The sequence below is a fragment of the Dama dama genome, chromosome 18 (assembly GCF_033118175.1).
Source record: "Dama dama isolate Ldn47 chromosome 18, ASM3311817v1, whole genome shotgun sequence".
Classification (NCBI taxonomy): domain Eukaryota; kingdom Metazoa; phylum Chordata; class Mammalia; order Artiodactyla; family Cervidae; genus Dama; species Dama dama.
The window spans coordinates 101479224-101549138 of NC_083698.1; the positions used below are offsets into that span (position 1 = coordinate 101479224).

The 69915-nt window shown below is 49.8% G+C and overlaps 2 protein-coding genes across 3 annotated transcripts; one reads left to right on the plus strand and one right to left on the minus strand.

The window, feature by feature from the left end:
• Positions 1-13117: 13117 nt before the first annotated feature.
• Positions 13118-22085, plus strand: ZYX (zyxin). Its single transcript, XM_061165979.1, has 10 exons — positions 13118-13198; positions 13350-13563; positions 14047-14246; positions 14403-14495; positions 14607-15089; positions 19270-19390; positions 19552-19721; positions 19834-20012; positions 20837-20957; positions 21486-22085. The coding sequence occupies exons 2-10, from the start codon at positions 13362-13364 to the stop codon at positions 21582-21584; spliced, it is 1668 nt and encodes a 555-aa protein (XP_061021962.1). The 5' UTR covers positions 13118-13198; positions 13350-13361; the 3' UTR covers positions 21585-22085.
• Positions 22086-22479: 394 nt separating this feature from the next.
• Positions 22480-38012, minus strand: EPHA1 (EPH receptor A1). Of its 2 annotated transcripts, XM_061165973.1 has the most exons (18): positions 37889-38012; positions 36821-36888; positions 32144-32425; positions 30775-31180; positions 30382-30537; positions 29715-30059; positions 29456-29583; positions 29058-29208; positions 28534-28630; positions 28247-28314; positions 27363-27488; positions 26311-26496; positions 26080-26141; positions 25749-25955; positions 25446-25595; positions 24996-25189; positions 22987-23142; positions 22480-22903 (listed from the first exon to the last, which is right to left on the minus strand). In XM_061165973.1, exons 1-18 carry the CDS (start codon positions 37974-37976, stop codon positions 22825-22827), a joined length of 2949 nt encoding a protein of 982 aa, XP_061021956.1. In that variant the 5' UTR covers positions 37977-38012; the 3' UTR covers positions 22480-22824. The 2 variants fall into 2 exon arrangements, with proteins under 2 accessions (XP_061021956.1, XP_061021957.1); XM_061165974.1 differs by lacking the exons at positions 36821-36888; positions 37889-38012 and adding an exon at positions 32487-33872 and having other exon boundaries at positions 22482-22903; positions 32144-32374.
• Positions 38013-69915: the final 31903 nt, after the last annotated feature.

Below are 69915 nucleotides of genomic sequence, written 5' to 3' on the forward strand. Positions count from 1 at the left end.
TTTTGGCGAGCCGAGGCTGCTCTCTAGATGTGGAATGTGGGCTTCTCATTGTGGCAGCTACTCTTTTTGCAGAGCACAGGCTCTAGGGCACTCGGGCTTCAGTAGTCGTGGCAGGTGGATTCAGTGGTTGTGGTTCCCGAGCTCTAGAGGACAGACTCAGTAGTTGTTGCACAAAGGCTTAGTTGCTCCAAGGCATGTGGGATCTTCTTGGACCAGGAATCTAACCAGAGTCTCCTGCATTAGCAGGTGGATTCTTTACCACTGAGCCTCCAGGGAAGTCCACAAGCAGATTCTTTAGAGACTGGACCTCAGACAAGTCGTGGTGATAGTGGTGGTGAAAGTAACAGTGAAAGTGTTAGTCACTCAGCTGTGTCCTGCTCTTTGTGACCTCATGGGCTGTAGCCCACCAGGCTCTTCTCTCCGTGGAATTCTCCAGGCAAGAATACTGGAGTGGGTAGCCATCCTCTTCTCCAGGATCTTCCCAAGCCGGGGATCAAACCTGGGTCTCCTGCATTGCAGGCGGACTCTTTACCATCTGAGCCACCAGGGAAGCCCAATAGTGGTGGTGGGGGTCTTTAATCCTACAGAGCTAAACAGTCCTGTTAATAGTAAAAAACTAAAACTTAAAGGACCAAGCAAGACACTTAAAGATCCCATTTTGAAGACCATGTCCTCAAGACAAAGATATGTCCCTTTTATCTGCAGGACTGAGACACATCAAAGACATGCTTGCCCCCAACAAATGCAGAGAAAGGCAACTCTAAAACTCGACAGCTTAACAAAGTGCTGCTTTTGTTTTAATGGGAGACATTAGATCGTAATTAAGGGTCTGAAGAGGTCTGAGCAAGAGGAAGAGGGTCAGCGTATCAGAGAGGAAGATCAGTTGATACTGAGCACAAATTCCTAAGGCAGCCACAGGGATATGAGCAAAGTTCAGGGAGAAAGATTAGGCTTAGATGGAGGTGTCCTGCCCTTCTTTTCTGGAAAGAAGGTTGGAGCAGATGCTGGTAGGTTGTGTGTTTGATGTTGGGAAATAAGGGGTCTCTGTCTGATGGCGTCTGTTTACTCTGAGAAATAGAGAGTAGGACCTAGGGATGGAGGAGACACAGAATAAAATACAACTATCACTTTACAGTTGACAAGGAGTTTTCAGTTTCTTATGACAACAGTCTAACAAGGAAGCCACTATCTTTGCCTTGCAGTTCAGAAAACTGGGGTTAGAGACCAATTCACTTTCTTTCCCCCGGGATTACCCAGCTGGAAAGAGAAGGATCTAGAACTTAAACTCAGCCCCTTGAATGGAAAATTCATCTTGGAGGCCATAGGAAAAAGGTTTATTTATGTGTTTACTCATTTTTTAAAAAATAGATAGTGTGACTTGATTCTGGAAATTTTATTTGATATACATTTTTTTCACTCATCTTTCTTTTTTAAGGTGGGGCCATTAGCTAAAGAGAGGGATATATTTATCTACATTCCTAAGGTGCAAAATGCAATGAGTGTTCCTCAGGGTGACTTGCAGCCCTTGTTACAGGTCTTGGTACTGTCACAAAGTACTGGTGACAGGAGCAACTTGGTTCCTATTACCACTGTGTATCACATCTGAGTCTGTATCTGGAGGCAACAAGGAGGTGATTCAAACTGCCATCGAATTTACTCAACTTGAGGGCAGCCCTTCGTGTCTCACAGGAGGCCCTATTTGCTTAAGGGACCAGATGTAGGCATGCTGGTACTGGGAAAGCTCTGTCAAAGGGCTGGGGTGGATTGTTTGGCAGAGCTTACCTGTAATAGCAAGGGGTATGGGTGGAAATCTAAAGACTCTGAAGCAGGTGATGGAAGTCTCCGTCAGTTCAGTTGCTCAGTTGTATCCGACTCTTTGCCACCCCATGGACTGCAGCACGCCAGGCCTCCCTGTCCATCACCAGCTTCCGGAGCTTGCTCAAACTCATGTCCATCGAGTTGGTGATGCCATCCAACCATCTCATCCTCTGTTGTCCCCTTCTCCTCCTGCCTTCAATCTTTCCCAGCATCAGAGTCTTTTCCAATGAGTCAGTTCTTCGCATCAGGTGGCCAAAGTATTGAAGTTTCAGCTTCAGCATCAGTCCTTCCAGTGAATATTCAGGACTGATTTCCTTTAGGATGAACTGGTTGGATCTCCTCGAAGTCCAAGGGACTCTCAAGAGTCTTCTCCAACATCACAGTTCAAAAGCATCAATTCTTCAGTGCTCAGCTTTCTTTATAGTCCAACTCTCACATCCATGGAAGTCTGGATTCATTTAGAAGGGGTTAATTTCCTCAAGACCCAGTGAACAGGAAGACACAGAATGGGACTTGGGGGTTGGGTTGCTGACACATGGAGGCAGACTCAGAGCTCAGTCTTGGATGTGTCTGTGGTGGGAGTGTTGGAAGTGTGTCAGTTGTGTTTCCACACAGTAGGAAGTGGCCACAGAATCTGTGCTGGTGGCCAGTGGCATTCTATTTCCCATGCCCCCATCCCTGGACCGCCGGTATCATCAGTAGATGAGGTTCCTGGCTGTTGTGCTGGGGCAGGGTTTTCCTGGACAGAGTAAGTTTGCTGAGGAAGGAAGGACTTCTCAGGGCAGCTAGTTATATATAATGACATAGTCCATAGCAGAAATGCTGTACTTTCAAATGAGCCCAAAGACCTCATTTGACCAATCTCCGCTTTGTTGGACACCGAGGAAGATAAAACCTTTAACACCAGCACAGGTCATTGTGAGTTTGACTTCTAGGTGAGGTTTGAAACCTTTGCAAAGTATTAGGGATTTAAGGTGAGCTCATTCCGGCATGGAGGATGATAAAGAAGCTTAGTAGCATGGGCAATGATGGCAAGCTCCCCACTCACTCCTGCCCACCTTGGTGCTGTCCCCAGACACATACCTCCATGCATGAGCCAAAGTTTCCACGGGCAGGTCAGCATGACTGCATCCACGTTACACAGGAAGGATCCTGTGGTTCCCATTCAGCAGAAAAGAATGCTTGAACAAATGTTTCCCTGGTGACTCTCATAGTCTACTTTTTAGATTATCAAGGGAATGTGTTTGCCTTGTCTTTCCTTGGAGAAACAGGACTGTGGGAAAGTCTCTGAAGTGAACAGAATCACTTCAGATTCGGGGTACTATCCAAACATCTTGATGAGAAAAGCCAGGCCAGGGTTCTGTACTGATGGGCCCAAGGGCATCAGGCTGAGCAGATAAGCTGGAGTCGAGCAAAGAGACTGAGATATATGGACCAAGGAGATTGAGGAAAAAGTATATGACATGCAGAAAGTCAGGCAGCAAATGTTTCACAAAGGAGAGAGCGAATCAAATATAGCTGATATGTCAAGAAAAGTGAGAACTGAGAGTTTTCCACTGAGTTTAGCAATATGGAGGTCATTGCTGACCTTGAGAAGAGTAATTCTGGTAAAGTAGTAGGAGTAAAAGATGACCACAGCAAGTTAAGAGAAAATAGAAGATAAATTAGAGATAGCAAGTATAGAACACTCAAGAAGTTTTGCTGCAAAATTGAGCAGAGAAATGGAGTGGTAGCTGGAGAGGAAGATTTTTTTTTTTTTTTATGGTGGGGCAAACAATAGTATTAAATTAAAAGAAACTTTTAAAATAAAAGAATATTAAAAGACAAAACTAAAAGATGCTTGCTCCTTGGAAGGAAAGCTATGACAAACCTAGATAGTGTATTAAAAAGCAGAGACATCACTTTGCCAACAAAAGTCTGTACAGTCAAAACTGTGGTTTTTCTACTAGTCATGTGCGGATGTGAGAGCTGGACCATAAAGAAGGCTGAGTGCTGAAGAATTGATGTTTTCAAAGTGTGGTGCTGGAGAAGACTCTTGAGAGTCCCACGGACTGCAAGGAGATCCAACCAGTCCATCCTAAAGGAAATCAGTCCTGAATATTCATTGGAAAGACTGACGCTGAAGCTGAAGCTGCAATACTTTGGTCACCTGATATGAAGAGCTGACTCTTTGGAAAAGACCCTGATGCTGGGAAAGATTGAAGGCAGGAGAAGGGGATGACAGAAGATGAGATGGTTGGATGGTATCACTGACTCAATGGACATGAGTTTGAGACAATTCCGGGAGATAGTGAAGGACAGGGAGGCCTGGTGTGCTTCAGTTCCTTGGGTCGCAAAGAGTTGGACACAACTTAGCGACTGAACAACAACAAAATGATAGCACATCAGTATACTGATGAGAAGGATCCAGTAAAGAGGGAAGACTGAAATTCAAAGCAGTGCACTAATTGCTGGAGCAACCTTCTAAAATAGATGAGAAGGAACAGAATCTAATACAAGGGTGGCAGGGAAGGCTTTAAATAAGAATATAGGTAATTCCTTATACTGCAATAAGAGGAAGAAAGACAAAGGGCAGGTGGGAGGGGGGATGTCAGGGGAGCCCAGGCCATCTTTTCAATTCCTTCAGCTTTTCTAGTGTGACAGGAGGCAAGATCAGTGGCTGTGTGTGAGGATGAGGAAGGAGAAGTTGAAAAGAGAGAAGTCTTTCGAAAGAGTGGGAAATGAGTGGACAGGAGAAATTGGTATGTTTACCGGAAGTAGATTTTCTGGGTGGCACCTGAAACTCATCATGAATTTCAAATGAGACTGGTTGGGAGGTCTGTGTGTTTTCCTTCAGCTCCACTGAGCTGCCTGGCTGCAGGTGTGGGGTTGGTAGACTGGAGTTGAACCCAGGTTTGGCTTTGGTCCAGTAAGTACCAAAGAGTGAGAGAGAGGCACCAAGGAGCTTAGAAGAGATGCAAGGGAGGCGGGGGTAGGGGGGTGAGTCTCCTGACTGCCGAAGGAATTTCAACTGGGGAAGGAGGACATGATGGGGAAGGGAGAGAGAGAGAAGGTCATGTGAAGTGTCGGTCTCACTGGATCCAAAGGATATTAGGGTTAAGGTAAAGGAAGGGAGTGAACTGGAAAGAGAAGGAGTTGGTTGGGGAGAAGGTTACTTAAAGTTTAGATTGTGAAGGAGTGGTGCAAGATCTGTCTAGAACTGGGACCAGTGCGGTAGCCACTAGCAATATGTGACTTATCCAAACTGAGATGCACTTACGGTAAAGTTCATACCGAATTCCCAAGACTTAGTGCCAAAGACAGTGACGTATTTTATAATTTAAAGATACTGATTATATATTAAAATGATAATATTTTGGATATATTGAGTTGAGTTCAGTTCAGTCACTCAGTTGTGTCCGACTCTTTGCGATCCCATGGGCTGCAGCATGCCAGGCTTCCCTGTCCATCACCAACTCCCCAAGCTTGCTCAAACTCATATCCATCAAGTCGGTGATGCCATCCAACCATCTCATCCTCTGTCATCCCCTTCTCCTCCCGCCTTCAATCTTTCCCAGCATCAGGGTCTTTTCCAAAGAGTCGGCTCTTCGCATCAGGTGGTCAAAGTATTGGAGTTTCAGCTTCAGCATCAGTCCTTCCAGTGAATGTTCTGTGTTGATTTCCTTTAGAATTGACTAGTTTGATCTCCTTGCAGTCCAAGGGACTCTCAAGAGCCTTCTCCAACACCACAGTTCAAAAGCATCAATTCTTCGTGCTCAGCTTTTTTTATAGTCCAACTCTCACATCCATACATGACTTAAACTATTCTATTAAAATTCATAGTTTCTTTTAAAATTACATATGGAGCTTCCTCGTAAAGAATCTGCCTACAATGCAGGAGACCCAGGTTCAATCCCTGGGTCAGGAAGATCCCCTGGAAGAGGGCATGGCAACCCACTCCAGTATTCTGGCCTGGAGAATTCCACAGATAGAGGAGCCTGGCAGGCTACAGTCCATGGGGTGGCAAAGAGTCAGACATGACTGAGTGCCTTTCATTTCACTTCACATGGGGCTCACACCATATTTCTACTGGTCATCGTTGGTTGAGGCGATGATTTCATGTCCTAAATAGCCCTCTAATCTATCCACCTTGTCCATCTCCACAAACCTTCCCACTGCACCTGGAGCTCTACCGTAGCCGCCGAACTGGCCTGTCCACATCTGCACTGGACCTTCCTGTTATTTTCCACACTGTCCCAAGATATCTAGCTTTGGGAGGTTGTCAAAGCTCTCAAACCTTTTCATGCCGTTCTTTTTAACCTGAAGCTCTGCAGCAGCGCCTCACTCTTCTCAGAACAAAGACAAAATCCTTCAGCATGACCTGTTTCTCTGCAGAGCCAGACACCCCTCCGGCTCTGTGGCAGCCCGTGCTTGTACATCATTCTCAGACACCCAGGTCACACTTGCCTCCCTCGGTGTAAGCACGGGGCAGGCTGTGCTCACAGCCATCACAGGGCTCTCAAATGCTGCCCGTCCCCCTCTGTCTGGTCAGCTCCTCCTTATCTTTCAGATCTCAGCTTGGACATCCCTTCCTTGAGCTCCCCAACCATGACACATCTCCCAGTTATGTGCTCTATCACTTGCATCATCTATCTTTCCCCTGAGGGCCTTGGCAGTTTTACATTTTGCTTGTGATTATTTGGTTCATATCTCCCCTGGTCAGCTCCCCAAGGGCATGGACCCTTCATGAGAGCTTATGATCATATTCTGGTTTTGCTCAGTATTCTATCTCCAGCACCTAACAAAGTGTCCCGCACATAGTAGATCCTCAATAAATACTTTTGAGTAAACAAGTGAATGATCCAAGATGTTCTAAAAAGTCTTTAAAGAAAGTGAAGTCGCTCAGTTGTGTCTGACTCTTTGCGACACTATGAACTGTAGCCTGCGAGGCTCCTCTGTCCATGGGATTTTCCAGGCAAGGGTACTGGAGTGGGTTGGCATTTCCTTCTCCAAAAAAGCCTTTAAACTTTACCAAATGCAGGGTCTCCCTTGATCTAGTATGAGATTTCAATGGTTCTGGAACTCTGTTTCAGTCAGAAAATGTATATGAGGTCCTGGCTTGGTGGTAGGCACTCTGCCAGACCTCCTAAGCTGCTGGGACTGAGTAGGCTGCTCCGTGTCATGAATGCCTTCTGGAAGCATCTCACACTTGGGTGACAAAGGCCTGTGTCCAGCTTTCTCAAGCATGTTGGGGAGCTTTGGTAGGAAGCCATCTCCTGCTCTAGGTGGATCCCCTCCCCCCCCCCTTTTTTTTTTCTGAAACTGAGGGTTCATTTGGCACACTCACCACATGCCTGGATGACAAGGGCAGTAACAGCTAAATGGGTGGCAAGAAGGTGCCCGAGGAAGCTCTCGCAAGCTCTGAGGGTTGGCTCAAGGGCACTCACTTCCTGTGTCAGGCCGGCCTGGTGGGTTTCTTTACATTAGGACCACCATGTTAAAGGGAGTGTGGCCAGGTGGCGGAGCCACTGGAGAAAGCTAAGCACTTCTCATCTCAAGCCGCTAGGTTGTCTGTCTATATTTAACCTTCCCACTCGCTGACATGTTTACTTCCTGTAGTGGCTTTGTTGGCTATTTTCAGTGATGAACAATCGAGCTTCTCACCCTGGCTCTCTCTCTGAATGTTGGCTCTCCCTGGGTTCTCGGTGCCAGCAACCTACCTGTGCTGCTGTGGGTGCCCTGGGTCTCTTTTCCTGTCTGCCCTTCCCAGCTCCCTCAGCTGCTGACTCTTCGCCATCTGACCATCTGCTTTGCTCTGCCCCCCACAACCACCACATATTTCTGGCTGGCTGATGCTTGCAGAGTCTCTGGGTGCCCATCTGGCTCAGACCTGGGGATGTATGGAGACTTCCGTGCCTCCTCTGACCTCTGTTCCCTCAATACCCTATGCAGGCTTGGCTCCCCTGGTCCTAGAATCCTCCCTGCTGCTCAGACCTGGTAGGACAATAGTAACAGTGAGGTTTAAACAGTGAGGAGGCCATGCAGCTATTGCAATTGGTTTAGCCACGTGAAGCTGTGAATGGGTGGGTGAAAATTTTGTAATCTAATCTTAACACTTTATTATGCTAAAATAGCTACTTAAGTGTTTCTACTCTAAATGAAGAATGCCTTAAAGGAAGGGACTGGGCTTATTTATCTTTATATCCTGTGTCCTAGAAAGTGAAGTCCGTTGTGTCCAACTCTTTGTGACCCCATGGACTGGGCCTACCAGTTTCCTCCATCCATGGGATTTTCCAGGCAAGAATACTGGAGTGGGTTGCCATTTCCTTCTCCAGTAATAAAGATGTTATTGGTAAATGTTGGTTGAACTGAGGTTGGGGAATGGAAGAGAAAAGTGCACAGAGGCTGATGTTCTGATGTCCAGAAGAAAGGAGGAAAAGTGGGGTATTTGTGGTTTTAAGTTCATCCCCTCCATGGTGGAGGTGGGGGTAGGGTAGGGGATGTGGGGTGTGGGTGTCCCTGGGCTCAGCAGGAAGCTGCTCTTCCTTGACTTTCCCACAAAGATCCTGGGGTGTTTCTGGGGGCTTCACCCTCCCCCATCCTCACTCCCACCCTACCCTCCAACATGCCTGAAGCCCCACTGATGATGGATTCTTTTGTCCTGACAAGCAAATGCAAGTGGGACCAAGAGAGGAGTAAGTTTGGGAGGAAGTGGGAAAGCTGCTGACCACAGTACCCAGTATTCAGTGGGAGGAAACGCTATGACATAAGCAAAAAGAGACGATGACTCTGTCATTTCTCTTCTTTCTTTTCCTTTTTTAAAATGATGAAAGTAATACTTGTTCATAGAAAAAAGGACAGTTATAAAAGCCTTCGTTGTTGTTGTTTAGTCACTCAGTTGTGTCCAACTCTTTTGAGACCCCATGGACTGTAGCCCACCACTTCCTCTGTCCATGGGATTCTCCAGGCAAGAGTGCTGGAGTGGGTTGCCACTTCCTTCTCCAGGGGATCTTCCCGACCCAGGGATTGAACCCTAGTCTCCTGCTTGGCAGGGGCTTCCCTGGTGGCTTAGGTGGTAAAGAATCTGCCTGCAATGCGGGAGAGCTGGGTTTGATCCCTGTGTCGGGAAGATCCCCTGGAAAAAGGAATGGCAACCCACTCCAATATCTTGCCTGGAGAATCCCATGGACAGAGGGGCCTTGCAGGCTACAGTCTGTGGGGTTGCCAAGAGTTGGACAGGGCTGAGTAACTAATACTTTCACTTTCACCTGGGAAGCCCACAATCATCTGCCTTCCTCCACTTCTATATCCTAACACCAACTACTGTTAACAACTCTTTGAGAAGGAGCTGGAAATGTTCTATTATACAAATATATATTTGTATGACATATAATTATATAAATATATCATACAAATATATATGTATATATATATCATACAAATATATACGTATCTCACATATACATAACATGTGTGTGTAAACACATGCAGATGGACAGATTGACAGACAGATACAATTTCATGGAAGAAGAAAATGGTGGCTCAGGGAACTGAAATGGAGGATGGAGTTGGAGGTTGACCTGAAGAGGCTGTCCACGTACCAGGCTGGTGGGCTCCCCAGGGAGCAAGTGATGCACCGCAAGGGTGTAAGTAGGGTGCAGGGGTGTATTCAAATAATTGTATACTTGCATTGCAAAAAAAATGTTTGCAGTTTAGGAGGTGGGATATCTAACATCCAGCTGGCCTCAGTTTCCTTAACTAAAAAATGGGATAATAAGGTACGTTCTTCACAGGTTTATTGTGAAGATTAGGTGGGGTAACAGGTATTGTGCCCAGCACCCCTCCTAAACTTTATCTCAGAGTGTGCTATTGTTACTATTGTTACGATGGTTGCTGTACTTGCAGGCCTAGCACAATACTCAGCACACGCTTGATCCTCTGTCCATCTGTGGTCCATATACAGTAAGAACCTTGTGATTGCATTCCTCTTTTCTTTTTTTTTTTGCATTCCTCTTTTCATTTAGGAATTTCTTTCTTTTTTTCCCCCATTGTCTTTATTCCTTTTTTTTTTTTCTTTACTGCTTATAACTTCTTACTTCATGTTGTGAGACCTTGAAGAAAACTTTCTGGCACCTGATGGATATAAATCCTTGGAGGTATGTGGAGATATTTTAGATAGCAAAGGTACCTGCCCATTTTCTTACTTCCTCTCTCTTGCCTGGCTCCAAGCTGTTAGAAATGATTAGGTGGGAACATCTACTTACTTGCCAAAGGAATGACTGTTGTTGAAGCTGAAGCTTCAATACTTTGGCCATTTGATGCGAAGACCCGACTCTGGAAAAGACTCTGATGCTGGGAAAGATTGAGGGCAGGAGGAGGAGGGGATGGCAGAGGATGAGATGGTTGGATAGCATCACCGACTCAATGGACATGAATTTGAGCAAACTCCAGGAGACAGTGAAGGGCAGAGGAGCCTGGCGTCTTACAGTCCATGGGGTTGCCAAGAGTTGACACAACCTATGACTGGATGACAACTTCTACTCACTACACTTTTACACATGCTACCGGAGATCAATTAGAATTGCTTAAGAAAAATACCTAAAACACATTAGTGCTGCTCCTACTCATTGTGTACATTTTATTTATCTAGGTTGCATACATTTTAAAAGCATTGACCTTGCAGCTCCATTTGAGACATCCTGACCTAGTGAGTCTGTCCTTCTGAGATACTCTGTGTACTCCTTGTTTTAGAATGCCTGGCTTAAAACTCTTAGCTTTAATATTCTGCATCCCGAATGCTCTTAGTTGTCAGTAAAACTGAGCCTGCCTACGCACTCTTCTATTCTTGATTTATAAATAGGTTCAGCTGCCTAACAATTAAATAGACTATATTTTGCAACATGCACATTCCTTAAGGAGATAGAGGGCAGATGGCTTTTACTCTTATGATGCTATCTGGAAACCATCCTCCTAACTTTCCTAAGTGCATATGTTTTGAAGGATTGGCAAGGAGACTTTTGTCTCACAGGAAGTCTAGTATCAAATTTCTAGCAAATCTTCACAGGGACAGGCCAGGACCAGCTTATGCTGGTCAGAGAAGGTCTGCGCTACATGCTTCTATTATACATGGCTGCACATGCCTGTGGCTGTGAGGAATACCAGTGACAAAGGCTATAATACCCCAGAGAAAAGAACGATCGGTGGGATCCGAGGAGACAAAGATGTAGTCCTTAGGTAGAATCAAATATTTGATAAGACTGAAGGAAGGTGAAGGCATGCACATACCAAGGCCCATGAGAGATGTACCTGGCAACCTGGAAGGGGACTTATAGGGGAAATGGTGTTAAAGTAACTTGTCAGAACTGGGACTTGCATAAAAATACTGGGTATTATACAGCACTTTCAGATATGATATTTATTTTCCCATATAACGGGCTCCCCCGGTGGCTCAGACAGTAAAGAATCTGCCTGCAATGCAGGAGACCCCGGTTTGATCCCTGGGTCAGGTAGACCCCCTGGAGAAGGGAAGGGCTACCCACTCCAGTATTCTTGCCTGGAGAATTCCATGGACAGAGGAGACTGGCGGCCCACACTAGATAGGGTCTCAGTTGGACATGACAGAGCAACTAACACCTTCGCTTTCACTTCCGTATAATACAATGCATGCTGTGCTGTGCTAAATTGCTTCAGTGGGGTAATGCAATGAGTGCTGGGATTAAGTATCATCACTATTTTTTTTTTTTTTTTTTTTTTTGTGGAGAAAATTATGTGAAGAGAAGGAAAAGACTTGTCCCTTAGTCGGGGCCCTCCAGCTGGGTCTCAGCCCCATGGCCTCATTCTGCTCTCCTGTATCCAGGGTTACCCCACCTGGATATAGTGGGTGAGGAATAAGATCAGACATCAGAGCCCTCAAAGAGACCCAGTTCTAGTCTAGCTCCTGCAGCCTACTGGACATGACCCTGGGTCGAAGTCTTACGTTCCCAGCCTGTTTTCTCACAGTAAATGTAAGAGGTGAGTCTGGACAATCTCTAGAGTGTAGCCCAGAGACTGGCTGACAGTAGGGAGGGCCAGGGACTGTCCATACTGAGCGGCGTGTGCAGACGGGGACTGCCTTAGATGGCAGTAAAGCCTGGGAACACAGCGTCCAGGGTGAGGCACTGGACCCGCAAGCCAAAGCGCCTCCCGAATCCCGTTTGCAGGTAGTGAGGGTGGTAGAATTCAGTTGGCGATGGTTAAGTTTCCACGTTCAGTTGGAAAGATAAAAAGAATGAACTCAGGTCTGTCCCTTTCCCAGGACCTGGAGCACAAGAAGGCTGAGAAATCCCGTCGGACCAATGGGGGGCTCCACCGAGCGCAGTCTGTGAATCCCCCGAGGGCCGCCCCACCAAGCACAGCTTCCTAGAGGGTCGGTCCTGGTGGGCGCTGAAGAACGGGCGAAGAGGAGTCGCCCGCGTCCACGCCGGTCCTCTCAGCCCCAAGTGTGCGGGGGCGGCCCGCGCCTCCGACCCGCTCCCCCCACCTCCATGGCCAGGCCTCGCCCGCCTCGACTCCGATCCGCTGGCGGGGGCGCGGGTGATGCGAATTCCTAGAAGCTTTAAGTAGCTGCCCGGGCTCTGAAGTTAGGATCCCCCAAAGGGTCGCTGAGGTGCGCACTCACCTCCCCCCCCCCCCACCCCAAGTCACAGAGGGCCTGGGGTTGGGGGGTGGACGAAGGTAGGGAGAACGCCTCTCCCCGTCCACCTAAAAGGCCAGTCCCATCCCAGTCCTGCCAGTCTGGGCTGTGCCGGAGGGATTTGGGGCGCGGGGCTGACGGCTGGGTGGGAAGGCGGAGGAACAGCTGGAGGTGGCAGGTAACGGCAGGCCGGGCGAGGAGGGGACCGGGCCAGGGCGGAGGCGCCCCCGGGCCGCTTGAGCACCTCTGGGGCACCCGCCCGACCTCCGCCGGCTTAGCCCGGAGTAGGGACGGTGAGTCAGATCTCGGGCACCCGCGGGTCGGGCGGGGAAGGAGGGCAAGTCAGGAAATGACATCAGAGGCCTGTGTTTGGGGAGGGGGTGGTCTGCGCCCGGCCGGGGTGGCGGGGCCGGAGGGGCCCGCCTGGAGGGGAGGGGGCCGGGTCGGGGGTTGGGAGCGGGGGCGGGAGGACCTCGGCGAAGCCCGCGGCCCCGGGGCCGGAGCTGGGCCTCTTCCTGGGGGAGTTTCCCGCCGCGGCCGCCTCCCCGCCTCTCCCCGCCCCCTCTCCGGGCCGCTCCTTGTATGGTCTGCGCGCCGCGCTCTCCCCGCCCTCTCCCTCCCTCCGTCTTCCCTGCGTCCCTCCCCGCCCGGCTGGACCGGGACGCAGAGTCCGCGGACTCGGCTGCGAGGCGGCCCTCGGCAGACGCGGCGCGCACGCTCCGGCCCGCGGTGAGGCGCGGGGAGCCGCCCGGCGGCTGCCCACAGGGTCGGGGAGCGGGGGCGCCGAGGGGAGCCGGGCCGCGGCGCCGGGGGTGGGGGTCGGTCCTCAGCCCGGCTCGGCGCGGCGTAACCCTGGCTCCCCCCCTCCACCCCCCCGCAGCCCGGCCTGGCCATGGCGGCCCCCCGCCCGCCTCGCGCGATCTCCGTCTCGGCTCCGGTGTTTTACGCCCCGCAGAAGAAGTTCGCCCCGGTGGTGGCCCCGAAGCCCAAAGTGAACCCTTTCCGGCCGGGCGACAGCGAGCCGCCTCCGGCCGCTGGGGCCCAGCGCGCACAGATGGGCCGGGTGGGCGAGATCCCCCCGCCGCCCCCAGAAGGTAGGTGGCCGGGCTTGGGGGCTGGACCTCGGCGGGCGCCGGCCTAAGCGGGGAGTGGTTTCGGGAATTCGGGGGATGTTTGGAAAGGTTGCGGCGGAGGGGGCTGGGCTCCGACACCCAGTCCCGAGCAGATGTTCTTAGCTCATCGCGGAGCTCGTGGCTGGGAGCCAGGGCTCCTGGGACAGTTCCAAGTCCCCCCGCCTGGGGGTGGGAGGCGGGAATGTGGGGCGCGAACGTTCCCCTCTGGGTCCGTTTTCCGAAGTGAAATGGGAGATGCACCCCTTCTTTCCTGACCCGAGGCTCTCAGGGCGCCCTGCGAGCACTCCCTCCCCCCGCCTTTACTTTCTTTCTTGTGTGCTCCGGGACCCTCGAGAGACTTCTTGGGTTAGAGGTTAGGGGTTAGAACAGCTTCTTCAAGGAGGGGAACTTGACGAAGGGTCGGCGGGCCCCTGCTGACCGCCCTCCATCTCCTTCCAACCCCAGACTTTCCCTTACCGCCTCCTCCGGTGGTCGGGGAGGCAGATGATGCCGAGGGCGCCCTGGGAGGTGCCTTCCCACCTCCGCCGCCCCCCATCGACGAACCGTTTCCCCCCGCGCCTTTGGAGGAGGAGATCTTCCCTTCCCCACCGCCCCCGCTAGTGGAGGAGGGAGGCCCTGAGGCCCCCACCCAGCTCCCATCGCAGGTACGGAGGACCTGGAGGGGCAGCTACAGCGGTCACATCCCCAGGGAAGGAGAAGGAGGGTCCTTTTCCGCCGACCTTGGCGGCATCTCAGCCCTCCGGGAGGACGGGGTGGAGGTGGGGAACTGGCATGGGGCGCTCTGACCCCTGCCCCTTTAGCCCAGGGAGAAGGTGAGCAGTATTGATCTGGAGATTGACTCCCTGTCTTCGCTGCTGGATGACATGACCAAGAACGATCCCTTCAAAGCCCGGGTAAGGAGCAGGAGAGCAGGGAAGGCAGGGCAGTGAGAGCCGGGCTGGAACTCACGCCAAGGGCCACAGCCTCCTCTAAGGCACTTCTCTCTCCTCTGCCTTCCCTCGCAGGTGTCATCTGGATATGTACCCCCACCGGTCACCACTCCATTCATTTCCAAGTCCAATACTAAGCCTGCAACTGGGGGCACAGCACCCCTGCCTCCCTGGAAGTCCCCTTCTAGCTCCCAGCCTGTGTCCCAGGCTCAGCCTCAGAGCCCGACACAATTCCATGTCCAGTCCCAGCCCCAGACACCCCCCCAGCCTGTGCCTTTGGCCACCACCCAGCCTCGGGGGCCCCCAGCCCCATCTCCAGCCCCTAAGTTTTCTCCAGTGACTCCCAAGTTTACCCCTGTGGCTTCCAAGTTCAGCCCTGGAGCCCCAGGTGGACTTGGGTCCCAGCCCCATCAGAAGTTGGGGCCCCCTGAAGCTCCCTCTTCCACTGGCACAGGCTCCCCTCAGCCCCCCAGCTTTACCTATGCTCAGCAGAAGGAGAAGCCCCAAGTGCAGGAGAAGCAGCATCCAGTGCCGCTACCGACTCAAAACCAAAACCAGGTGAGGGTTGCAGGGAGACTGGGCTGATTCCCTGGGGGCTGGAGGCCAGGGAGGCAGGAAGACCGGGCTGAGCCCTGGGGGCTGGAGGCAGGGCTAAGTCCAGGATCCTGAGCCTGAGTGGGGTGTGGGGTGGTGGGATCGTTTTTAGCCCCTAGGGTTGGATGGTGGAGAAAGCGCTTCTGGGGGAGAGCCTGGCAGGGTCTGAGGCTGGGTGGGGCCTGACTGGGAGTAAGGTGACTCTGAGTTAGGGGGAGGATTTGGTGTACCTTCCCCTTTGCCCTGCCCCAGAAAATTAAAGAGAAGGATGAGATCATCAGCAGTCCAACTTCAGATCTTCCCTTTTCTTGGATTCTTGAGTTAATCTCTGCTCTTCTACGTGCTTTCCCTGCTGGAGGGCCCATCTGGTGATAAGAGCCACTGGCAATAAACACTGGTAAACACTGGCTGAGGCAGCCAGCTACTGCTCCGTGCCAGGCACTGTGCTCTGTACTCGGGAGGGAAGAGACCTCAAAGAGCTTGAGCCTAAGGAAGTCAGTGGACCTGTTACAGAATTCCTCGCTCACAAGACCCCAGGAAAGTTAGGTGAACTTTGAGCCTGGGTTCGTCATCTACCTTCACAATGGTTGTGAGGATTACTTGAGCCAGAGCTGATCCTGGGGGTCTGCATTGAGCGCATGAATACTCAAGGTAGAAAAGTTATCACTCCTGTCTGACTATTCCCGCCTTCCAGTTCAGGAGACTAATCGTCTGGGTTGAAGGGATCTTGCCAGATATTTGGTCCAAACAACCATGGAGTTGACTGACAGCATGGATTTCTCTGTGTGTGTGTGTGTGTGTGTGTGTGTGTGTGCAAGACACTGTAGGAAGAGATGCCAAGTGCCAATGAGTTTTGCAGAATTCCGTTGTTACAGGAACTCCAAACAGGGAGCCAGTGTGGAGGCTGGCAAATTAGGAAAAGGCATCAGGGTGCTGGTGTGCCTTTAATGATGGCGGGATTTAAGAATCCAGAGAGGAGAGGGAAGGGCATTCCAGTGGGACCAGCACGAGCAAAACTCAAGGGCACAGATACACCAGGGGTGTCTGGAGGACAGAAAGTAGAAGGCCCCTGGGGGGAAATTGTAGAGCTACACTTAGAGAGGTGGGTGGGGACTTGGGGAGGCAGCAGGGATGAAATAGTGCACCTAGGGAGCCTGCGGGTCCTGGAGAGGCAGGAATGTTGTCTGAGTAGAGGTGTGGCTGCATCAGGAGGTTTTGGGGAAAGTTTTTCCAGCAGAGGTGTGGACTAGACGTGGGAGGTCAGTGGCGCGTGGGGGTGCACTCCTGGGTGACAGTAACATTGCCAGAAATGAAAAATAAGGCCCAGATCAGAGAGCTCTTACAAAGGAAGCGCCTCCAGGCTCATTAGCTGATAAGCAGTTGGAAGAGACTGGGAGAGGAATTAAAAAAAAAAAATGCCCGGATGTGTTGGGGAATGACAGAGTTGCTGACAAAATAGAGAAGTCCAGAAGGGGAAATGGTGTGGACGGGAAGGGGAGGGTCCGGCTGTCAGCATGTTGAGCAACAGGTTCCAGGAGGATCTCCTTTCAGCTGGAACTGTCATTCAGTCAGAAATGGGGGGGCAAGTGGCAGGAGGGGGCCAGGTGAGAGGTGTGTGCACGCAAGGTGGTGAGAACCGCAGCCCAGGGGCTGCTCACACCGGGGGCTGGGAAGAAACCTGGGGGATGCTCCTCTGCACCTGGGAGGAGCGGGAAGGATGGCAGAAGGAGGAGGAGAGTCACGGGTCAGGGTGGCATCTCCAAAAGAGAATGGTGGCTGAGGGGCCCCTTTAGCGTGGCTCTGAGGGGGATGAGGGCTAACGTAAGGCCAGGGATTGGGCGATTCAGGATTCAGAAGCTGTGTCCTTTTGAGGGGCAGTGAAGGAGTGAGTGGGTGGTGAGAAACTTGGGAGTTGCCCAAGTAGCCTGTTATCAGAGGTTGGCAGGGGAACACGGAGGGAAGACGTGTGTGTGTGCGTGCATGCGTGCGTGTGTGTGTATGTGTGTGTGTGTGGTCTGTGTGTATAGGGTTGACGTTAGGGGAGGAAGGCTCAGGTGTGAGTGTGAACCAGGAGGAAGAAGTCCGTGGAAGAGAGGGCTTGGGGTCCCTGAGAGCTGGGTGCACTGTTGGTGCCAACTCCACCCTCGGGGCATTTCCAGCCTAGAGACCTTGGACAGGGTGGCTGCAAGCAGGCTTTTGTGATGAGGGAGCTTGGGATGGCAGGCTTCCAGCTCCTGGGTCACGTAGGAGGTGAGGTCATCTGAGAGCGAGGGGGCAAAGCCACGGGGGGCTGGAGGCGATGGAAAGGTTTGGAACAGCTGCTCTGGGGCAGGCGAGACTGGGAACCCGCAGCAGCCAAATGCCAGCCAGCTGCGCCTGGATGGAGGGTGCGGAGGGCCCCTGCAGTGTTTGGTGAAGTCCCTCTGCAATCGTCTCCCCACCTACTTTCTGCAGCTGGGAGGCAGAAACAGGAAGCGGGCAGTGGCGTGGGCCCAGGGTTGGTTGAGATCGGACTAGATAAGGGACGGTAGTCTACTGGTGGCCAGGGTGGCTGTGAGAGCCTTGTGGAAATCAGTGGTCAAGGGAACTGGGCCTGCAGGGAGGCCAGACGGAAGGGAGCGGATGCAGAAGGCATGTGGGAGAGGGTTGGGAGTCAGAGGTGCCAAGGCTTTTCTGAGCAGGTTCCTTCAGGGAGTGAGAATGGGAAACGGGGAGGAGGTGATGGTCGGGAGGTTGAGCCCAGGATCTTGGGGGTGGCAACTGGTAAATCTCAGGTCTGAGTGGTCCCACCGTGGAAGGTGACTGAGCCGGAGGGACGTTTGGAGCTGTTGGAGTTGAAGAGGCGTGAGTGCCACGCATGTTGAACCTGGAATGTTGGTGCTGGCAGGCAGGGGGGGCGCGGAAACAGCAGCTGGATTGTGTGGTGGAGTGTGGATACCCAAGGGGAGCCGATATCGGAATAGTTCAAACTCCCAAAGAATGGAAGAGGCGTTTAAGTGGCACCAGAGAGCGAGGGCTGGCTGTGTCCTCTTCCTCTGTCCCCGAGATGCCAGAAGGGAAAGACTGGGAGCGGAAAAGTTGAAGCTTACGTAGAAGAAGGGGCTCGCAGGAGACTCCCACTGTCAGTTAAAGACAGGAGGAGGCCGGGAAAAATGGCTGAGAGCTGGAACGTCTATAGTGGATGCAGCTCTTGATGCAGACAGGTGTGAGGGTGGTGGAGCCAGGGCTGGGGGCAAGGTGACCGCGGGAAGAGGGTGGCTTTGAGATTCCCCGTGTCAGGGACTGAAGGCGTTGGCAGGTAGAGTGTTCAGTGGTGGGGCCACAGTCCTGGGTAGACTTAGCAATGGAGACCAACTCAGCATTCCTGGGGGACCTTGTTATGGAGATGGTCCTACAGGTCAAACGGCCCCCATGGGGCTTCTTCCCAGGATGTCTCAGGGTTACTGGCACTGCCGACCCCCCAACTCCACTCCCACCCCCAATCTGCAGCTGTCTCAGGACCCCCCTGAACAGGAGGGGCGGGCTGGCCGGAGAGGGGCCACTGGAGAGTGGCCCTTCTCTGAAGCCTCCTGGGGAGGGCCTGGGGTCAGCCAGGTGGTCCAGGACCCCCCTCTATGATGGGACCCTGGGACCTCTGCGTGGGAGCTGGGCGCTGGGGTTTAACCTGACTCCCGCTGTGTTGTACCCTCACGCTGACAGGGGCTGCCGGGCAGCCGGCGGGACGGGTAGGTGTGTGTGTGCGGGGCTGCCCCCGCCACCGCGCGCCGGGCTCTCCATGGGGGCCATGGCCCAGCATGCTCTGTGGGGTTGACGCGTGGCCTGGGTGCTTGGCGCTTCCGTGACCCAAGTTGCTGTGTGCGTGGCCTCCGTCCGCTCAGTCGTTCCGGCCTGTCTGTGTGTGCGGGCAAAGCGGGTGGCAGGGTCATCCTCGTCCCCTGATTTGTGTGGTGCTGGGGGTCGGGGAGGGAGACTGAGGAGCTTTTGGGGGTCCCACCAACCTGAGTATCTGGAAAACAGGAGACGGGGTGGGGGGCGGGATTCATCCTTTTCGGGGAGAAAGCAGAGAAGCCAGCTGGGGTGGGTTCTTGGAGGGCGGTGACCCTTGAGAGAGAGAGAGGGCATGAAGAAAGTGTTGGGATTTCAGGTGCGCCCCGCTGGGGCCCCAGGGCCTCTGACACTGAAAGAGGTGGAGGAGCTGGAGCAGCTGACGCAGAAGCTGATGCAGGACATGGAGCATCCTCAGAAGCAGAGCGTGCCCGTCAACGGTGAGAGCCCACCGCCCCGCCTGGAGGGATGGCCCCTCCATTTCCGGGCCGTTCCCAGGCCTGCGGCTCCCGGCCTAGTCTGTCTGATGCCAGCCGACCCCTCGTGAGCTCTTTTTTTGCCCTTTCTCCTGTGTGATCTCCATCGTCTCTGGCCTCTCCAGAGTCCTGTGGCCGGTGTCACCAGCCCCTGGCCCGTTCGCAGCCCGCGGTTCGCGCTCTGGGGCAGCTCTTCCACATCACCTGCTTCACCTGCCGCCAGTGTGAGCAGCAGCTCCAAGGCCAGCAGTTCTACAGCCTGGAGGGGGCTCCGTACTGTGAGGGCTGCTACACCGTGAGTCCCGGGGTTGGGGAGTCGGGGCGGGCACGGGGCAGACAGCTGGCCCTCGGGTGCCAGTTCCCTGCTAACCTCCAGCTGCTACCACCCTCCCACCCCGCCTCCGCAGGACACCCTGGAGAAGTGCAACACCTGTGGGCAGCCAATCACTGACCGCATGCTGAGGGCCACGGGCAAGGCCTACCACCCACAGTGCTTCACCTGTGTGGTCTGCGCCTGCCCCCTGGAGGGCACCTCCTTCATTGTGGACCAGGCCAACCGGCCCCACTGCGTCCCCGACTACCACAAGTGAGGATCCCCCACCCACCTCCGGGCCCTTCTCTGGGTGCCAGCGATGGTTCGTTTGTCTGGGAGCCAGGCTGCCCCCAGCCCCAAGACCGCTCTTCAGTCTCTGGGGCTTGCTTGCCATCCCCACCTCCTGTCTGTGGATAGCAGGGACCGGTTCATCGGGACTTGGCTGTCCAGTGGCGTTTGGCCTGCCGGCTCATCCCCTTCCCCAGCCCGGGTCTCGCTCTCTGAGGTTTCTTTTTGGTGTGGTCTTGTGTTCAGCACTGGACCTTAGTGACTTTATTTCGCACGTAGGCTCCTTTCTCAGAGTGCCTTTGGAGATCAGCTGTTTGGAGCTCAGGGTTTCCCCTTAGAAACAGTGTTTACAAGGTAGCTACTTTCTGAGGCTATTGGCAAGGTTCTGCTGATGGAGCCAAAGGACTGGAAAGCTGCAAGCTCAGACCCCCACCTCTGAGTGTGAGTGGGGTGTAGGTTTCCAGGGCTCCGTATCCCTTTGTGTCCGACCCCCCCCCCCCCCCAGCCCCAGGGACCGGGCCGAGGCGCCCGCATGACGGGGGGTTAGCGAGGGCTGGGGGTCTGGGTTGGGGTCCTCTGGGAGTGCTTTGGGCAGGGGCTGCAGTGCGCGTGGTGGGGGTGGGGAGAGGTGGGACGTTCCCAATGAGGACCAGGTACGGCAGCCAGCCTTCAGCCTTTCTTTCGAGCCTCCTCCACCGAGGCTTGTGGGGCAAGATGTACAAATCAGTCTGCCTTCTCATTTCCTTGCGCTTGGGGTAGGTCAGCGCCCGGCGCCCCATCCTGACACTCACTGGCATTGCGCCCCGCAGGCAATACGCCCCCAGGTGCTCTGTTTGTGCAGAGCCCATCATGCCGGAGCCTGGGCGTGAGGAGACCGTGCGCGTGGTCGCTCTGGACAAGAACTTCCACATGAAGTGCTACAAGTGCGAGGTTGGCTGCACCCCCCGCCCCGAGCCCCTCGGGGATGGGAGGTTGGTGGGACGCTGCTCACGGGTTAGGCGGTGGACAGTGCTAGCTTGCAGGACCCGGGTGCTGCAATTTGAGGGTGGGCAGTGGCGGCGCCCACACCCGCCCCACGAAGATGCGTCCTTGGCTTCAGGATGGCCGCGTGGGGTTCTCTGAGTGATACAGAAAGGAAAGGGGGCCGACCCCCAGGAGGGAAGGGTGTGGATTTGTTGTGGGAGGTTGGGGGTCTCCGCAAGGTTAAAGGAATTGGAAGGGAGGTGAGGCAGGTGGGAGATGCCCCACTGGAAGCAACCACTGCCCATCCTGGGGGAGAGTCCTCGGGGACAAAAGTGTGGGTGAGAGGGGTGGGGGTGGGAGTTGGGGCAGCTGTGGCTGGGCCGATGCAGAGAGAACAGGGCTGAGCCCTGAAGTCTGGCCTCCGGATGTAAAGATGGAGGTGGGGCGCGTGGGTGGTGGCCCTCCCGGCCAACGCGCGCTCTCTGCTCCTCTCAGGACTGTGGGAAGCCCCTCTCCATTGAGGCGGATGACAACGGCTGCTTCCCCTTGGATGGCCACGTGCTCTGCCGGAAATGCCACACCGCCAGAGCCTAGACTGAGTGAGGACTGGCCCCTTTCTCAGACTGCAAGTCCATTCCCCCATCAGCGGACCGCCCACGATGAGACCACCTCCCCTTCACCCTCCCCACAATTATTTTTTGACGTCCAGCCCCTCCCTCCATACCAAACCCCACCCCAGTCTCCCTCCTGCCCTGATCCAGGGCCCCCACGTGGCCTCGGGGCTGCAGAGTCCCAACCCTGGGGTCCAGTCCCCCCGAATCCTGCAGGGATCACCCACCATCGTCCAGGTAACCCCGCCTGAGGGTGCACCGGGCCGAGCACTGCTGCTTGCACTGCTGCACCGACGCCCTTGGCCTGCCTGCCCTTGAGCAGCCGCGTCCTCTGCTTGCTAAGGGCCAGGAGATGCCCGCACCCGGCCTTCTGGGAGGCTGGGCTGGGCTCACCAGCCTGGACATTCCCCCACCCCCCAGCCCCAGCCCCCGTGCTGCCAGGTTGTGGCTACAGCTACAAATAAAAGACAGTGTTTTCCAGAAAGCTTAGTAGTTGACTCTTTTGTACCTACAGCCCTAGAGGATGAGATGGAGGAGATGTTTAACCGCTCAGTCGTGTCAACTGACTCTTTGTGACCCCATGGACTGTACTCGCCAGGCTCCTCTGTCCATGGAATTTCCCAGGCAAGAAGACTGGAGTGGGTAGCCATTTCCTTCTCCAGGGGATCTCCCTGATCCCGGGATCGAACCCAGGTCTCCCTCATTGCAGGCAGACTCTTTACCATCTGGGTCGCTAAGGTGTGTCTGACTCTTTGTGAGCCCATGGACTGCAGCCCGCCAGGCCCTTCTGTCCATGGGATTCTCCAGGCAAGAATACTGGAGTGGGTTGCCATGTCCTCCTCCAGGGGGATCTCCCAGATCCAGGGGTTGAACCCACGTTTCCTGCATTGGCAGGTGGATTCTTTACCACTGAGCCACCTGGGAAGCCCGAGATGGAGAAGAGGATTAAAAAAAAAACAAAAACCTGGGGAGAAGTTTCTGTTTATTTACAAAAATATATATGTATATGTATATAATATATATTAAGCCCTCCCCCAACTCCCACAATTCACTTTTTAACTTCTACCCCACCTCCCTTTTTAAAACAAAGAGACTTCAGAGAACTTCAGAGGCAGTTCCTCGGGAAGGGCAAGCAGGAGCAGCACCGACGTCCTGTGTCTGGCAGGTCGAGGGACCCGGGTCCCATCCTTGTTCCCTGAGGACAGGGTCGGGGAGGGGAAGGCTCAGTCCTTGAAGCCCTGAATACTGTAAAGAATGCGCTTCTGGTGTCCCGGGAGCGTGATCCCCATCTGCGCCAGGTCCCTGTGGGCAAGGAGAGGGGCTCGGTGAGTCCCGGGGCTTGATCCCCAACGGCCCTGCCCTGCCCAGGCCCCCAGGGTCCTCACTCGGCCGTCAGGTCCAGCACGCACTCCATGGTGTCCAGCCCAGCGGAGCGGAAGTGCAGGATGTAGCGCTTCATTCGGATGGACTCCAGCCACTCAGCCACGCTTCGGTAGGGGATCCCGTCGGAGCCACTCAAGCTGGGCAGGCGAAGGGTTACCCTGTGGGGCGTGGGGGGGGGAACCCCTCAGTCGCACGTGATGGGAGATGCAGGGCTTTCCTGAAACTGGGGCTCGGCCTCCGTGCCTGTGCGGCTGGCCTGCAAGCCGGGCGTCTGACACAGAGATTATCTGGACTTTGCGGGTTAGCCCGGCCATTGTCTCTGAACCCATTTCCTGGCCTGTTGCCTGGCAACAGCCACGGGGCAGGCGGACAGTCCTGCAGCACTGACAGACCTGGGGACAAGAGGCAGCCTTGGAGGTCTAGACAGAAGGGACCACCGGCCCGCCTGCACTGCAGTGGCCAGCTCTGGGCAACTGATGGGGGCCGGCTAAGACATGAGGATTAAGTATCCCAGCTGAGAGGAAGCAGGAGGAGGAGGAGGACAGAGGCCCCGGAAGGTGTATGTGGCTTCGCCTTTTCTCAGGGTGGCCCCCGGGAGTTCTGGGAGCAGCCCCCTGCTTGCCACCTCCAACCTCAGCTGTTATTCTTGCACTCTGACCCCCCCCCCCCCCCCCCAACAATACAATGAGTGTTCCTGTCCTGAAGCCAGCCGGGGCCAAAAACCATTAGCAAAGTAAATCTGCTGGGGGAAAAATATCCAACATTCCAGAAAGATTAGCACATGCGGTCTCCAGTGCACCAGGGAGTTGTGCTCCAAAAAGATAGTTTCAAAAGTTGGAACTGGGAGCACGTTTTCTCCCAGAAACAAGGTTATATATGGCGGTCTGATACAGAGGCCAGCACACCAGAGTTGCTTTACCCGATAAAGCATTTGAAGCCGTGCCCGTCTCTCCCATTTCACCCCCACAACCAGCTGATTCTCTGTATTCTGGCACTGTTTTCAGTAAAAGGCAATTCTGACCATGTCCCTCCCATGGACAGTTTGAAAGAAAAAAAAAAAAAAAATTGGTCAGAATCAAGTCCAAACTTCTCTGCACCCTGCATTATTTGCAACTGGCATACCCTCAGCTCCCCAAGCCTTGCTGGCTACGTGAGCTGGGAGCCTTCCCAGACCCCACAAGGTTGCCCCTCTCAGTCAGGAAACACATCCCCCGGCTGGCTCTTGTCAGTTTCTCTGTCTTCCCTTCCCCATTCTCAGGGACCAAGCGCCCTGGAGCAGGTAGCAGGTTGGCAGCCGCTTGCATATACTTTCTATCTCAGCGTTCTTGCTTTCTGTGCTGGACTGAGTCGCTCAGTCGTGTCCGACTCTTTGCAACCCTGTGGACTGTAGCCCACCAGGCTCCTCTGCCCATGGGGATTCTCCAGGCAAGAATACTGGAGTGGGTTGCCATGCCCTCCTCCACGGGATACCCCCAACCCAGGGATCAAACCCAGGTCTCCTGCATTGGCAGGCAGATTCTTTGCCACCTGAGCCACCAGGGAAGCCTCCATCAAACTAGAGCTATCAAGGCTGAGACATTGTACCTCCTCCATCAGAGCAGACTCTTCTCAAAGTGCAGACTGGAATCCTGTGTCTATGCCTGACTCTTGGGAGCTCCACGGGCCTGGCGCTTGGTGCATGTGGCGGCTGGCCGTTTCCATTCTCCCAGACCTGCCCACCCCACCCAGGGTGGTTGCTGCTGCTGCTGCTGCTAAGTCACTTCAGTCGTGTCCGACTCTGTGTGACCCCATAGACGGCAGCCCACCAGGCTCCCTCTCCCCTGGGATTCTCCAGGCAAGAACACTGGAGTGGGTCGCCATTTCCTTCTCCAATGCATGAAAGTGAAAAGGGAAAGTGAAGTCACTCAGTCATGTCTGACTCTTAGTGACCCCATGGACTGCAGCCTACCAGGCTCCTCTGTCCATGGGATTTTCCAGGCAAGAGTACTGGAGTGGGGTGCCATGTGGTTACCTGGGATCAAAGTTGGCAATGGTTCGCAGGGAATGGGGGTTGGCATGCAGATGCTCCAGCTGTGCCTTCAGGCGGTGGAAGGGGGGCCGGCGGGCACGGTCGTAGGCCCAGCAGTTCTTCATGAGTTCATAGAGGGGGGCGGGGCAGTCCACAGGAGGGGGCAGCCGGTACCCGTCCTCAATGCTCTTCATTACCTGTAGCGAGGAGCAGGGCAGGAAGCTAGCCCAGCAGCCCAGCAGGAATATCTCTGTGCACACAGATCATTGCCACGGAGCCTCTGAACCCCTGACCAGGGTGGGCATGGTCAAGACAACAGGGCATGAGGTGAAGGGGACCAGAAAGGTTAGGAATGCAGATAAAGGGGCAGAAAGAAGAAATCGGGGTATTTGCAAGAAAGGGCGGTGGAGGATTTGGGGAGGGGCCAGGAGGTGTGAGAAACACCAGGCTCACCTCCTGATTGCTCATCTCCCCATAGGGCTTGTCCCCGAAGCTGAGCACTTCCCACATCACGATCCCAAAGCTCCACACATCGCTGGCCGTGGTGAAGATCCGGTGGGCGATGGCTTCGGGGGCTGTCCAACGGATGGGGATCTTCCCTCCCTAACGGGGCACATGGGGCAGAAAGCTGAGGAGTCTCAGCACCGAAGGGCATGGGAAGCTACAGTGTCCCCATGAGCATGCCTGCTCTGTATGTACTGACGGCTGTATGTACAGCGTGTGGATGTGTATGTGATAGGTGTATAAGGCGCTTACCTGGGTTTCATAGGTACCATCAAAGTTGTCCAGGAGGCGGGTCAGGCCAAAGTCAGACACTTTGCAGCACAGGTTCTGACTCACCAAGATGTTCCTGGCGGCCAGGTCCCGGTGGACGTAATTGTGGTCACTGAGGTAGTTCATGCCGGACGCTATGCCCTGCAGCATGGTCACCAGCTGCCCAGGCACTAGCTGGTCCTCCCGCTCCTGCAGCAGGGAGTGGGCAAAGTCAGGGGCCAGGCTGGGTCTCCTCTTCCCAGAGCTGGGGTCCATGCCCGGGCGGGGCTCTGTGGCCAGTCCCCCTTCCCAGCTGGTCCTGTACCCTCCTCACCCTTAGGAAGGCATCCAAGGCTCCATTCTCCATAAACTCCGTGATGATCATGATGGGTTTTCCTGAGACATAAAGCACACATCACCCCAGCAGCCTCCACCCCGTCTCCACCCAGAACCACACTTCCTGCCTCTGACGGCACAGCCTCCCTCCACTTCCGGTGGTCTCAGCCCTCTTCTCCCACCCCCTCCCCTGGCCCCTGCACGCTCTCTTGGGTCCCACCCCTCATACTCTTTGTGACCACGCCTTCCAGGTGCAGAATGTGCGGGTGGTTGAACTGGCCCATGATAGTCGCCTCTCGAAGGAAGTTCCACCACTGGCCATCGGGAGATGTGTCTTTCAAGGTCTTAATAGCTACAATCTTGCAATCTTGGCTGGGGAGTCTCAGGGACCCCCGATACACTTCCCCGAACTCTCCTGGGTGGAAAGAAAACAGGGTCACGGCTGGATACACTGTCAGGCTCCCGAGGGGGACAGGCAGCGACCTCCCCAGTCCTCCAGTTCCGTTTTCTTCTCCGGCCCAGAGGAGCAGAAACATGGTGTACCCTCCTCCCTGAGACAGGGCTTGGCTGTACTTCCCAGGGCCGGGGGGCTGGGAGCCGGGAACAGGAGTACAGCTCTGTAAACTGCTTAGCACTGTCTGCCCACCTAGCACAGTTTCGGGGCTCAGGAGACAGTGGGCAAGGGGGTGCTGTGCAGTGGGGCTGGACTGTGCTCACGGAGGGCAGGCTGGTCAGGGTCAGTACACAAGTGACCAGGGAAGCTGACCACTGCCTCCTCTCTTCCGCAAGCTGCTCCGGTCACAACTCGGCCAGCTTGGCCACACAATCGGCCAAGACACTGCCGAGCTTTGTTCACTGTTCAGATCCATTTCCCCTGGTGACCCAAGGGATCAGGGCAGCCCAAGGACACTGGGCCCCTGGTAGGGTGGAATGCGGGACGCCCTGAATCCCTTCCACGTTTGGGAACCCTCTGAGAAGAGCCTGAGCCCGGGCACAGTGACCCTGTCTCTTGATAAAGATGATGTGTCCACTGCTCTTTATCAGAAATTCCATCATCACAGAGACAGATGGTGCAGGAGGTGGGGGCTGCTCCAGGACACCCGATAAGGGGGTTACAACGTGAACACGGTGGTTTCAGGACACAGGGTACAACGGGAAGGAGACTCATCTGGGAGCTCCTGGGCCAGAGGAGAGGCCAGCTGGGCTCCACATGGAAGGGCCGGAAAGAAGGGGCCTGCTGGCAGCTCTGCGTGGCCACACAGAGGGGCCCACGGGGCTCACCTTCGCCTATGACGGTGTCCACGACCAGCCAGGCCGGGTCGAGCTCCTGGGTGAAGTCCAGGGCTCCCTGGGCAGGGTCTTCATATGCCTGGAGGTCGACGTAAGGCTTCAGCCACAGCTTGTCCTCTGTGGGCAGAACAGGGTGGACTCGGCCCAACTCTGGGGGCTCAGGGGTACCAGGAGGAGGGGCCAGCAGATCCCAGAGTCCTGGCTCTTCTGACCCCTGAGAAGCCCTGTCCTGGCTGAAGTGAAAGACAGTCTCCTCCCTCAGCAATGAAGCCTCCAGAATCCAGTCACTCCTCCTGTGTCTGCATGCAAAGCTCGTGTGTCCTCGCCTCCCGGGGCCCAGAGCAGGAGGCAGGAAGCCAGACCCGAACCGTGTTCATGGCCTCGAGTGACCCAATCTTCCAAAGGCTCCTTGACCATGACCACCCTGCCCCGGTCACTCACAGCTCATTCACATTCCCAGACAAGCCTGCCTCCTGCCCCGTGACTTGGATGGACCCCAGACTCCCCCTTTTGTGGGGCACCTAATGAGGTGACCAGCGGGCAGCCCACATGTCTGGAAGGAGCCTTGTCCTCCCTTCCAGCCTCAGCCCACAGACCCGGCCAGGCAGGGCAAAGAAGGCGGCGCAGAGCCCGGGCATATCCGTACAGTGGCTCTGGCAGCTCACAGGTAATTGCACAGAGCCTCTGGGGGACTATTAGTATGGAGTTAATTAACCAAAGTTAATTAAGGAGTGAAACACCACAGCCCCGGAGACAGGAGAGCCCACTCGTGCCCCCGGAGCTGCGCTAGCAAACCTGGGTCCCTGGGTCCCATCCTAGGGGCACCTCCCAACACGCATGTGCACCACGTGTGCACACAGGCACTCCCGGCTCACCTTGGTCCCTATCGGCGACGCGATCTCGCTGCCTCTGCTGCCTCTGGTGCCGTCGCCGCTGAGCTCTCCTGGAGGGGTGGGGACCAGGGTCTTCAGGGGCCCAGGACCATCTCAGGGGCCCAAATGCTCTTCAGCTGAGCTCTCCCCAGAAACAAAAGGGGTTGGGGGAGGACACAGGAGCTTTGGGACTAGGGCGTGGGAGGGCTGTTGGGACTGCATTCAGGAGCTTCTGCCTGGGCACCGGGGACCCAGGGTGGGGAGGGCGGTTGGGGGCACAGGAGAAACACCTGGAACGGAAGACCAGCATCCCGAGCAGCAGAGCTACGCCCAGAAGCAGTCCGAAGATGATGGCCACAATCTCACCTCCACTCAGGACCCTGGAAACTGCAGGCACACGGGGTGAAGAAGTCTGGGGGTGCTCAGGGCCTCCAGGGATGATGGAGGCTAAAAGGGCACATGCAGGGGGTATGTGTTCCCCAACCAGGGAGATGGGTATGGGTGTGGGTGAGAAAGCCCGTGGGAAGGGCCCATCCAGGGGACCATCAGCTTGGGCTGCCAGCCAGTGGATGCTGACTTGAGAGGTTAGGAGACTGGACAGAATGCTGGCTGGCAGTATACGGCATCAGGATGAGTGTCTGAGAAGGAGGTGCGGTGTGAGCTGCATGGAGCTGTCCACCCAGGAAGCTTGTGTGTGTGCGTGTGTGCATGTGTGTCTACAGGAAGGAGCTCACTAACCAGAACAAGGTCTGAGAAACCTCAGGGGGATGACAGGTGCGTGTGTGTTTGGGACAGAACAGAGTAACCCACTGACCGGGTGGGCTGGTCCGAAACTCATGGTCAGCGGAGAAGGGGCCGGGGCCCAGAGGGGTCACCATGCGGACTCTGACGATGTATGTGGTGTCAGGCTGCAGTTCCGTCAGCAGGACCCTGGGCTCTAGAACCATCTGGTACCGCTCTTCGTCCTGCGGATGGGGGGGGCTCATGTTATCTGGGCCATGCCGTACCAGACCTGGTGGAGGAGATGGGCAGTCCTGGGAACATGCGGGAGGGGAGGCTGGGGAATGGTCAGGACAGGGCTCCTGACGGGGTTCTGCCCTGAGACAGCCACACAGGTCACTGCAGGCAGTCTTCTCCCATCCTGCACCCCAGGCGAGGAAATGTTGGGTGTGTCCAGGCACAGACACTAGAGACGTTCAGTCGCATTCTTACCTGGTTCAGCACGTGTAGCTCGTAGCTGAGGTTGCCCCCGGGGCTGCGGGGCCGGGACCCCGCCCAGGTCAGCTCCAGCTGCCGTGGTGCCTTCTTCACCAGTCTCAGGGACAAGCCTGACAGGGACTCTGCGAGTTCAGAGGGAGGAAATCACTTAAGTAGCTTCTGCTGGCTTTCCACCCATCGACTTGTCCCCATGGTCCTATGCCCCCCCCACCCCCCATCTTCTCCAGGCCCTGCTGGCCCCCAGGCCCCTCACCTGCAGACCCCATGTTGATGCTGAGTGAGGCGCTGGCAGGCTTGGAGGCACCCAACCCCGACACTCCATTCTGGGCTTCCACGTTGAAGGTGTAGTTGGCGTGGGTTTCGAGGCCGTCCACACGCACCGAGGGTGCGGTGAGCCCGCTAGGGCCTGCAGAGAAGCGCACACCTGCCCCGCAGGGCTGGCAGGGCCCCCCGTCCAGCGCTGCTCCCTGACACTGAGAACACTCCACGTTGTATCTGACATCTTCACGTTCCCCCAGGTCTGCTGGGGGTTCCCAGCGCAGGGAGAGCTGAGTCCCTGAAATGGAGAAGCTCAGATTTCGGGGGATTGAGGGGGGACCTGTGGGAAAAGAGAGGCCATCAGCAGGGGCCAGCATTGCTCTCTCCCCAAGCTGCTGGCTCCCAGCCTCCTCCCAACACCCTGATTCTCAAAGTCCTCTGAAGGTCCCGCCAGGAGATTTGATTCCTAGTGAGGGAAAGGTGGCTTAACCGCATCTCTGTGCTCTTCTAGGAGAGAAGGGGTGCAGGCTGAGGGCATTATGTGGCTGGCACCCTGGATGGTCCCCAGTATCTTATAGGCTCTGGAAAGTTCTGACTCCAACACAGGCTTAGCCACAGTCCTGCACCCCCTCACAGACAGCCAGGCCCTGGCCCCGACTCACGTGTGCACGCAGCATGGGGGCCCTCCCCAGGAGCGCGGTAGTGCCCACTCTCACAGGCACACTCCGTGGCCCCTTCAGCCTCGGCTGTGCTATGTTGGGGGCACTTGAGACACTGGGGCGCGTCCACGTCACTCCGGTAGGAGCCGCTCGGGCAGGCTGGAGAGAGAATGCCACAGAGCCAAGGTCGTCCAGCGTTTTACAGGCAGAATCATATCCCTTCTCCCAATCCTTTGTGCTAGAAACACCCCGGTACGTGTCTCCCTACGGCCTTTGGACACTCAGTGTAAAAGTCAACTGAGATGGAGCGTGGGCTTCCTTCCAGTCCTTGGCACCTGGGAGTCCCTCCCACAAGGGGTCCCTGCAGATTCTCCCCATCTCCTCAAGCCTTCTTACCGAGGCATTCCTCAGCATCGCTGCTGCCCTCCTCATACCCAGGCTCACAGTAGCACCGCCCCACCGGTACCAACCACTCGCCGTCGGGGCTGCAGTGCATGCGGGGTGCACCCAAGGGGCCAGGGCTGACGTGCGCATGGGGCACACAGGTCCCTGCCACTTCGGCCAACCCCCCAGGTCCGGGCAGAGTGTCGGGGAATTGGGCCAAGCCGTGCACAGTTTCAGGGCAGCGCTGGTAGAAGACCCGGACGGACACCAGGGCCACACAGGCACCAGGGTTGTGGAATGCGAGGTAGAGGCCTCGGCGGGTCAGGCGGCCCAAGGAGCAGCGCTCCACATTCAGCTTCACGGCTCTGGATGCAAGGTCTCGGACGGTGAAGCTCTGGTCGGCGGCCACTGTGGTTACCTGGGAAGGAGGTAGGGGAAGAGGGAACAAGGCAAAGTCGTGCTTCATTCCCACACCACAGAAGCGATTGCTTGCTTGACACTTCACAATTTATACAGCCATCAACAGAGGACCGATTACGTGGGAGCTACTGAACCAAGCATTTTTATGTGCATTAATCCTGCAAGGTAGAATGGATCACCTTCCCCATGTGACAGATGAAGAAATTAAGGCCAAGAGAAGTAGAAGAAACTTGGATGAAATCACACAGCCACCACCTGGTGGGGCTGGGATGGGAACCCAGGCTTTAGGACACTACAGCTCTGATACTTCCCACTATTCACAGGTGTTCCCAACCTCGGTGGCAATGAGGTGATCAGTTATAAAGGGTGTCATCGTTCACTTATTACTAGTAACCAACTTTACAGCAGCTGCTCTTTGGAAAAAAATGAGATTACATCCTCTAATAATATGCTCCCTTTTCTTTCGCATTCCAGTATATTTTCTTGGGTAGGAAAGAAAAAGATTAGAAAGTAGCTTGCAGAGAACTGTCTTCTTACACAACTCTAGGTATACTCATGGGCATGTGTCACATACAGTTGTGGTGAGCATTGATGTAAAAAGTCCAAATACCTCTCCCTTGCCCCCACCATGCCATACTCTTATCTAAATAGATGCTTATAAAGGCCTCTAAAATAGACAAGGCTGGCACTCATTAATAATAAAAAAATATTTTTATCACCATTTCAAGACAAGGAAGAGCTCAGAGAGGTTAAGTGACACTCCCTGTGTTGGGACACAGCTGAAGAGGTACTTGAATCCAGCCCTTCTGATTTCTAGTCCCATATTCTTTTTGTTATTCCACACCTACACCCTCTTCCTGTTTCTGCCACCTTCTCTTTTCTCTGAGCAGAGCAGGGTCATGGAAGGGAGTGGGGCAGGGATGAGTATCAGGGCTGAAATGGCCACGAGGGGCAGGAGCACCTTCTGGAACATGGCCCGCCGGAGCTGAATGCCCACGTCCTGGTCACTCTCCATGTATAGGAGGTTGAAGGTCTCCTTGCAGCCCAGAGGCCCTGCTTCCCCGGGGAAACTCTTGCAGTCCCGCACGGTAAACTGCAACTCCACGTGGACGCGTGAGGCCTCCTCTCCCCGGTAGATCCAATTGGTGCGAAGCCAGTGCTCGGTGTCTCTGCCTTCTTGCACGGGGCAGTCCTGGTACATGTACAGGGGTGTCCCATTCAGTATCTGCTGCACCTCACTCCACTGTGAGAGGAAAGTCAGAGTCAGCCTCCAAGTCATCATCACCGACTCCCCAGATACTCACTTTCTAGCGTGGAGGCGAGGAAGCTGGTGTCAGAGCTTCACATTTCTTGTCCTGTTTTCTCTCAACACCCCATGCAACAGGATAGTAGGTTAAGTGTTCAGGGTTGGGGATTTCCTTGGATATAGCATAAGCAAGACAATGGGCTTTCCAGGTGGTGCCAGTGGTAAAGAACTCGCCTGCCAATAGATTCCTGGGTCAGGAAGATCCCCTGGAGGAGGGCATAACAACCACTCCAGTATTCTTGCTTGGAAAATCCCATGGACAGAAGAGCCTGGCGGACTATGGTCCAAAGGGTTGAAAAGAGTCAGACATGACTGAAGCAGCTTAGTACATGTACAAGACAACACCTCCTTAACAATCCTGGCCAGCCAGCCCTGGACCCTTCAGTGAGCCCACTCTAACTCTAAGCATGTGAGCACCATTTTCACCTATTTTATCAGCAAAGCTGTCAGATACCCCAAAGGCAGATTTTGGGTAGCTCATTCACAGAATCTTTCTGCCTATTTGTTCAGAGGAGGGGAGACTATGTATGACGTGAAGGCTCCTGACTTTTGGAGGGCAAGAGCAAATATAGAACTCTTCTAAATGAGGGAATCTCATCCTCTCCAATGTTCCCTCCAGTTATGGCCACTATCAAAATCAACATGGAAAGAGCTGGTTGGACTCCTAGACATCATCCAGTTCACCTTCCTTAACTCTTTTTTAACATTAAAAAAATGTTTAATCTTAGCAATAATAATGGCCAGCACTAATATAGTGCTTATCATGGGCCAGTCACTATTCTAAGCATTTTGGATGAAGAAGCTGAGTAACAGTTAGGTTAAAGGACTTACTTGCTCAAGGCATCAGCTACTAAGAGGAGGAGCTGGGAGCTACACCCAGGGATTCTAGGCTCCAGAGTTTATGCTCTTAATCATCATGTTTCTATGTGCTTATTACAAAAAGCCAAGGAATAAAAACCTACATAAAATAAAAAGTGAAATTCTTCTCGTCTATCCACCCATTCCTAATGACTTGGAATAAAACCTCTCAGATCATTTTCAGGGCTTCCGGAGAAATACTTGAATGTTTTCTGGTGTGCCTGTTTTTAATGTAAGTTTTTTTAAACATATACATTTCATTTTGTAACCTACTTTTTGTTTTTAACAAATTGTCTTTGAAAGATGTCCACAACAGTGTATAGATCTACCTAATTATTTTCAGCAATTCACGAAATAGTATCTCATTGTATGGATGCACCATAATTTATATAATTATTTACCTATTGTTGGATATTTAGGTAACTTCTAGCTTTTTTAAAAAAATTTTTAAGTAAGTATGTTTAGATTTTTATGATTTCTGTAGAACTACTGTACCAAAGGGCAAGGACATTATAAATTTTATAAGAAGATATTGCCAAATTGTCCTTCACAGAGGCTTTATCAACTTACATGTCCACAGTGCAGGAGGTACATTTTCTCAAAACTTCATTAACACTGGACATTAGTGAGCTTTTTATTTTTGGTCAATCTTATGGACAAAACAGCTTCTGGCCATTTTAATTTACCTTTCTTTGGGGAGGAGGTTGTGGCATTTTTCTTTTGTTCACTGTCTATGTGTATTTTTAAGCAGTTATGTTTTATAACTTTGCCCAATATTCTACTGTCATCTTTTGAATCTTTTGAGTATCCATTTGGATAAGCTTTTTTTTCTTTAACATTACAGATATTAATCATTTGTTTGAAATGTATATTTCATATATTTCCTCCATCATACCATTTAATTTTGCTAATGATGTCTTTTAAAATTTTTACATAATAACATTTTTTCTTCTTTCCTTTTTCTGTGTTATGTAAATATTTTGCTTGGGAAGCTCTCCCATCCAAGATTATAAAGATATTCTATATTTCTCCTAACATTCTTATAGGTTTGGTTTTTAGGTTTAGATTTAAGCTTCCTAGAATTAATTTTTTTGTGTGTATAGTGAGCTTCTCAGGCAATGCTTAGTGGTAAAGAACCCGCCTGCCGATGCAGGAGATGCAGGAGACCCGGGTTTGACCCCTGGGATGGGAAGATCCCCTGGAGAAGGGAATGGCAACCCACTCCAGTATTCTTGCCTGGAAAATGCTATGGACAGAGGAGCTTGGCAGGCTATAGTTTATGAGGCAGCAAAGAGTTGGACCCAACTGATTGAGCACATAGTATGAAGATGTAACTTTACTTTCTTCCTTTAAAAAAAAATTATGGACACTGAATTGTCAATTTATCAACTAGGCTCTACCTTACACATTGATTTGCCATTCCAATGTTATCACAGACTAAAATCTCAAGTATGCAGGTTTGTTTGGGGACTTTCTATTCTGTTGCATTGACCTGAATATTCTTGTGCAATACCAAGTGTTTTAATTATAACTGGTGTATAGTATGTTCTGATATCTGGTAGGACAAGTTTCCTATTTCATTATTCTTCTTTTTCAAAAGAATTCTCAGCCATTCTTAATTATATTCTCTGCTAGATGAATTTTTAAGAAGCGCTCAAATTCTATAAAATATTCCAGCGATATTTTGGCTGCAACCCCCTTATTGTATAAAGAAGAGACTCAGGTCCATAGCAAGTTCACTTCCCCGAGGGTTTTTATCACTACATGCAGTGTTGGAAAAGGCGAGGAAAAGTGCCATGAACTTAAAGTTTGGGGTGGTGTGGGGGAGGCGCAGAAGTATATGTTGCTGTGAGGCACATATTTTTGTATTAGGGTAGGGGGTTCAAAGATGGAACAAGGGGTGTCTTGGCTACAGCGATGGAAGGCAGCGAGGGCCTGTACTTAGGGAGCTGTGATGGGGAAGCTGGAGTGGAAGGCTTGGGGTGGAGGTCAGGTGGAAAGGTGGTGGGTGGTTAACGTGCAGCTCATTAGCTAGACTGCCAGGGCTGCAGCTGGAGCCAGGAGAAGCAGATGTTCCCAGCTGTAACACGCTTCCCCTGGTTCCAGCAGTGACAGATGTGGGAGAAGCAGCTGCCCGGGATCCACAGCAAGGATCCTTTCACTTATCACTCTGGTTGCTGGCTGCTACATAGGTCTGTTCTGGGGAGGCTGAATCTGGATGTGTGTGTGTGTGTTTTGAAAAGATGGAGAGGGGTGGAAGGGACTCGGCAGTCAGTGGAAATGTGCCTGCTGCTGTCTTCGTGCCTTCCTAGTACAAAGCTGTTTAGCCTGAGCTGCAAAAGGGGCCTTGTTTCCACTCCAGCCCAGTTAGGGGAGACTTATTTGAGTGGGGGGTGGCAGGGGTAGCCCGTGGGAGCCTGCAGACGGACCTACAGCCCTCACTGTGGAGCGATGAGCTGGTTTATGAGATGCGGCACCTATTAGAGCCGGCCTACTCCAGGATTTTCCGAGCAGCCTCTCCTGTAGGATACATCATGATTTTGTCTATTAATTCTAATTACAGGCCACTCCACCGGAGAGCCCAGAGTGGAGCCAGGACCCTGCGACCCAGAGGGAAAGAAACCAAGTAACCCCAGAAATGGAGGCTGGATTCCTACTGCCGTAGGAAAGAAAAGAGGACGCCCAGAGAACAGAGTCCAGGACCAGAGGGAAGAGGCCTGAGGCCAGAGTCCTGGAGGCTATGGTGCTTGTGGAAGCTCCTGTGGTCCCAGGCCCAGCTCCGCTGAGCTGAGTGGCAGCTCCGCTCTGGGACTCACAGGATCCTCCCCCTGCTCACTGGGACTTCGGAATATCCAACAGGGAAGGGGCTTAGAATGCATGGTGTGCCTGGGCTGGGGAGAACGGAAGCGCCAAGGGCTCTCTGATGGGGCAGCTTTTAACTTGGGGAGAGTCAAAGATGCTTTGAAGAAGGTGATGAAAACTCTGTCTCTCCTCTCCAGAAAAAAAAAAAAAAAGTCCACATACAGCTACCTAACTCTAAATACTTTTTGATGAGGGCCCCTGACCCCCTGAAACCTATCTGCACAACTCCACTGGGATGGGTGGACCCCAGATTGAAGACACTCTTCTGTGTTTGGGTCTCAGCCCTCAACCATCTCAGGGATGGTCCATTCTCTTCCCAGGGGCTGTCACTCTCATCTTCCTCCAAGTCCTCGCAAGTACTGAGCCCTTCCTCGCTGGGGCAGGGAGAGGAGGAGCTGGGCATTGAAGCTTTCCCCATGGGGTGAAGCTTGACCCCCCCCCCCCCCCCAAGTCCCATTCAGGAGGCTCTGACTCACCTCCCCTCCCCTCCCCCTCCCGGAGGAGATACTTCCAGTTTTTCCAGCTCTTTTCTCCGCTCCTCCACCCACCTCACCATCCCATTTCCCAGTGGCCTTCAGCCTTGAGCCACCCCAGATGCCCCCTGACACTCACCCCGTCCTCTGGGGGATCCAGGAGCCAGCCCAGCTCTTCCTGTGCCTTGCTAGTATCCATCAGAGTGACTGAAGGTGGAGAGAAAGGGGGCTGTCATCTCTGGGGGAGGCCCCACACGTCCAACTCACATTCCTCCTTCTGGGCCCCCAGCCCCAAGGCTTCAGCATCCTGTACCCTCACAGCTGTGAGTTTCTGAGGTTTTGGGGAGGAAAACCTCCCTGGAAGGAGGATTGAAGAAGAGCTCCAGGGCTTAGTCTGTCTTTCTCCCGAGTGTGAAGGGAGAAAGGCAGAGTGGGGCAAGGGTTGGAGGGCTGAACCTTTGGCCAAAGTCAACGGCAGGAAGAGCAGTCCCAGAGAGGCTGGGCGGCCTCACACTCGGCAGGGACCGTCAGGTGTAGAAATGGAGGGGCAGATGGACAAGAAATGAGCTTGGCTGCTGGGGGCCGCTGAGTGGGTAGGATGTGGACAGGGGACTCTGGAGGGGCATCCTGGGTGGGGAGGCTGCCTCCCCCTGGCAAAGGGCCTGGCCTGCACGAGGTGGTGGAGTGGAGGGTACAGGCACAGCCAAGAGTCCGGGAAGCAGGGATAGTAGGATCATAGAGCATGCAAGTGTCCACAGGAAAGGCTTCACCTCTGCAGCCAGGAGCACCTGCACCTAACCCACCCCCAGCGGCAGGTCCCTCTGTCCCCGGGCTTAAGATGGCATAAGGGTACTTCCACCTCCGACTTCCGAAGGGTCAGATCTCTGAGTTGGGAGCCTAAGGTTGGGACTGCCTGGGAATGGAGAGTCCCCAAGATCGCTGGGGTGGGAGGCTGCTTCCAGCAGAAACTCACTCTCCACCCCCACCCCACCCAGGAGCAAACTGCTGGCCAGCAGGAAAAGGGGTGAGTGACCCGGGAAAGCAGCTGTTTGGGGTTAAAGGCCAAAGACTGGCCTGGCCAGTCGACTGCCTGGCAGCCGGGCAAAACAAGAGCGCTGGAGAGGGGCTCCGAGGAGAGGGCCTCTGGAATGCCGGCTCCCGGAGGAGGAGGGGGTGGGGCGGGGCGGGGCGGCGCGGGGGTCGGTACCTTCCACGGCGCGCGCCCCCGGGGGCAGCGGGGCGCAGAGCAGCAGCAGCAGCAGCAGCCCGAGCCCCAGGGGCCAGCGCCGCTCCATGGCGCTGGGCCGGGACCTGGGACCGCGGCCCGGACGGCGGGGCCAGGTCGCGAGAACTGGGCTAGCCGGGCCGGCTGGGCGGGGGCGGGGAGGGGGCGGGGCCAGCGCCCGGGGCGGAGTCCCGGCCTCACCTGGATCACCTTCTTAAAGGGACAGGAGGGCAGGAAGGAAACTCGTAAAACAGGCCATAAACTTCAAAAAAACCGGAGGCGCCTTGACCGGAACGAGCCTGCGGGCGCCGCCTAGTGGGTGGGATTGGGAATCGACTTGGCTCCGTGCTCCTTTGGACCCTAAACCCATCCCTGTCTCCAACCGGTCTTTGGCCTAACTACACCCAGGTGTCCCCTCCCTTCTCCCTTTCTTCAGGGCCCAGCGCTGTAACAGACACCGGGAGGGGGAAAGCAGGGTAAAGAGACACGTCTTGATGTTTCTGTCGGGGAGGCTTAGGTGACCATCATGCAAGGCGAGGTTGGTTGGAAGCAAGTCCAGGCGGGGGCTCGGTAGGTGAGTCTTGAGGGAGGAGACTTGGGTGAGCTGGGTTTTCTGGGTGGCAGAGATTGGGCAAGGCGTGAGCGAGGGCCCGAGGGTAGGGAGCCTCAAGGTGCCTCTGGGAGTGGTGAAGGGACCAGTCTGACTGCTGGGCTCAGGATTGTCGTCCTGGGAACCAGGCAGGAAAGGCAGGTGTGGGCCTGGGCAGGGAAGGTCTTGGTACACGCGTGAAGGAGTTTGCACGTTACCGTGCACTTTATAGAGCAATGGGAGAAACTGGTGAGGGCTTCTGAATGCAAGTGCTAAGAGGAGCTACGTGGTGTAGACCTACGGCCTCCCTCCTGTTGGAGACTTTTTTGTGTTAGTTGCTCAGTCGTGTCCAACTCTTTGCAACCCCACGGACTGTAGTTCTCTAGCCTCCTCTGTCCATGGGATTTCCCAGGCAAGAATACTGGAGCGGGTTGTCATTTCCTTCTCCAGGGGATCTTCCCGGCCCAGGGATCGAACCCTCATCTCCTGCATTGGCAGGTGAATTCTTTACCCCTGAGCCACCTGGGAAGCCCCTGTTGGAGAGTGCCTTCCAGTATATTCAATACATGTTTGTTCAGTTTCTACTGTGCTTGCAGCAAGCTCTGAAAGTGTCAAAGAAGAATCCTTGCTCTAAACAAACTATTGGCTGAGGAGTGTTTGCAGGGGCTGGAGCATAAAGCAAGAGCAGAGATGGCTAAAGTGACAGGCAGGAGGCACACTTTAGGGGTGACAGTGGCTCCAAAGGGAGCGGTCGCCCACTGAGGGCTGGTGGTCAGTCCCATGCCTGGGGCCGCGCCTTCCTGCAGCCCTCTCTGGCTCCATCTCCTCTGGCTGACTCATCCATAGTTTTTCTATCATTTGAATTGTTGCATGTTTTGGTCACCGTGGGGGAAGGGAGGTGGTGCATTTTAGGTGCTTATTTTGTTTCAAAAAACTAATCCTTCTCATGTTTCTTTTTTTTTACATACAGATAAGGACAGGAGGAAAATGGCTCATAATTTCCTGGCCCAGACTAGCCTCATTGGCATAAATAAATAAATGGAATCCAAGTACGTTGGTTGGAAAATTCACATGGAACAGAAAAGAAATAAAACGGAAAGTAGAATCCTCTCTCCTCCCACCCTCCAGTTCCTGACCCCAGAGTTACCCACCATCAATTGTTTCTTGGTCACCCAAGGTGTTTTCTCTATGGTTTTGTTGTTGTCGTTCAGTCACTAAGTTGTAGCCCTATCTGACTCTTTGTGACTGCGGCACGCCAGGCTCCTCTGTCCTCCACTGTCTCCCAGAGTTTGCTCAAATTCATGTCTTTCGCCTGTGGACACACCATCATATACCTCTTTCTAGTCTCCGTCTGCCCCCACGGCCACCCTATCCCTCACCCAGCACATACACACGCTTTTAGAATGTATATACAGAGGGGGCCATAAGATACATAGGCTCTGCACCAGGGGCCTCTTTCTAAAGTAAAGGACTGTGGGAAGGAGGGGGAGGCTCCTGCAGGCTCCAAAGGCTCAGAGCTTTGTGATTTCAGCGGGGAGGAATGGGCGAAGGGTGCACAGCCAACAGAGGGGGGAAATGGAGCAAACTTTGGACAATCGTGCTAGGAAATAAGCCAGACTGCGGTGAGGTCATGCATGTGCTCCGTGGTGTGGTTCATTAAAGTTACAAGACCCTTGGGACTCAAGGGGGGTGGGGTAGGGGCTGCCCATGCAGAGAGAGGTGGAGTCCAGAGGAACCTGGCTTTTGTGGTCAGACTGTTTCTCTGTCCTGAGTCTGGAAGTGTTGAAGAGGGGGAAGGAAAGCCCACGTCCAGCTGCATTCAGGATGAACCCCAACTTGACAGTCCCTCATTCCCTTTGTTGTGGGAGGAGGCACGCCTTCAGTTTTGGCCTCTGTCCTTAACTAACAGTGCAGCTTTTTGGAGTTATTTCCACTCTCTGGACCTTAGTTTTCTTAGACCCAGATGATCTCTGAGACCATTTCCAGGAAAGACAATGGGATATAGGGTCAGAAGATGAAGGCCAGCTCATTCAGCCTTGTGTGTCTCTGTTTCCTTAGCTACAAAATGCAATCAAGCATGCCCACCTCCTAGGGTGGGTGTGATGATCCCAAGGGGAGAAAGTACTTTTCTAACTGGAAGGTACTGAGCAAACATTACTGGGCTTAGAGAATGATAGAGGCCAGGACTTTCCTGACCTTCTCTTACCGGCCTCCCAGGTTACTCCCAGAGTGGAACAACCACAATGACTAAGACATCAATTTTTCTTTTCTTTTAAAAGCAAATTTATTGCAGGATGCTTTGCATAAATCACACCCAACCCCAGAGTACAGGTCAATGGGTTCTGACACATGCATATACCCTGGTAAGCACTGGCTCAGCCAAGTTACAGAACACTTTCTTCACCTGAAAACACCCATGCCCTTTGCAGTCAGTCCCACCTCTGGCTCCAGGCTTTCTCTTTTGCCTGATTCAAAATTTCACTTAGTCTCCGGAGTCTGGTTTTCTCCCTTCAGTGTGACATGTATGTTATGTGCATCAGCGGTATGCTTGTCCTGTATGGGTACCCTATGACGTCAGCTGACAATACAGTATGCAGACCGAATGGTCTTCCCCTGCTCTGTTCTCCCGGGAGCTGTAGGCCTTCTATTCAGGCCTTCCCAGAGGGATTCCTGTCCCTTCTCTCAGGCGGAGGGAGCCCAAGTTGTCTGGCTGTGTTCTCACTCTGCAATCAGGAAGGGAAGTCTGCATGTCCCTTCAACCTTGGACTTGTGTGCCCTGGCTCTGTCTTACGGCCCAACCTTAACACCGTCCTGTTGAAGTTGTTCCCTGCATACCAGCCCATCTGGCTCCTTGGGGACATTGGCATAAGATGAGATCCACCCAGCCTGGGTCAAGGCCTTGGACGTCCATAATGCTCTGGATAACATGCAGCTTAACCACGAGGGGAACCCAGTAAGCTGCCCCCGACCGCTGTGAGAGCATCAGTACAAATTGGTTTATCAGATTAGGATCAGGTCCCTAGCAAGGGCCAGCGTGGAAGGGACCAAAGCAGCTTTTGTTTTGGCTACATGGGGCTGGCCTGTGCTTGTCAGCAGCCGGATCCGCAGACTGTGTGGGCAGTAGGAAAGGGAACAAACAGTCCTCTCTGTGTGGCATTTGGGCAGATTCTGCGCATCTTTGATCACCAGGCTAGTTCGGCCCTTCCCTTTGCTTGTGTCTGGGCTCTTCCCCATCTGTTCTCTGATCCTGCTTTACCAACAGGCAACAGGGGCAGGATAATCATCATTACCATTTATTACAGCACCTACGCATGCTACCAGGGCATTTCACATACATTATTTCATTTACTTCTCACACCAACCCTTTGAGGAAGGTATTATTAGTCCCATTTTATAGATGCAAAAACCCGAGGCGCTGAGATTTAAGTTACTTGTTTAAAATCACTCAGTTGCAGAGCTAGGATTTGAACCTAGGTCTGCCTGACTCTGGGGCTCGTGGCCTCTACTCAGGGTTTCCAGAAGCAAAGAAAGTAGGGGACCCTTAAATTGTTTTACTTTCCTCCATCACCCCCTCCACCCCTGAGAACACCACGGATTAGGGCTGCGTGTTGCCAACTTCATACAGTGGAACCATCTGATATGTATTCTTTGGTGTCTGAGTTCTTTCATTTCCCCTGCTGTTTGTGAGATTTCTTCATGTGGTTGTGTGCTGGTTGATTCCTCTTGTTGTGTGGTATTGCATGTATCAAGAACATCTTATTTTTGAAGATCTCTTGACTTGTGGTTAAAGTACTACACTTGAACTGCTATACTGGGCAACTCCCACTGTTTATCCGGCTTGTCTGGGTGTCTCCGAGAGAGGCTTAATCTGCCTAGAAGGTACTTCCGCTTATGAAGGAGAAGTTTTGCTAGCCTCATGGCTCCTTAAGTGATTAAATACGTGCAGAGGTGGTCTGTGAGCAATACCCCTGACCCCGTCACCCGCTCTGCCTCCCACCCACGCCCCAGCCCTCCCTTCTTCCTTGTCACGTTGCCGAGAGGAAAACACCTGATGCTGCTTAAGTAGCTGCAGCTGTTTGTACCAGAGGGGCCTGCTGTGAGATAAAGGCAGTTTGAAGTTTTCTCTGAGGCGTCAGGAGCACAGCTGTCTACTAGAAAGTTCTAACATTCTCACTTCAGTCATGTGCTGGGCTGCCCCGTCACTTCCGTCGTGTCCAACTCTTTCTGACCTTATGGACGGTAGCCCGCCAGCTCCTCTGTCCATGGGATTCTCCAGGCAAAAATACTGGAGTGGGTTGCCATGCTCTCCTCCAGGCGGTCTTCCTGACCCAGGGGTCGAACCCCCCAGTCTTTTGTGTCTCCTGCATTGGCTGAGAAGCCCTCATAGTCCTGTGATCTTGGGCAAATCATCTAGCTTTCCTGAGCCTCAGCTTCCTCATCTACAAAATGGAACAGATGGTGATCATGATGTTGGTTCTAAACAGCTACCTCATGGTAAATGAGAGTATAAATATGATATAGCATGCAGAAGGTTATTCCTGGCACTATGTAACTTAAGGACACTTCCTTTCCATTTTGGTGTCCTCCTATACAAGGTTCTTGGTGGCTCAGTGGTAAAGAATCCACCTGCCAGCGCAGGAGATACAGGTTTGATCCCTGGGTTGGGAAGATCCCCTGGTTCAGAAATGGCAACCTACTCCAGTATTCTTGCCTTGGAAACCTCATGGGTAGAGAAGCCTGGTGGGCTCCAGTCCATGGGGTCCCAAAAGAGTCAGACACGGCTTAGTGACTAAAACAACAACAAAAAGTACAGGGTTATTTGCAAGACAGACTGGGGAGAATCAAAGGATAAGTCTGCTGGAGGATGGAAGAGTCTGAGTAGGGTCAGTCCCTGAATGAATAAGGATGGTTGGCTGAAGTTCAGATCTCAAGAAAAGGCAAGAGAAGAATAAAGAAAGACCTGGGAGAAATTGCTCTTGAGCCATTTAGACTGTGAGGTGCTATGGGAATAAATACCACTCTGACACTTTCAGGCTATGTCGCAATTCTCCCTGCACTTAGAAAAAAAAAAAATCCCATCTCTGTTTGCAATGTTAACATCCTCCAAAGCATTGTGTTTGTTTTGGAGGAAAGAAGGTGGTGGAGAAGCTGTGAGCCTTCTATTGCATTGCAGCATGGGCCACAGTGAAGAGCAAACTTGAAGAATGGATAGTAGCAGCCACCAAGAAGGAAGTCAGATTGATTCTGGTGCCGATGGGAGAGACAAAGTGGGTGAAATGGGAATTCTCATGGGGTTATACATTCCATCAAAGTGCATACTTAGGTACGAGCTTGACCACACCTTCCTCCTTCCCATTCTTAGTTGATCTCACTCCAAAGTAAAAAGCAGTTCACAATCATTCTATTATTTCCTTTGGCTTCTGGAGCAATGACAGGAAATCGTGGAGGGGTCAGTCATATGAAGGGGCCCTGACTCAAAATTCCTTGTATACTCATATGTACGTGTGTCTCATGAGAAACGGTGGTGCTTCTACCTTACCTTGTTGGCTGGACTGCCTGAGAAACTGGTGTTGCTGACCTCAGAAGTTAATACTCTGAGTGAATGCTTGGGCAGGTAGGAGGGAGGGAGCGAAGGAAGAGAACAAATGAGTCTCAGTGAACTGGGGCATGTCAGAAATTTAATAAGAACAAGTCTAGACAAGTGTTAAACCAGAATCCCCTGAGAGAAAAGAGATAGGTTGGTCCTTGTAAAAAAATGTATGCAGGTTAGACCGCAGGAAGGGAAGAGAAAGAGGTAAACTGTGTAGCTAGTAGGAGGGAGAAGGTTGAAAGAAATTGTCAGATTTGGTTAACAGAGTTGATTTGCAAAGCTTCCAATTTTACTTTTAGTCTAGGCTGGGAGTTCTGGGGAACTAACCTCCAGAGAGGGCTGTAGATAGTCAAAACCCACACTTTCGTGTTTCATTTACTGATCATGTGGCCTGGAGGCAATCCTTACTGTTGTCTTATAAAAGAAATATTTGATAAGTATGGGCCCTGTTAATTGAATGCAAATTTGATTCTTTTAAAATTTTGCTTTGATGAAGTTCTTAATAGAAGGATTCTAATAGGACAATCTATAACATCTTCTAATAAGTTCTAGTTATGAAGTTACTGTTAGAAATGTATGCACACAGAAACATACATGTTTGAATGGTACAGTTACCAACCTCTGTTATAAAAAGTTAATGCACACTTCTCCAAATACATCGCGGTTTGGATGGTACCCAGACCCCAGGCCATAAAATATGAGCGCCACCTGGTGAGGGAAATGGGTAACTGCCTCTGTATCTTCAAGTATGCGATGAACAGATAATTACTGTTTATAAAATCTTAGAATGTCCTGGGACTATTCATCAACACGACATGAAAGTGACAGTGATGTTTTTAAAAGTTCTAATTATTATGATAATGATAATGGGTAGGCTTTAGGCTAGAAAGTAGCTTTCTTAGCTTGTCCGAATCATCCCAGTAATGATGGCCTCTGAGAGGAGGGAAGGTAAGACCCAGCCGGGAAAGAAAGAAAGGGAGGGGCTCGCAGTGGTGTGATGAGGAGCTTGTCTTACTTTCAGGCTTCGGTTCAAGACAGGCACAAAAGAGCAGAAACCAAATTGTCTAGGAAGTGCTGGCTGGAAAGAAGAAAGACCATTATTTGCAAGTGTCTGTTGATAAAAGCTGGGGAGAGAGGCTTCACCCTGCTTTCACCTTCTTACTGTGAAGCTGCTGTCTCTGGATCGAGCCTCTGAAACAAGACTGAGGACCTACTAAGCAAAAGTGGCAGCATGGTTTCTTTTCCTTTTCTTTCTTTCTGCCCCTCCTCCCTCCTTCCCTTCTTTCTTTCTTTTTAAATAATTCTTGGAAGGTGCTATTTGTGAGACCAAAGTTAAGAGCTGTGCTCATTATCCTGGGTGTTTAAATAAAAAAATTAAAAATTCCTGTATGTTTTTGACAGGCACTGAGGGTTACTGGAAGGGATGTTTAGATCCAGACTGACCTAGTTAGTAGACTTTAGGTCCAGAAATTAGACTCTTGCTCCTTGGAAGAAAAGTTATGACCAACCTAGACAGCATATTAAAAAGCAGAGACATTACTTTGCCAACAAAGGTCTGTCCAGTCAAAGTTATGGTTTTTCCAGTGGACATGTATGGATGTGAGGGTTGGACTATAAGGAAAGCTGAGTGCTGAAGAATTGATGCTTTTGAACTGTGGTGTTGGAGAAGACTCTTGAGAGTTCTGTGGACAGCAAGGAGATCCAACCACTCAATTCTAAGTCCTGAGTGTTCATTGGAAGGACTAATGTTGAAGCTGAAACTCCAATACTTGGGCCACCTGATGCAAAGAACTGACTCATTTGAAAAGACCCTGATGCTGGGAAAGATTGAGGGCAGGAGGAGAAGGGGATGACAGAGGATGAGATGGTTGGATGGCATCACCAACTCGATGGACGTGAGTTTGGGTAAACTCTGGGAGTTGGTGATGGACAGGGAGACCTGGCATGCTGCGGTTCATGGGGTCACAAAGAGTCAGACACAACTGAGTGACTGAACTGGACTGAGGTCCAGATTGACGTAGAGTAGAATTTTGGCATTCTGCCTCCCAGGTGTAAGGCAAGGAGGGGTGTGTGTTTGCATTTTTCTTAACCTCTCTAAGACTCAGTTTCCTTACGGGCATGTGGTTCCTTTACCTTCTAGGAGAACTTCTCTGTGTGTTTTTAATTTTTTCGGGTGGTGCCCCCAAGTGGAAGGCAGCTCCCTTAAGCCCTAAGGTGGTGACAGAAGCAAACAGCCATAGAATACAGGGTGTTGATGTTGACAGGAATAATACGGGGAAAGGGTGGCCTTTGCATTGGGCCTGGCAGCGTGACTTCAATAGGCCACTTTGGTCATTCACCCAATAACAATTTATGGAGCTCCTATAATGAGCAAGACATCGTTTTAGGTGCTGGGGATACGCCTGTAAACAAGGAAACAGAAACAACCAACTATGCCCTGCCCTCACTGAGCTCACATTCTAGGGGGAGAAGCCATATCGCACACAGATAATGAACTATATATGTTTTTTTAGATAGTAAGAAACTCTGGGAGAAAAATTAAAACAAGGTAAGGGGATGGGTGTTATACCAGAAAGTCTTGATTTCATATTGTTAAGTTAAGAAAAGGCAACTCACACAAAATAGTGTTGCTGCAAATGGCAATATTTAGCTCTTTTTCACGACTGAATAATACTCCATTGTATCCATGTGCCACATTTTCTTAATCCATTCCTCTGTTGATGGACATTTAGGTTGTTTCTGTGAAGAGTGCCGCTACGAACATGCATGCGTGCTCAGTCACTTCAGCCATGTCCGACCCTACGGACTGTAGCTCTCCAGGCTTCTCTGTCCATAGAATTCTCTAGGCAAGAATATTGGAGTGGTTTGCCATCCCCTCTTCCAGGGGATCTTCCCAACCCAGGGATTGAGCTCACATCTCTCACATCTCCTTTATTGACAGGTGGGTTCTTTACCACTAGCGCCATCTGGGAAGCCCACTATGAACATAGGGCTGCATGTATCTTTTTGTGTTTGTTTTTTTTTTAAAGGTAGGCAAGATTTCTTTTTTAATTTATCTGGCTGTGTCAGGTCTTAGCTGCGGCATGCGGCAACGACTTTAGCTGTGGTGAGTGGGATCTAGTTCCAGGACCAGGAATCAAGCCCAGTCCCCCCGGCGCTGGGAGCACAGAGTCTTAGCCACTGGACCACCAGGGAAGTCCTGCATATAAATTTTTGAATTATAGTTTTTTCTGGATAGATGTCTAGGAGTGGGATTGCTGGATCATATAGTGTTGTGCTAAGTCACTTCAGTCATATCCAACTCTTCGAGCCCCTGTAGACTGTAGCCCACCAGGCTCCTCTGTCCATGGGATTCTCCAGGCAAGAGTACTGGAGTGGGTTGCCATTTCCTTCTCCAGGGGATCTTTCCGACCCAGATTCAAGCCTGCGTCTCTTACACCTCCTCCGTTGGCAGGCAAGTTCTTTACCATTAGCGCCACTTGGACTATAAAGAAGGCTGAGCACCGAAGAGTTGATGCTTTTGAACTGTGGTGTCGGAGAAGACTCTTGAGAGGCCCTTGCACTGCAAGGAGATCAAACCAGTCAATTCTAAAGGAAATCAACACAGAATATTCACCAGAAGAACTGATGCTGAAGCTGAAGTTCCAATACTTTGGCCACCTGATGTGAAGAACTGACTCATTGAAAAAGACCCTGATGCTGGGAAAGATTGAAGGCAGGAGGAGAAGGGGATGACGGAGGATGAGATGGTTGGATGGCATCACTGACTCAGTGGACATGAATTTGAACAAGTTCTGGGAGATGGTGAAGGACAGGGAAGCCTGATGTGCTGCAGTCCATAGGGTCACAAAGAGCTGGACACAACTGAGTGACGGAACAACAAGCGCAGCCTGGGAAGACTGAGTACGTGATGAAGCCTCCATAAAAACCCGGAAGGATGGAGTCTGGAGAGCTTCTGAGCTTGTGAACCCTCCCTCGGAGGTTCTGGGAGAGTGGTGCCTGGAGAGGTAACGGAAATGCTGATTTCTGTCCTTAAGTTGTATCTGTTTATAATAAACCAGGTATCTAATTAATAAATTCTTTCCCTGAGTCTCTGAGCCATTCCAGCAAATTAATTCAACCTGAGGAGGGGATTGTGGAAGCCTCTGAGCTCTAGACTTGCTACAGGTGTTTGAAGGGTGGGGTGTGGTGGAGTCTGGAGGGAATGAGCCCTTATGCTGTGGAATCTGATGCTGGGCCCGGCTAGAGAGTGTCAGCATTCAGATGAATTGTAGGAGAGGAGTCACTTGGTGGTGTGGGAAAAAACACATAGGAATTGGGTGCAGAACCATAGCTGGACCCAGAGTCATTAACTGGGATTTTGTTTGGCTGAGTGGGGGATGCTAGCGGGAGAAACCAAAAAACGGGACTGGTGGTGGCAAGAGGAACCAGGGAAGCCTTGGGCAAAGGTGGCTTGAGAGAGAACAAGAGAGCAGGCAGAGATGTGGCAGGCGCCTTCTGGTACCCTTCTGAGTCAGTCCCAACAAGGTTTCTCTTCTCTGTTGTCTCTTGAGCTGATATAATGAGGCCAAATTTGGTTCCGAAGCAAAAGAAAGTTTCGTTTCTGATCAAAAATGGAAAGATGTGAGTTCTGCTTTAGAGTAATGCTCCCCTTACAGGCTGGTGGGTGGGGCTGCTTTATAGGGGTCTTCTCAGTGGGGAAGGGAAGGGAGGGAAGTGGGCAGAGTTCTCCTCCTTCATATGTAGTGATGCTGCTCAGGACTCCAGATGTCAGTGCTCTGAGCAGCCTCTCTACACACGGCCCCCAGCCGCCATCTTGGATTGGAGTTCCGTGAGCAGCCTCTCTGCACACGGCCCCCAGCCGCCATCTTGGATTGCAGTGCTGTGACTTGTGTCTGCACACGGCCCCCAGCCTCCGTCTTGGATTGGAGTTCCGTGAGCAGACTCTGTACACGGCCCCCAGCCGCCATCTTGGAGTTTGAAACCACCTAGCTGAGGTGTTGGCAGAGCCATTCTACAGGAGGAACTCTGGTCTGAAGAGCTGGGTGCAAGGCCTCTGCACTTGGCACCCTGTGAGCACGTGAAACCAGACTAAGCACAAAGGGGAAAAAAAAAGGTTAGGTTTTTATCTTGTTATCCAGATTCTATTTTTTTTTCCCTGGGGAATTGTTAATAGGCTGCGCCAGTGACCCTTCTGGGGCAGAACGCTGGTTAAAAATGGCCCAGATACTTAAAGGGGGCATTTGTGAGGCTGTGCAGTGAGCTGTGGTGGGGATTGCAGCCGCCGCCTCTGTCTCCCCAGAGACGCTCTGTGGAAGTAAAGTTGTCTTCTGGGGCTTTGGATTCAGACCTCAGTTTTCTTAGAGGAGAGGGTGCCAAGGGCAGGTGCCCAGGAGCAGACCTGCCTTTTTGCTCTGCTGCCAGGATCCTGGTAGGAGAATGAAGTGAGTGGATATTGCAGCCACATGCTGGTATTTTTTCTAATGTATCCTGTTCCTGCTTCTGCTGTGCTTTGAGGCCTTGGCTCTATGTCCCCCAGCCATCCAGCTGGGCCGAAAACAAAAGTTAGCCTTCCTGCTCCTTTGTCCTCCAGCCTGCTCCCTCAGGTCGGTTCTCTGCAGTCTCCCTGTAGGTCTGGCCTTCTACCTAAGGCAGGGATTTGTCCTGAGAGGCACCAGTTTAGTCAGTCCTTTACTTGTCTTTTGCTTCCTGGTGAGGATTTGTTTTTGCTCCCTCTTCCTTCGTCACCTTTCCAGATTGAAATACATGCCTTACTGTCATTTTGCGATTCTCAGAATTAGAAAGAAAGTCAATAGGAAAATGGCATGAACCTGTTATTATTGTAATTATCGTTCCCTTGAAGAAGCATCTAATTGTATTAACTGGCCTGTGGTGACAACAGTGAACAGGCATAGTTTTCGTACAGAAATGCCCTTGGTTCTTGGGCTTGCCCGGTGGCTCAGATGGTAGAGAATCTGCCAGCAATGAGGGAGATCCAGATTCGATCCCTGGCTTGGGAGGATCCCGTGGAGAAGGGAATGGCTACCCAATCCAGGATTCTTGCCTAGAGAATTCCATGGACAGAGGAGACTGGTAGGCTGTAGTCCATGGGGTTGCAAACAGTCGGACATGACTGAGTGACTTCACTTTTTTCTTAGAGCATTAAGGGTTTGATACCAAGAACCATGGACACTCATATACAATGAAAGTAACCAAATGTCCTAATTTGGGGGGGTTGATCCTGACTTCTTTCTGTCTTTGATCCCACATCTTTGAGACTCTAGGCCTGTCTCTTGAGCTCTCTTGGCTTCAATAAGGATAATGAGATCTTATCTGAAGTCAGAGGCTTCCTATTTGGCGCTAGTGGTAAAGAACCCACCTGCCAATGCAGGAGACAGACCGATATTTAATCCCTGGGCCAGGAAGCTCCCCTGGAGGAGGGCATGGCAACCCACTCCAGTACTCTTTACCTGGAGAATCCCATGGACAGAGGAGACTGGCAGGCTGTAGTCCTTGGGGTCATAAAAAGTCAGACACAACTGAAGTGACTTAGCGTGCATGCACCTGATGTCAGTAGCAGGACCACATGATCTCTGAAGGCCCCTCAGTACTAAAATCCACAATTCTATGAATACTCTTTATACAAAGGTCGCCAAAACAAAGTCCAGCAGAATTTCATAATTCCCACTCTCCAAGGAAGCCTTATGAGGTAAGAAAACAGTGTTAAACAAATGAGATAATGTATCCGAATGTTATTGTTGTGTAGTCGCTCAGTTGTGTCTGACTCTTTGCAACCCCACGAACTGTAGCCCACCATGCATCTCTGTCCATGGGATTTCCCAGGCAAGAATACTGGAGACGGTTGTCAATTCCTCTTCCAGGGGATCTTTCCAACCCAGGGATTCAACCTTTATCTCCTGCATTGCCAGGTGGGTTCTTTACCACTTAGCCACCAGAGAAGCCCATACAACAGAATACAGGTCTCTAAAATGTGCATCACTGCGTTGGACAGTTGCGATGGGGGCTTCATAACTCTTTTCCAGGTGACCCTGGGACAGAAGTCTTATATGAACCAGGACTGTGCTAAGCACTTCATATATGCTGCCATTTAATGTTTAGATGAAACTTGCGTGGTGTGCACATTTAGAAATGAGGAAGCTGAAATCCAGGAAATTAACTAACTCAAGCTAATGGTAAAGATGACCTTCAAACTCAGTTGATCTGACAGCAGTGCTCACACTCTAAATCACATTTAATGCTTGTCTGTCTGTGTGGACACCAGGAATCTTATTTGTGGGAAGAGTCTGTTAGTGATGGCTAGGTTCTGGGAATGCGGGCATAAAAATTAAGAATCTGTAAAGAATGTCACCTAACTGGATGCTTGGAAGGCCGAGGGGTTTGGAGAGAGTGGAGGTTTGTGAGCTCTCGTAGCACTCTGGTCTTGCCATCAGGAAAGCTTTTTCAGGTGTTGTGGTCCGGAGCAATCTGTTTAGAGCATGTCGAAGGTTGAAGGTTGAAGTTAAAAGCATGCTCCTTGGAGGCAGGACCGTTCCTCTGGGAACCGCAGGGTGTGGTTGTGAGGTGAGGACACGGGCAGGCAGAGCAGCGGCCGGATGGACAGCAGCAGTGGGGAGCCTGACGGCTGTGGGGGCAGAGCCCTGCACAGCTGTCTGGGGGCGTGGAGGCCCGTGGGGCCGGGCGAGGAGAGCCACAGAGCAGGCTGGCCGGGCACGCAGAGCCTAGTGCCATTGCGATGTGTCATCTGTGCTCCAGGCTGCTAGGACTCGGGGAAATGACTGTTGCCCTGCGTGCAGATGGATCTGCTCTGTTTAGAACATCTTCCTCCCAACGGGCTGTCTAAATGTACCCTTGTACTGCTGTCGCGCCTTTCCACAAGGTGAGTTCCGAGTCTTCCGTTGTGTTTAGGATGGACAGTGAGCCCGGTGAGCTTCAGAGAGGGGGCCGTTTGTGCTGACCATAACCATAGAGCATTATGACTTAGTCACGTGGCACTGGAGGGACTGATGTTGAGGCTGAAACTCTAATACTTTGGCCACTTGATGTGAAGAACTGACTCATCTGAAAAGACCCTGATGTTGGGAAAGATTGAAAGCAGAAGAAGAAGGGGATGACAGAGGATGAGGTGGGTGGACGGCATCACTGACTCAGTGGACATGAGTTTGAGTAGACTCCAGGAGATGGTGATGGACAGGGCGGCCTGGCATGCTGCAGTCCATGGGGTTGCAGAGTCAGACGTGACTGAGTGACGGAACTGTGGGATCAGGTACGCACTTTCTTTCTTAGAGGACATTGAGTCCTCGACCCTATAGTGATGGCAGAAGGCCCATGGCCCCGTCTCTGATGCTCTTGTCCCCTTCTTGTCGTGCGACTGGTCTCCTGATGCTACACTGAGTCTTGGTCTGCAACAGAGGGAGGGAACCCAGATTGGCTCAGTTCTTTCTTGATGACTGCATGAAGTTGGCCTTACTCTCTGGTGTGGAAAGCCACGAAGCCAGAGGGCCTATGTCAGGGCCTCCTTTGTGGCTGATGTGATCATGCAGTGATGCTCCCTGGAGGGGAAACCTTTCGATTGAAACACGTTTCCCACTGGTGCTGGGCTCAGTGGAGGGCTTCTCCTGGGCTATGGGTGGGACCCAGGACAAATGCCTTCTCTTCCAGTCTTCCGTGCAAGATGCAGGTATCTAGATGTGGCCAACTGTTGCCAAGGGACCCACAGAGCCTTCAGATTTCCTGGCACAGGTGAAGTTCCTCCACATGAGAGGCTGGCTCCTGGGGTGATGGCTCAGCTGTGCTGAGGCTCCTCCTGCCATTGGCCTCCCTGAGGCTCAGGTCAAGCACATGGGGCTGACAACACTGGGAGCTCAAGCATGGCTTTTTTCCCAGCAATTCCTTACAAAATTTTAATTTTAGCAGTTTTAAATTATGTAATGGACTCTGCATACACTCTCTGTACACTTTTAAGCTTTACAAAGTGGAAATCCACCTTGACTGCCATTCCTGATTCCATCTTCTCATTATCAGTTGATTTTATAGACTTTCAGATGTTTCCTCCATGCATTTTTTCTCTCTATATACATATATCATCCCACACAGTGTGGTTGTGTAATTGGTATCAGCTGTACATGCTGTATAAACTTCTTTGAAACACTTTCTTCACTCAGCTATCTTAGCTGTTTTTCCAGTCAGTGTATGTGGTTTAGTTGCTGAGTCGTGTCCAACTCTTTGCAACCCCATGGACTGCAGCATACCAGCCTTCTCTGTCCTTCACTATCTCCCAGAGTTTGCTCAAATTCATGTCCACTGAGTCAGTGTTGCTAACCATCTCATTCTCTGCCACTGTCTTCTTCTTTTGCCTTGAATCTTTCCCAGCATCAGAGTCTTTTCGATTGAGTTGGCTCTTTGCATCAAGTAACCAAAGTACTGGAGCTTCAGCTTCAGCATCAGTTGTTCCAATGAATATTCAGGGTTGATTTCCTTTTAAGATTGACTGGTTTGATCTCCTTGCAGTCCAAGGGACTCTCAAGAGTCTTCTCCAGCGCCACAGTTTGAAAGCATCAGTTATTTGGTGCTCAACCTTCTTTATTGTCCAGGAGGAGATGGTGAAGGACAGGGAAGCCTGGCATGCAGCAGTCCATGGGGTTGCAAAGAATCAGACACAACTGAGCAACTGAACAATAACAACAACACATTCATACATGACAACTGGAAAAACCATAGCTTCAACTATACAGACCTTTGTCGACAAAGTGATGTCTCTTCTTTTTAATACGCTGTCTAATTTTGTCATAGCTTTCCTTCCAAGGAGCAGTCGTCTTTTGATTTCATGGCTGCAATCACTGTCTGCAGTGACTTTGGAACCCAAGAAAAGAAAATCTGTCCTTGCCTCTACTTTTTCCCTTCTATTTACCATGAAGTGATGGGACTAGATGCCTTGATCTTAGTTTTTTGCATGTTGAATTTCAAACCAGCCTTTTCACTCTCTTTTACCGTCATCAAGAGACTCTTTAGTTCCTCTTCACTCTCTGCCATGAAAGTGATAATTCTCTTAACTATTGCAGAGTATTCCATAATATATCATATTAAGGATACTCTGGACCAGTGCTCCCTTTTTATGAAATTATTGGAGAATACTCCCATACTGTCCTGAAATGAAATTCATAAATAATATGTTATATAATATATGATTAAAAATCAATATAATGTTCTAACTGTAATAAAAGGATAAAAAACCAATGTATAATAAATTAACATATACTTTGATATGCAAATGGCTTGGGCACACTGAAGCAGATGACTTCATCAAGTAGACAGATGCTGTACCTCTTTATAGACTCAAGTGAGTGCTACAGTCCTCAGTGCAGACAGATTTGGGTGTGATTTGATGCTAAATTAAATACCCTGGATGACATTGCCAATGACTTCATGATTTTTCTGAGATGATGAACAACTCATGGTAAAGATTCAAACTAAACAAAGTTCCAATGTGTCTCAGTTTATTTGATGGTTCCATTCTTAGAAATCATCATATATTAAAATTGTGCAAAAATTGATTTGTGTTTATATGTAGTGGAGTTAAGTTTTTGGCTCAGATGTTTTTCAGCAACAAGACTGTGGCAGGACACCCAGAATCCTTGATGGATGGGGAAAATTCTTCATTGCATGAGATATGTTGTGGCCCCCAACCAATCCGTGCCAGTAGTAACCCCAAAGATTGTGACAGTCAACACCTGCATAAATTCCCTAAACATCCCCCGGGGGGGCTGGCACTGAGAACCAGTGACTTAATGGAGACATTTATGCTTTTATTATTTCTTCTAGGTTTTTGCTAATATAAGCAAAGTAGTAAAGACCATCCTTATATCTTCAGTCTTGTGCACATGTCAGAATAGGTTTTCTCAGAAAGATACTTCCCCAAGTCACTTCAACTGAGGTGTCCTCACAGGTTGTCTGGGGTGGGAAGTGTGACTGCTCTGCAGGACGGCTCTTTGTGTTCCACTTTTTCTCCTTCCTAGGGAACTCCCAGTCCTGGGTCAGAGCTGATTCTCATTCACTGGGAAAATGCAGAGCCATGGCCTCCCCTCCATCTCCGGAAAGACAGCCCTGTACTGGATCAGCTGCTCCTAGCTGTCCTTCTTTTAAAAAAAAATAATTTAGCTTGTTTATTTTTGGCTGTGCTGGGTCCTTGCTGCTGCGTGCAGGTTTTCTCTAGTTGTGGCAAGAGGGGGTGCTCTTGGGTGCAGCGTGCAGCCTTCTCGTTGCGGTGGCTTCTCTTGTTGCAGGGCACAGGCTCTTGGATGCGTGCTTCAGTAGTTGTGGCTCTCAGGCTTAGTTGCTCCTGGGCATGTGGAATCTTCCCAGACCAGGGTTCAAACCCATGTACTCTGCATTGGCAGGTGGATTCCCATCTTCTGTAGCACCAGGGAAGTCCTCTTTCCTGTCCTTCTAACAAAGGCGGCACCTTCACGATTTCCAAAAGTTCGCCCCACTCTCCCCACATATCAGATTCAGAATATGAACAGAATTTGTTATTATCAGATTGATTTTTGGATTAATGAGGTACCTTCATTGTGCATATTGGTGCTGATGAGTCGCTGTAAGGCGTTTCTTGGAGAGAGGGCAAGGTTGAACATTTCCCCAGAGAGACTGATGGAAAAGAAAGAGGTAAAAAGTTCTCCCACAGTGACTGGGAAAGAGAGAGAAGAGACAGGAACAGGGACTCTCAGACTGGCAGAGAACTTTGAAGACAGTTTGTCTGAGTCTTTGATGCCCATTCCACGAGAGAGACCCCTTAGGAAGCCTCGGGTGAAGCAGGTGCCGCTGAGTGTTCTGAGGGAAAGCAGCAGTTTCAGAACCTTACAAAGAAGATTGTGCAAGATTTGAGATTTCTTCTCTAGTAAGAAGCATAAAAGGCTTTTTATTTATTTATTTATTTATTTTTTAATGAAAAAAGGCATTGGAACTGCAAAGTTGTGAAAATAAGTTTCCCTTCAGAAAAGGACAACAGTAGAAAACTTGAATTTGCATTTTGTTTTTGTTGTTTTGTCTGTTTCCTCATTTGGGGTTTGTGCTTGTTTTCCTACATAACTAATATGCAGGCCTCAGCAATGGACAAAATATTTTTCTTTACATTGCCTGGTCAAACTAACATTCTCAAACTTGCTGAGTATTTATTGTTAAAATGTACACACTGAAGTTGAAAGCGAGGAGGAGATTTAATCCAATGTTAATGTTGAGAAAATGACAGAAGTAAATCAAGCCCAGGTCTTCTGAAACCTAATTATGTACCCTTTACAGGAAACTGGCTCTATGTTAATTTAACTTGTAGAATGTTAAGATGAGCATTTATTTTCATAACTTTCTTTGTAATGTCATGATATTTTCTTAGATTCTCTCTAATGTTTGCCTGCTTGGGCATATTTATTCAGTGCCACCTGTTGGTAAATAAGAAATATTATGGGGAAGAGGAGAAACAGGGAGATGACAAAGCACTTGTTAGTCACTCCAAACAGCAATCTTGGTTCAGAAATTTGAGATTCAGTCACTGAAAAATGGCAAGTAGATAGAGCTGGTTTCTTTTGGCCCTACTGGGCAGTGGAAAACACTGTCAAGCAACGTGGCTTTCTGATTTTCCATCCAGGGTAAAGGCAGAGTTATAGGAGTGTCATAATATTTTCCTGAGGAGGGGAAAAAAAAACAACAAAGGCATAGACAGTGTATCTAATAATAAAGAGCAAAATCTGGAGCACATATGGCATCCTTAAATAATATTAAATGAGAAAACGCTGTATGCAAACGTGCTTAGCTTAATGCCACCACAAATTAGGTTTTCAATGAATGTTGGTTCAATCTGAGGTTATATTGCTTTCCTAGAACTCCCTACTTAATAATCTGTGATTTGGAAAAATATTTCTCTCCTTTTTTTTTTTTTTTTTTTGGCCTCACAGCTTGTAGGATCTTAGTTCTGAAACCTCGCCCTTGGCAGTGAAAGCAGAGTCTAACTACTGGACCACTAAGGAATTCCCTCTCCTCTTACTTGTATTACTGGTCTGATGGGGAAAAACTATCTAATCCGGTAACCTACCTGCCTGGGAGGCCAGTGCCCATTCCCTACTGGTTCTGAACTCACCCAGTCTTCCTGCCGCCATTCTGCAATCCTTCCCTATGTTTACCCAGTTGGAAGCTATCACGGCTGCCAGCTGAAATCCCTTGTTTTCCTTCATTTCTGCAGATGCAGACAAAGTGATGGGAATTTTCTGTGGGGATTGTAAGGAGGAGCTGGAAAATTGGGAATGCCTTTTATCTTCCAGTTTTATTGAGATATAATTTGTGCACAGCACTGTATTAATATTTGTTTAAGGAATACAGCATAATTTTTTGACATACAAACATCATGAAGTCGTTATCACATTAAGTTTAGTGACCATCCATCATCTCATATAGATACAAAATTAAAGAAATAGAGAAACTTTTTTCCTTGTGGTGAGAACTCTTAGGACTTACTCTAATTTTCATATATAACATACTACAGTGTTAATTGTATTTATTATGTTGTACTTTATATCCCTAGCATTTATTTAGCTTATCACTGGAAGTCTGTACCTTTCAACCACTTCTGGTAACTACTTCTGATCTCTTCTTCTATGAGTTTGTTTTTGAAGTATAATTGACTTACGACACTAGGTTAATTCCTTGAACTGATAGACAGCATAGTGATTCAATATTTCTGTACATTTCAAAATGATCACCATGATAAGTCCAGTTACCATGTGTCGCTACACAAAGATATTATATAATTATTGTCTATATTCCCCACACTGTACTTTTCATAGCTGTGATTCATTTATTTTGTAATTGAAGTTTGTACCTATTAACCTCCCTCACCTATTTCCCTGTCTCCACCAACAATCACATGTTTGTTCTCTGTGCTTATGACTTTTGTTTCTACTTTGCTATGTCTTTTTGTTTCGGTTTTTTAGATTCTGTACACAAGTGAAATCATACAATATTTGTCTTTTTCTGAGTTAGTTCACTTAGCATATTACTGTCTAGGCCCATCCATGTTGTTGCAAATGGCGGCATTCTTTTTTATTTTTGGCTGCACTAGATCTTTGTTGTTGTGCTTGAGCTTTCTCTAGTTGTGGCAAGGTGGGGCTAGTCTTCATTGTGGTATTTGGGCTTCTCACTGTGGTGGCATCTCTTGTAGACCATGGGCTCTAGAGCTCACAGGCTTAGCTGCCCCATGGCATGTGGAATCTTCCCCGACCAGGGATTGAACCTGTGTCCCCTGCATTGGCAGATGGATTCTTAACCACTGAACTACCAGGGAAGTCAGCAACATTATTTTTAATGACTAAATAATATTCCACTAGATAAATCACATTTTCTTTATCTGTTCATCCTTTGATGGGCACTTTGGTTGCTTCCGTATCTTGGCTGTGTTTTTAAAAAAAAAAACTCTTTCTCTTCTCCATTGAATTTAAGAGGAAATATGTGAGCTTCCATATCATGTAGGAACACATTGGAAGAACACAGTGTGTTCTTGCCTCTTTATTTTATCCCCAAGTTCCTACTAATGGTGGTATATAGGTCAGCACATTTTGGCCTCATCCCAGGAAGTGTTTCACGGTCTCTGTCACCAACACTGCCTTCACCCTACACCTCCAGGAATTTGAATGGTGCTGAATGGTGGAGGTGGGGGTGTTCAAGGATATGAGGAGGCACAAGATGGAAGGGGGTTGGAAAGAGAAAAATCAGGAGAAAAATCACCATTTGAGAAATGGAAATCTTAGATTACTATTTTTTTTGAGGCAAAACGATTAAGCCATTTTAGAAACATGACTCATATTGACTTCTACCCTTTCTGCCTCCAAAAGATTATGAAAAACACATACTTGGAAGATTTTAATAAAATTATGAGTAATATTAGATCATTTTAATTCCTGTTTATGGAGGACAGCAGTCCAATACTTAATTGCAAAAGGAAAATGAATCTGTGCTTCTAAGAGGCACTGCCATTTACAAAAACCAAGGAAGAATCACTGGCTGTTTTAGATTATAGCCTTATACTTATTGCCTTTCTCACTTTTCCTTAAAATTTCATCAAGATAGTGTATCTCATTTAAAGAGCCAGATTTCTACCTATTTGTTTTGAAAAATAGTGGTTATTGCTCCCATCTTCTTCCCTTCCCCCTTTCCCAAGGCAGCTACTTTCACTTCCTTTCACATGTGTGCGTATATGTGTTTATGTGTGTGTTTCTGTCCTTGTTTCTAAACTAAATGTTTGCATTGCCACTTTTGATTTTTCAGTCTCAGGCATTCATGCCACTATGGAATGCCTTCTTTTCTTCATTTCCCTGGTAGACCCTTTCATCCCACTTTTCAATATAATTTGTGATGTTGCCTAGATCAGTTTTCAGTGTTTGAAATATTATGACTGTGACATGATAAGAAATACATATTTGGTTCCTGCCTGCAGTTCCTGACACAGGATTCCTAAACCCTGTACAAGGTTCTTAAACCTTGTAATTTCCTGAGTGTTAGGGGTGCTAGGAGCATCTTTTGTTCTCATATATGCTCTTTGATCCCAATTCCTGACAAAAGAGTTTCTAAGATCCTTGGCATCTCTGGAGTGATAAGAGTGACTCTGTATGCTAATGAGAATGACCAGGTGCACCAGCTTCAGGATGGGAGTGGTCACCAGAAAGACCCAGGCTTGATTAGAAGACTGGACTTTTTAGCTCCATCTTCAACCTCGGGGAGGGGAGAGGGGCTGAAGATTGAGTTAAACACCAGTGGTCAAGGATTTAATCCATCATACCCACATAAAGAGACTCTCAGGTGACACAAGGAAGGGTAAAGAATCCATCTGCCAGTGCAGGAGATGCAAGAGATGAGGGTTTGATCCCTGAGTCGGGAAGATCCTCTGGAGAAGGAAATGGCAACCCATTCCAGTGTTCTTGCCTGGAAAATGCTATGGACAGAGGAGCCTGGTGGGCTACAGTCCATGAGGTTGCAAAGAGTCGGACATGACTGAGCACGCACAAACCCACATAACAGAACCTCCATAAAACCCCTAAATGGGGATTCGGAGGTTACCTGGTTGGTGAACACATCCGTGTGCTGGAACAATGGGGAACTACACTCAGAAGCTGTCTGCATCTCGCCTTGTTAAGAAGAAACAGGTCTCGAATGGAGTCATTGTGTTAAGGCCCTATATCAGCAAACCAAGATTTAAATACCTAACCTAACCACAGTTACAACCTCTCCCAGAAATGTAACCTCTAACCAATCAACCCGGAATCACCTGGTCAACAATAATGACATATTCCACTGGATGGGACCCTTGTGTTTCCTTTAGGAGAGCACCTTTGCCTGAAACAGTGCATTCTTTTTGTTAATAATTTTGCTTTTTTTCCTCCTCCTCTCCTCTTTTAGAAACCTTTACTTTTTTTTTAATAGCTGGGTGGAACTTTTTTCTACTGCTGGAATAGATGGCATGCTGTCTGATTCACTGTTCATTAAAAAATTTGATTTTTTGAGTTTTTTCAAAGAACTTTAAAATTATTCAATTTGATCTTAAGTTTTACTCTGATGAATTTTGTTTTTTTTAACAGTCCTAGGTAGCTTTTCACCTAGCTGTTCATCTAAATCCTTTATAATGAACCCATAAATGTAAGTTAACTGTTCCCTTAAGTTCTGTGAGCTGTTAAAGCAAATTTCTTGGTGGCTCAGCTGTCTAGAATACACCTGCAGTGCAGGAGTCGTGGGTTTGATCCCTAGGTTGGAAAGATCCCCTGGAGGATGAAATGGCAACCTACTCCAGTATTCTTGCTGGGAAAATTCCATGAACAGAGGAGTCTAGTGGGCTATAGTCCATGGGGTTACAAAGAGTTGGACACAATTGAGTGAATGAGCATACATTAAACCTAAAGTGGTGGTGTGGGAGCCCCTGATTTATAGCTGGTTGGTCAGAAGTACAGACAAGTGAGGAGGAGCAGTCTTGTGGGACTAACCTCTTAACCTGTGGATCTGCATTATCTTCAAGTAGTCCCTGTCAGAATTCAACTGTAAAATCTCCAGATGATGACTGGAGACTGGAAAACTGGTTGGTATGAGACCCTCTCTCACCACCCCACCACCTCAATTTGACGTCAGAAGTGTGGTGAGTGGAGAAACATGTTTTCTTTTAGTGTTTATGTAAATGTTATTCATGATGGAACCATGTATTAAACAATATTTTTTCCTCTGGCTTTCTGTTCAGCTAGTAATTGTCTTGTTTTGCTTGCTTTTGCTCTCAAACTCTTTTATCAGTGGTTTAAATCTTTCTCAACAATTTTGGACTCATCAGATATTCCAAGATTTTTTTTGTCTGAGAAAGTCTCTTCTGGAGCCTCAAGTCCTGCTTCTAAATGGATGTGTCCCCATGCCTGGTGCGCCTCTATTCATTTTGAGATCTGTCTTCATTCATCCTAGTGACTCCCTTATGTCTCTCTTATTTCAGGTCTTGTATTGTCAGTATCCCGTGTCTTCTTTTACCATAGTGTGCTCACTCACTCTGGAAGAGGAGTTCCAAGAGAAAGTAAATTTTTATTGAGACTTGGCTTGTCAGAAAAGTCTTTATTTCGCCCTTTGCACTTGAGTATCTAGATAGAGAACCTAGGTTAGAGACAATTCTTACATTGCTTTCTATCCGAAAAAATTCCTTTCAAGAAGACTAAAATCACTCAATTTCTAATATTCTGGATTTGGTGTTCTCCTCCCTCTCTAAAGGGTGTAGGATCATCTCAATGTTCTGAAATTTTACCATGGTGTGTTAGATACTTGGTGGATCCTTTAATATGAAGATCCATATTCTTTAGTTCTGGGAATTTCTCTTCACTTATTTTTTTGATGGTTTTCTGCCCTCCATTTATTATTTCTCTCTATCTCTCTGTTTTGTTTTTTTAGAATTCCTATTACTTGGGCATTGGATATTGTGGACTGGTGTTCTCTTGTTTTTCAGCTACATATTTTTTTGGCTGTTCTTTCTGAGATACTTCATAGGTTTTATTTTCCAACTCTTCTACTGAGTTTTAAATTTCAGATGTGCTTTTAATTAAAAAGAGCTCTATTTCTGAAAATTTTGAGTGTTTCTTTTAAACAACATTGCATTATTTTATATGGTTTTGTCATTGTCTTTTAATTCTCTGGGAATATTGATATTGGGGAGTGGAGGGAGGGTTATCTTACTTTGTTTTTTTCCTCCAAGTAGCTGTTTTATTTCTTTGTTTTGGTTTTATCTTCTATCTTTTCCCAGATGTCCCAAACTCCTCATTGTCTGCTCTGTTGAATAAGGGATTGAGAGGTTGGTTGGGAACCAAGCTCATGAATGGGACTTGCTGATTTTCACTGTAAAGTGAGTAGTATTTGTCTACCAAATTTTCCAGCTTTTGATATACCTTTGCTTTGTATGTATTTGGTATAGACCCAGCTCAGAACTCCTGTTTCACTCTCCCCAGAGAATACGCCTCTAGTGTTTTCCTGGGATAGGCAGGAGCGGTTGCTCAATTATACCAAAGGGGAGAAGTGGTCTTAGAATCTGAATTTTAAATTGATTTTTTTTGCTAATTTTTGCCACTTGTCTTTGATCGTTCCTGGTACTAAAACATCCTGAGTGAAAGATTATTTCTGGACTTTTCCCTCTGCCTACACAGAGCGCAGTCTCCTCAGCTCTGCCCTGCGTCACCGCTCCTCCATCTACACTCTTTCCAGCCTCTCAAATGTCTGTGCTGTCATTATGCGTTGGTGCCTTGAAAATAATTGTTTTAACAATTCTCTTACAGTCAATTTAGAAGAGTTTTGGAAGGGAGTGAACGATGATGTGTTGACTCCATCTGCCTTTTTCCTTTCAGTAACTTCTGATCTAGAAGTGTAGTTTCCAATTTGTTTTTTCCAGTGGAGTTCTGTCTCCAAAATGAGAAACTGTGCCTCTACTTTCTCACTTCTCCTTTCCCCTTTCACTGCTATCTGGAGCCCATGGAAGGCATGGCTTATAAACCACAGATTAGAAGCTGTTGAACATGATTTCTCTCTCCAGTAGACATTTGAGTGAAGTTTATGGCAGTATGGAAGGAGCATTGATTTATTCCTTAAGAGATTAGTTGTATTGATTCCAGTTTGTTCAAATGGCGGAAAACAGAAATATTCAAAAATTTTTGACTTGGAATAAAATTGGACTCTGCACCTCCTTGTGAGCTAAACTCATCATCATAAAAACAACTTTAAAATGTTATTTTTATTTTAAAGGAAACTGTGTAAATTTATCTAAATATTAAGCAATGTTTAATTTGCTTATGAATGTGAAAGTGAAAGTCGCTCATTTCATGTCCAACTCTTTGCGACCCCATGGACTATACAGTCCATGGAATTCTCCAGGCCAGAATACTTGAGTGGGTAACCTTTCCCTTTTCCAGGGGATCTTTCCAATCTAGGAATTGAACCCAGGTCTCCCGCATTGCAGGCAGATTCTTTATCAGCTGAGCCACCAGGGAAGCCAAGAATACTGGAGTGAGTAGCCTATCCCTTCTCCAGTGGATCTTCCTGACCCAGGAATCGAACCAGGGTCTTCTGCATTGCAGGTGGATTCTTTACCAACTGAGCTATCAGGAAAGCCCAATTTGTTCATACCTTTTTTTAACTGAGGATGTTGGAAATCCCCACATTACATTTAGAGAGCTAAAGTGCTGTTTCATAATGGATTGCTATCAGATCCAGTGTTTTATCCAAAATTATTTTCCTAAATAGAAGAGTAAAAGGAAGGCTGTAGGGTCAGAAAATTAGAGCTTATTGTGTATGAACAGCATTAAAACCATGCATGATTTAGCTTCATATTTATGTGCATTCTCATCATTAAAAGCACTGCTATTTCCTTCCTTTTGCACCCTTCTGTGGCATAGACCAACAATTACCTGATGAAACTATGGAAGAATATGGGAGTTTTTGCACACTGAGTCATTCAAAGATCCAGTGGGGAAAGGACACCAAGATTTACAGAACTTGCCAAATAAAATGTGTATTTTCCCATGTCTCTAAGATGACTCAGTGACTGAATGTAATAAGAAAAAATAAAAATATATAAGCTAATGAGCAGAAATCAAAAAAACTCCTTTGCAAGTGTAGACCACCAAAATGAAAGAAGTGCAAATAGATCTTTACAGAATCACCCATTTGGAATCTGACCTTCCAATGTTACTGGTTTGACACTAACATCATTTCACAGAAGACTCAGGCATCATCTTAAAAAAAGTATTGACAACTGTGCTATAAGAAAGGATTTTTAAGTTTCATTTGCAAGCATGAGACACTTTCAGAAGGGAGAAACATGACCAAAACTTGTGAGAAGCACTTGGTATTTTGATTACTTTTGTGTATTGGAAGGGTTCTCAAAAACAACTTAAAGGGTTGCTTTACCTGTGGCCTCTTCTGGAGGCAGACCATGAATGGGATGTCGGTTCAAAATTATTCATAACCTAATGAGGGACAGGGAAGCCTGGCATGCTGCAGTCTGTGGGGTCGCAAAGAGTTGGACACAACTGAGTGACTGAACAACAACAGCAACCTAAAAGTTGAGAGTTAGGCTTTATTAGGTGGGAGTTTTTAGGACTTCAAGCGTGGGAGGCAGCATCTCAAGTACCCTGAGAGAACTGCTGTGAGGAGAGGGGTGGGGGCAGGATATGTAGGAGTTTTGCAACAAAGGGCAGGTAGTTTGAACATTGAAAGATTATTGTTAAAGAAAATAAAATATCTCAAGCTAAGGAATTTAACGCTTTTCTATACATGGGAAGATGCAAGAGTCTGGGCTCGAAATCATTCCTTTGATATGCACCTCAGCCATCTGGGGCCAGTATCTTGTATTTTTCATACCCTAAGTTTCCTCAGGACTCCTTCTAGGGAGTGTCTGCAGTCTGATTACTGCTAGATGGCAGGTATTCTTTTCCTTTCTGAGTTTCTCAGGGCTTGCCAGCTCATTATCTGTTGGTGGCTGTAATCGTTGATGACAGTGACATTCTTTGTTCACTGATGTGGTAGGCAATGTTCCATTTACTGGGAACATGGGACCTCTCTAATAAGACATGTCTGGTGTAGCACTGAGAGATGGATGAGTAGGAACCTGAAGAATGGTATCCTTTCAACCTTCTAATAGAAGAGTATCGAAATGGGAGAAAACATTCACTTTATGTAGAGTCTTTAATGTAGAAAAGGAGAAGTCTTGGGAAGGACTGTTTTTGACAAAGCATAAGCTTTGATGATTGTGCAAGTCACATGAAGGTTGCCTGTGAAAGAAAGCACAGGGAACACTTGGTTACATGTGGCCGCAACAGGGTGTGTGTGCCATGGCCTCAACTTGCTTCTTGATGACATCATGAAGCTGGCCTTTCACCAAAGGACTCAGAGAAGAGCCAAAATGTTGTGAAACATGCAGAAGCCACTCATTGCTGCTGTCTTTGAGAAAAACCGGCAAAGAACTAAATCAAGTCACTGAAGTTGTGCTGCAAAACCATTGATGAGATTGGACGATCTGCTCTTTGATTATCTTCTGAGAAAAATGAAACAGCTCTTCAAGCAAGTGCCATAATCTCTTTTTTCCCCTGAAGTCTCCACTGTAAATAGTTAACCATGGTTTTATTTACTTTAAATCTTTTACACATAGATCACTCCCCTGTGGAATCTTGAGTGAGACTATGTAAAGTGGGAAGCAAGGCTATTAGCTATGAGTTGTCTCAGGGTGGGGCGGGGAGGCGGGGAAGGACCCTGACTCCAGAATCTTCCCTGCTTCTCCACCTGTACCTCTGCTTTCCTGTACCCTCCTCTCTGTTTTCATCCCACCCCGCTTTTTGTTTGTCTGTTTTTCACGTTCATAGGCATTCTTGCCTTTTACAACCCACTTTAGCTGGATCTTTTTAAACGGCTACCTGAGCTTGGATTGGCTGATCTGAACCAATGTCCCTTTGTGTGGCTGGCGGTGGCAAAATGTAACATATGTGAAGTCACTTTATAAATGGCAAAGTGATGTTCTAACAAGTTTGTTGTTATTATCTTCAGCATTGTTATCGCATGTGGTTCATCCTACAGACAACAGTCTCTCCCTGAGGGCTCATTCTGAGCATTGTTCTCAACTCCCCTGACCATCCTATCAGCTCTTGCTCCCCTGGCTTCTGTGATGTCCACTCTGGACCTCATCTCCCTGTTGACCTCCTCTGTCTTTCCCTTCTTCTCATTATGATGTGTCTACTCCCTCGCATATCCTCAGAGGCTTCTTAGGAAATGATTGATTTTGGTTTTCCAAACACATTGAAGCTAAAGTGTTAATGGCTAACAGATTTGATGTTAACACATCAGGGAAGCAGGTTTTGAGTCGAGACTCCTTGAACTCCAGTGTGGAGCCTGCCACTGAAATTTTAGGCTGCAAGAGCAGTCACTGGAGGGGAGACAGAGCCTCTTCTTGGTGTTCCAAGACTTGTGCATATAGATGAGTCTTGGGAGGGTCAGGGAAGTTTTGTGGTTATGGGAAGGAAACAAGCATAAGGACATCTTTTAAGGAAAAGTTAGGAAAGAAATGGTATAGTGAGAAATAAAGCACAAAATATGAATATTCTGAATCACCCTTGGAGCCTCTATTCTGTTACCATTTCCCTACATCTGGCTCTGATAAAAAACAGGCAAATACAGGTTATGCAAACAGACAGGATGTCATTGAGCTAGGAGTGATTTGCATGCCAGTCGCAGGGAACCTCTTTTCAAATCCTGGAGGACCGATGGGAGTGTGATGGGTGTATGGGAGGAGGGGAGGGGGTGGGGTGATGATGTTTGCTGGTAGCTCTGCTTTTGCCTGAATCCAAGGAGAGAGCCTCTGAATTTAGTCTCAACAGAGTGGCTTGGCCAGAGAAACTGTGCTTTCCTGTGGATGTACCTGAAGTAGAAGCTGAGTCTGAGCAGAGTCTACCTGGAGAAGATGCCCGCCTTGCCCACATTGATCTTCAAGGTCATCTTTTTCCTGGAATCATTGGCTGCCATGCTGGAGAATGACTTCATAGTTACTGTGTTGAGTGGGGAGCGGACGCCAAGCCGGACGCTGCCTGCCGGTGACATGATTGTGGCCTGCCAGGCTGCCTCCCAGTTCTGTCTGCACGGGATGGCCCTCCTGAACACCTCATGGCCTCCTCTGGCTTTTGTTCCAAAATCTACTGTTTCAGCATCCCCTGGGGTTTCATCAGCTCCCTCAGTTTCTGGCTGACTGCGTGGCTTGCTGTCTCCTACTGCGCCGAGATCTCCCTCTTCTCTCTCCCGTCTTCTGGATGAAGTGGAAGATTTCTCAGTCAGTTCCCCAGCTGCTGCTGGCTTCCTTGATCTTGTCTGGTCTGACCATCATCTCCTCAGCTGCTGGGAATACAATTCTTGCCCAGATGACTGCTGCCCAGAGTTCCTGTGGAAATGACACCCTGGCTGGTAGAATACATGCTGTCTATTTGCGCTTTTTTCTACCTCGTGTCATTCTCGTGTGGTCGGTTCCATTCCTCCTGTTCCTGGTGTCCACCGCCTTGCTCTGGTCCTCACTGCGCCGGCGCCTCCGGCAGATGCGGGACCGCAGACCCAGCCCACGTGATCCCAGCACCCGGGCTCACACCATGGCCCTGAAGTCACTTGCCTTCTTCCTCCTCTTCTGCACCTTGTACTCCCTGCCCCTGGATATCATTATGTACATCCCAGCCCTCTGGAAACACTGGCGCTGGGCCTGTGAGGTGGTGACCTACGCGGGCATCTGTCCGCACTCTAGCATCTTGGTGCGCGGCAGCCCCACGCTGAGAAAGACCCTGAAGAAGAGCTTTGCCGAGCCCTGGACAAGGGCCAGTTTGTCTCCAGTTAGCAGTATCGATAGCTGCTATCACCGAACAAGCCCTGAGTGGCAAGAACGCACAAGGGTGGGCGCTGTCTTTCACTTTTTTTCATTTCCCTCTTTGTTCCCCACTCTTTGTATGTCCCATTAATTCTTTTTGCATCGCTCTCTGTTTCTACCATCCCTTCCACTGCTCCTAGTCTCTCGTCTGGGTCCCGAACCACCTTGGACTAGGATGGTGGCCTTGTTTCCACACAGGCGCCTCTCACTCTCTATGCCAAGAACCCTTATAATATTCTCCAGTCCGTACTCTCTTTACAGAGAACTGTGATGGTGGTCAGTTGTTCTGTGGTCAACCTAAAGGGTTTTTTTGTTTTGTTTTTGTTTTGAATGGTGGCTTCCCTGGTGGCTCAGACGGTAAAGCATCTGCAATGAGGGAGACCTGGGTTCGATCCCTGGGTCAGGAAGATCCCCTGGAGAAGGGAATGGCAACCCACTCTAGTACTCATGCCTGGAAAATTCCATGGATGGAGGAGCCTGGTGGGCTATAGTCCACGGGGTTGCTAAGAGTCAGACACGACTGAGTGACTTCACTTTCACTTTCCCTTGAGTGGTGACATAGGTTGCCCCACACACATCAACTGCCCTCTGCATCCCTTCTCTGCTGTCAGAGTGCAGTGTCTCTACTGAAGCCCAGCAAGCTTCTTTCTGTCTCCCCACAGGCCTTCCCTGCAACCTGTGGTCTTGGCCCACCTAGAAATTCCTTCTTTCCTTTCTCTGCCATTCTTTGCCATTCCTTTCTTTTGTGCCCTGCTTAAGACCAGTCCCGCCCATGGAACTTTTTTGAACCATTGAAGTCTGAGGGCATATATGAGTTTTGTGCCACTATAGGTCCTGCGTGTGATTCTGTGTGTTGGCTGTATGTTGAATTAAAGCAAATTGTCTGATGTGGCAAAGCTTTTAGGTCTTGGCCAATAGAAAATAGAAAAGGAAAACAAAGGGAATTTGCTATAGTTTTTAATTTTGAGAATCTTACTCTTTCTGTCCACTCACCCAGGACTTTGGCCCCGGATGCGGATGTCTAGGATGGTAGTCTATCAATTAGGCTGTTTGCATCCCAGAGTGTGTGCAAAATGATCCACTGGATGGAGAAAGGAAAATGTGACAACTTCAATATATTTTTACTCTCATCTTTTTAATCGCAGTTTTAATATGTATTTTATGATGTATTAATATATAACATATGAGCAGAGTATTACAAGCATATAATTAAAATAAATAAATATGCATATGGTGGAATTCATGTTCATAGTTTTTTTCAACTGATGGAGTTTCCTATAAAAAAGTTTGGAGATCAAGAGACAAGAAAAGATTGGGAAAAGCACCCCACATGGTTAACAGATTTGTATGTCCAAGCTAATCAAAACAGGAATAATAACAGAACAGAAATCGTTGCATTTATGGTAAGTTGTCCAACAATCACGGGAAACTGAGACCTCAGGACATTATAATACTAGCTAGGGGCTGAAATACGGCAAGAGGAGAGAGAAAGAGGAGCTAGCAGAGATAAGTTAAGAGGGTGAGGAGTTTTCACTTAAAAGAAGATTAAGGCTTTAAAAGAGAAGATCCCTAAATTGCAGGAGAGGAGCTTAAAGGGTTTCCCAGAGAGAGGGTAAAGTCGGACACAGGAAACTGGAGAGCTGGGACTATCATCAAGAAAGCTTTTCCTTTTTTAAAACAGGAACAACATGAGTGAGCTGGGAAAGCAATAACAAATTGCAGGGACTGAACTTTGGAACTTAAGCCACAGAGGGCTGAGTGGAGGCAGAAAAGACAGAAGCATCAGCGATGTCACCTGGAACACTGGCTTTCCCTTGGTCAGAGCTCCAGAACTTAAATATCTTGAGTGGGAAGGGGATGGTCGTGTGACTCCCATG

Excerpts from the sequence above, each read along its gene's own strand:
- ZYX (XM_061165979.1), top strand. The coding sequence starts at position 13,362 with ATGGCGGCCCCCCGCCCGCCTCGCGCGATCTCCGTCTCGGCTCCGGTG. Across the intron at positions 14,496-14,606 it reads ACGATCCCTTCAAAGCCCGG|GTGTCATCTGGATATGTACC; the intron begins GTAAGGAGCAGG and ends CTTCCCTCGCAG. Across the intron at positions 19,722-19,833 it reads ACTGTGAGGGCTGCTACACC|GACACCCTGGAGAAGTGCAA; the intron begins GTGAGTCCCGGG and ends CCGCCTCCGCAG.
- EPHA1 (XM_061165973.1), bottom strand. The coding sequence starts at position 37,976 with ATGGAGCGGCGCTGGCCCCTGGGGCTCGGGCTGCTGCTGCTGCTGCTG. Across the intron at positions 25,956-26,079 it reads CCTTGGATGCCTTCCTAAGG|GAGCGGGAGGACCAGCTAGT; the intron begins GTGAGGAGGGTA and ends TCCCTGCTGCAG. Across the intron at positions 25,190-25,445 it reads GGGAGATGAGCAATCAGGAG|GTAATGAAGAGCATTGAGGA; the intron begins GTGAGCCTGGTG and ends TCCTCGCTACAG.